General features: G+C 41.2%; 3 protein-coding genes across 9 annotated transcripts; all 3 read right to left on the reverse strand.

The window, feature by feature from the left end:
* Positions 1-5,848: 5,848 nt before the first annotated feature.
* LOC115371703 (oligodendrocyte-myelin glycoprotein-like) lies at positions 5,849-8,085 on the reverse strand. Its single transcript, XM_030069178.1, has 2 exons — positions 8,078-8,085; positions 5,849-7,205 (listed from the first exon to the last, which is right to left on the reverse strand). The coding sequence occupies exons 1-2, from the start codon at positions 8,083-8,085 to the stop codon at positions 5,849-5,851; spliced, it is 1,365 nt and encodes a 454-aa protein (XP_029925038.1).
* Positions 8,086-9,786: 1,701 nt separating this feature from the next.
* Positions 9,787-13,068, reverse strand: LOC115371718 (serine-rich adhesin for platelets). Its single transcript, XM_030069195.1, has 2 exons — positions 13,002-13,068; positions 9,787-11,260 (listed from the first exon to the last, which is right to left on the reverse strand). The coding sequence occupies exon 2, from the start codon at positions 11,250-11,252 to the stop codon at positions 10,482-10,484; it is 771 nt and encodes a 256-aa protein (XP_029925055.1). The 5' UTR covers positions 11,253-11,260; positions 13,002-13,068; the 3' UTR covers positions 9,787-10,481.
* Positions 13,069-21,030: 7,962 nt separating this feature from the next.
* On the reverse strand, positions 21,031-59,092 carry ksr1a (kinase suppressor of ras 1a). 7 transcript variants are annotated; one of them, XM_030069565.1, is made up of 23 exons: positions 58,877-59,092; positions 56,018-56,146; positions 54,790-55,343; positions 42,054-42,194; positions 35,602-35,749; positions 35,025-35,514; positions 32,606-32,775; positions 31,997-32,066; positions 31,709-31,792; positions 31,449-31,510; positions 31,241-31,350; positions 30,196-30,364; positions 29,831-29,872; positions 29,422-29,470; positions 29,271-29,328; positions 27,425-27,718; positions 27,094-27,290; positions 26,895-26,991; positions 25,885-26,018; positions 25,175-25,306; positions 24,124-24,259; positions 23,830-23,963; positions 21,031-22,827 (listed from the first exon to the last, which is right to left on the reverse strand). In XM_030069565.1, the coding sequence occupies exons 3-23, from the start codon at positions 54,997-54,999 to the stop codon at positions 22,821-22,823; spliced, it is 2,934 nt and encodes a 977-aa protein (XP_029925425.1). In that variant the 5' UTR covers positions 55,000-55,343; positions 56,018-56,146; positions 58,877-59,092; the 3' UTR covers positions 21,031-22,820. The 7 variants fall into 7 exon arrangements, with proteins under 7 accessions (XP_029925425.1, XP_029925426.1, XP_029925422.1 ...); XM_030069566.1 differs by lacking the exon at positions 29,831-29,872; XM_030069562.1 differs by lacking the exon at positions 21,031-22,827 and having other exon boundaries at positions 23,817-23,963.
* Between the last annotated feature and the right edge of the window lie 3,405 nt (positions 59,093-62,497).

Consider the following 62,497-nt stretch of genomic DNA (forward strand, 5'->3'; position numbering starts at 1 on the left):
TAAAATTGTAGTGACGACTACTGGTGCTTTTGTAAGATATTTACACAAAAGCAGTTTCTGATAAGCAGTCATTTGTACTGTGGATATGATGACCAAGTAGGTGGAGACAATTAATAGAACAGCTATAACAGTCTAATAAGTTTTGAAAATTTTATCCTTTTACTGTAATGCAGCCTTTAAAACCATATACCATGTCATGATATAATCCAGAAAATAATTCCCCGCCCTAAGAGATTAAACAACAAAATACACAAAATACCTCAAAGTACCACATCTTTTCCTATAGCCAGGCCCAAAGCACCACATGAACAGGGAACCCTAAGAAAGTCCTCCAGGACTTAGAAACCACACCGTGAGAGTGAGTCACTCATCAGACAATCAGCAACACTGATAGTCTTTCTCTCTGTATAATGAACTATATCCAACTTTATCTGTAAACACCGCAATCCACCAAATGGGCTTGCAACCGTGACCTCTGTGTCAATGGACCACTTGCTCTGACATCACAGACGTTCAAGAAGTTGGTCTTCAAACATGAATGGGTGAGGGCATCATTTACCTGGTCCACTGGGCAAGGAAATAAACTCACACCCCTGCATTGTTTTGGATTATAGACTATTTAATCATCAGGCTGCTTTTTGTATGAGTCCAAGGAGAGCAGCATGTCAGAGACGGCAGCAAGAACATGGGGTCATCCCCGAGGAACCGTTGTGTCACCTCTCCTGGCAGCAATGGGAAGGAGGTCAAGCATAGGGGCATTAAGGAGAGTTTTGTCAATATAAAAGACATGATGGTGGGCATACAATGAGACAAAGAGACCCTGATTACCAACATTTTACAAGAATTAAGTTTGATTTGTTTTTTGGGTTAGTCTGGATGGGATCCAGTCCGTTGAGGTAAGCAATATCCGTGGCAAGACACATTCATGGCTACACACTGGTACTATTGCTAGGTGGGTAGACAGACACACAGTGTAACCCTCAATAGTTAAATATCCTGCTTCTGTCATATGGCTATGGATGCGGACATGATCTATTTATTACTATTGATGATTATTTGCTAATGAACCCCCATATCCACTCTTGTTGACTTTGTGTTAGTGTGACTTTGTGCATTGAGTGCATGTTGTTTTTCTTGGTCTTCATCATGCAGAGGTTGAGGATAGTAAGGGAACATCTCAAGAGACACCGGCTCAACGGTGCTCTCCGTCTCATGGTGTGCTCTATGTCTGCTATCCATTTGTTCCTACTTTTCTTTAATCTTTCTTTCTTTTCCTAATTGGCTACCTTTGCCAGATACCAACCACTTCCAGTTTTTCACCCACTGACCTTAACATTGACCTTGTCCTCACTCTGCCATTGAGAAAAGCGAGAGCGATACCGTATCCTCTTCTCCCCCCACTGTGCTGCAGGGTTGAATTTTGCCTGTCTCATCAGTCTTCTGGCTGCTGGAGTATGCCTTGTTATTTCCTCCTGAATCCTACACATTCCTGTTTCAGCTGATCAGTGCCCAGACTGGAAAACATTGCTCTTGGACATGAGAGCTGGTGAGGCTTGGCAGATATACCCAAACTGTCAATAGAGATTAACTTTATCCGATAAACTTTATCTGCAACACTCAAAGGTCCGTTGGGGGTGGCAAACTAACTCTGGCATTCTTTTTCTACCACTGCAAATTGATATTTTGATTTCTATCACTATGTGTGCAGGCCTTTGTCCCACATGATGCTCCACGATAATGGAGTTAGCATTAATTGTTGGTAGGCTGATGAATATCTGTCACGCTTTTCCGGTCTCGTGGCAGGAAATGTTTCCCTTGTGTGCTGTGGGGCGCAATATTTCATCTTCTGCTGTCAGTCTGTCTCTTTATTGTGTGTTTGTGTGTGTGACAGAGCCTGACCTTCCAGTAGAAGATTACCATTCAGAGAGTTCAAAGACAGGACCTCAAATTTGGACACAAGGAGCCACAGTTGCCTGCTCCAGTGTCCATGCAAAACCTTTACTTGTCTTGCATGTCTGTTGTGTTGGTTTGTCTATTCACCTCTTTGCAGTTACCTATAATATTTTATAGTTAGTATAATGCTCAGCAGAGGGAACACATTCTTTAGCTTTTATGCACAATCCTAAAAGGAGTGAGATGTTCTCAATGTGGCCATGTGGTAGACATATGAGATCTTATTGCTGACCATCTTACCTATCTGCAACACTGTCGACACTTTGTCTAAAGGAAACAAATATGAGAGGAAACCTGGTCACCAGCTGACAGATCTAGTTTCACTGCAAAAAATAATAATTTTTAGCAAGTCATTTAGTCTCATATTCAGTGTTAAGATCTTGTTTTGTCTGCAAACAAGTGAAAAAATCTGCCTCTGGGATGAGATAATCCCACTTGTTTCCAGTGCCAATCAACTTGTTTCCAGAAATTTTTAGACTCAAGTGTCATTTTCCTGATACTAGTGTGCTGATCTGCCTTAGTTTGCCTTGTTTTAACATGTGCATACTTGTTCATAGAAAAATTCCTGACACAAATGAAACTGCATTGGAAACAAATGGGATTATCTCATCCCTTTTGCAGACTTTTTATTTATTTATTTATTTATTTTTACCTGTTTTAAGAAAAAAATCGACTGAATATGAAAATAAAATTTAAGATAGTTAATATAGAGTAAAATGGATAAGATAGATGTCCTGAAGTGTCACTGAAATGCTTTGAGATAAAAACATCTATGCCATCACCACAAGAGGGCACTTCAAGCACATGCAATCAAAAAAGGAACTGATGACACTGTGTGTATGTTTCTGTCTGTATGTTTGTGTCAGTCTGACCTCCCCAAAACACCCAAGAGCCACTCCAAATAAAAAAAAACAAAAAACAAAGTGACACCAAAAACAAATGTACTGTTGGTAGAACTTGCCATCTCATCTTCCCTTGCCACCCTGCAGTAGCAGAGCATCCCAGGCTCGGCCACCTACAGCACCCCTTTGGCCTCTCTTACTGAGAAGAGTGACTGTGCAACTTCCTTGGGCTGCTGTGACGGGAATTGCTAAGATGCTGGCTCCTTTCTGATCCCTCGTTATCTCTGTATACAGCCACAAAACAGCAATTTAGTTCCAAACTCACTTCAAGAACCTGGTGAGTTTGGTGCTGAGCCCAGCTTTCGACCCAGCGCTCTTCAGCAATCTGAAGAAGACAATTCAACCAAGACACAGCATCCTGACTTGGATACCCTTACTTAAGAACATTTCAATATAACAGTTTCTTAAAGCTTTTATTTCGTGCCCTGTTCTGCATTTATTGGCGGCGATCATGGTGAAATGAAAAGCTAATAGAGAATTTAATGTGCAAGGACACAAGAGGGCAGTGAGCTCGCTGTGCTCAGAAGAGCACACTTCTGGGTGAGCCTCATTCAATGTGGCTGAAAGAAATAAAGGCAGCTCACTCAGGGTGCAGAAATGAGGAAGGGGAAGCATGCCAGCAGTGAGTGATGCTAGCTCTCCCCTGCCTGTCAGTTATTTGGAAGCCAGAAGAGATATTTGACATGACTTTGTGTTGTCTTCAGAGCAGATAATTGGCAAACATGCACCACTAGCTTCTTTTTTTCTTAAGTTTTGCAGCTAAAACAAATCAATTAAAAAAAACAAAAACATGTGTCTGATATGGAAGCCCAAGCTGTTCAAGCACTCCAAAGTGTGAAAGGTTTGAAATGATGATCAAACTGAACAAAATAGTATTGATTATGTGTATGTTTTAAGCTTGACAACTGAGATAGTGTAGGATTAGTTGTCAAGCACAGAAAAGTACAGCAAATTGACTGTCAGATGTTTCCTTATAATTGTCTACCTTTTCTGGCATTCATTGTGTTGTTCTGTGCTGCAAACCATATCTGACTGGTAGCCAACTAGGCAAACCACAAACCATAAATGAGATTTGAGACCTATGTTGCAACACCAACAGTGTGACAAGATTTGTCTGAAATGTGTGTAATCCTTGTGATGTGATTGTCATTTTAGCATCATTCCCAGGAACTACAGCTGAAAATGATTTGACCAGGCAATCACGGAGCATGTGCAGAAGTTTTGATTAATGAGCACCGTCCCTGTAATAATAAACTCAGTAAATCAAAGCATGTAGAATTAAACAAAAATCAAACAAGAGAATGTTGAAAAGAGAAATAGGCTGAAAAAGGCAGAGGTAGAAAGAAAAATAATTTTCTTTGAGCTCAAGGTACAGTACAGAAAACTTGATTCATCTGTTTCTATAGAGAATAACAAACAATAACTTTCTGTAAAACATTGTAGATGAGACAGGGCACCGCACACACTGCTAAATAGATAAGAAACGATCTATAAAATGATCCCAGCTCAAATGAGAATAATAATTTGCATGTCATCAAGCTTCACACCTATAGTCTACAGTATACAGACTATAAATACATGAAAGAGAGGCCAGTAAGAGCAGCACTAATGATGAAGCAACACAGGGTGTCAATGAATAAAAATCAGTCACATTCTCAAACAATAATCACAAAGCTGAACCATTTTTGAGCACATTTTATTCACTTTTAAAGAAATTACCCCAAAGACATTCCTACGAATAAACTGACTGTGTAGTGCATTTCATCAAACCTCAGTGCTTTGTTACATTTTGTTCTATAATTATACTTAATTATACTGCTTCTGAACATTTACCATCCATAACCTTCACATATTGGCAAGTAATTCCTGCCTGGCTGTTACTATGACTCCATGCCGTGACCCTTTGTGAAGAAGGTTGGCACTTTTCGGCACCATGCTGCATGTTAAGGTGTTAACTGAAATATAAATTGTAAAAATGCTGCCATGTAGATTTAAAAAATCAGCGAGAGGAGAAAATCTGTGCTTCCAGACTATGTGCCTATATACCAGTAAGTTAGCATTTCAGTGCTTGAACAAGTGACTCTCAAGTGCATGCACATGATTTTCATGAGTGTCAGTGATTCATGAAGGACAACACACGTAAATCTGAGATGTGGTCAAAATACAAAGCAGTAGTCAGCACTGTAATAGCTGGAAAGAGCAGTTTTTGAACACCGAAGCAACATTATCTATTTGTTTTCTCTCTGCCTCACTGGATTTCTGTTGTCTTATTGTAGCTGATCCTTTCAGTTCATTGTGTAGTTCACAAAAAACACCAAAAGGGAGTGTCCTGGCTCTGGTTTGTTATATAAAACAGGCATCAAAGAGTTCTGTTAAAATAGACAATATAGTAGAAACTAGTAACCCCGGCAACTTTGAGCGCAGTATGGTTATTGGAGCCAGGCACGGTAGTTCCAATATCTCAAAAAGCAGCCTAGTGCGCTTTTTCTCTCAACATACTGTGTGTGTGACAAGCAAACCATCAATCAAATCCAGCCAGTCATTGTAGGAAAATAGAGAAAAAATATGCAAACTAACCACAAATAACACTGTACAACAGTGATGTACAGGACAGCACCTCAGAATGTAACTTGTCAGTCTTTAGACGGGTCATATAGTTGCAGATGACCACCTCTCTGCAGTCTGGTCACTGAACGTATTGTGCCATCTTGTGCTTAGCCATATTCATTACAGTGTCCAAGGACAGAGTCCACTGCGGGGCAGGTCTATTAAAATTGTTGTTATAAAGTTATACACATATAAAGCATTCTCTTTCCATAGATATAAAAGTAGCATCTAGCAGCAGCGTGCAGCTCATGTAGTAAATGGCCCAATGGTTGGTAAGGTATTCAAAGTAAAAAAAACAAAAACATCAGCTGTCTCTTGCATGTGCAGTGTGTGTTTGTGCTATAGTTTTATACTCAAAGTCGTCACTGAGGTGTTACTGTTGTGTTTTATAGGACTTGCTGCAGAATGAGAGGCCACAGGTTGTATATCAAGGGGAGAAAGGAGCAGGAGGAGAGAGCTGGGCTGATGTTGCGGACACCGCCAGGAAGGGACTGGTTGGGCCTCCTCACACTCCTGGTACGGAGCGTCGTGGTCTTCTTCGTCGTGACGGAAGCGCTCTCAGTGCTAAAGGATCGGTCTGTGGCCAGAGCCGTTTCAGTGGCAATGGGTGTGTCAGTAACGAAGCTCGTGTCAGCAGAAGAGGATGTGTCATAGCGGAATGAGTCAGTAGGCGGGGCTTTGTGTTTGACCAAGGCTGTTCCTGTGATGATATGGGAATCTGTCAGGAGCATGTGATCTGTGACTGCTGGGCTGGAGGACGGGTGCTGATCTGTAGAGAGACCGCGGGGCGAGGCTGTTGAGGGCTGCTGCTGTGTGTTCATGCTCTCTCTGGTGGTGTACTGGGTGCTCAGCAAGGCAGAAACGGACAGGTCCTGGGTGCTCGCTGCCAGGGGTGGTGCATTGTAGGAGGCAAAGTGCCACCCTCCAGTCCTGCCGGGTCGCACGCCTCCACAGATGGCCTGGGTGTGGCAGGGACAGCCCAGCACACGGGCAGGGGTTTGCTGTATCCAGGACAGTAAATAAGTGATGTTGGTATGGAGGTGGCAGGCCCAAGGGTTGTGTCCAAGAGTGATGAGTTTAAGCCCAGCCATCTGGTCAAACACGCCAAAGGGGAGTGTGGAAAAGCGATTAGCATGTAGATAGAAGTGAGTTAGTTGAGTGAGCCTGTCCAGAGAGCCTGGCAGCACCCTCACAAGCAAGTTGTGAGACAGGTCGATGGTCTCCAGGTTCATGGGCATGTTGGTAGGCACGGTCCAGAAGCGATTGTGGCTGAGGTTGAGCATGTGCAGGTTGATGAGTGTGTTGTTGATGAAGACAGCCCGCTCCAGCTTGTTGTTGGACAGCTCCAGAAGCTGCAGGTTCCACTGGTAGGCGGTGTCATTCTTGTCCAGCAACCGGATGCGGTTGGCGCCCGCATAGAGCTGCCAGAGGGAACGGGGCAAGCCAGAGGGCAGCTGGCCCAGCCGGTTGTGAGACAAATCCAGGATGCGGAGGTGAACATACTCCGTGAGCTGGCCGTCAAGATTGTGAAAGCGATTGTGGGACAGGTTGAGGGAGCGGAGGTTGTGCTGCAGGCCATCGGGCAGCTGCCTCAGACCCCTCCAAGAGCAGTCCACCTCCCTGTGGCTGGCACTGCAGGAGCACACAGAGGGGCAGACTGCTAGGACATGCGTCCCCAACAACAACACAAGGAGCAGCTCCAGTAGGACCTCATTATGGAAAGGTTTCAGCAGCGCATGCCAGCTAAAAGAAGAAAAGAAATACCAGGGACATTAGTGTTTTGCTGATATATTTAATGCGGTTGCATTACAGTACATTACTGAAAATAGAGGTGATACCAGCCTGCAGTGTGTTTAGAGAACGACAAGCACAGGGAATGAGATGAGATGTACATTTTGTCTGTAGGAGAGGCATGGTTACTGCAGCGAGCTGTGCTGAAAACTGGTTTGTTTCATCCTTTCTTTACTGCTCCACCCTCTGCTACTATAGATTCACTTTCTCTCTCTCTCCCTATTGCACACGTACACACGCACAGACATAAACATGCACATACACATACACACAGGCTCCCCAGTGCCTGCCACACAGCACTGCATTGCTTGCAGGTACACTCGTGCAGATCTATCAGCCATGCGAATCTGTCCTCCACAATTATGCAGCAATATTTTTAGAAGCACTGCAGCAGTTTTCCTCTTAGAAACATTTATACATGCTCCATCCATAGGAGGTTAAATTAAGACGAGGTTTGACTTTGTCTTTTATTATTACTGATTAACATTTGACCTGATTTGAGAAGAGAGCACTGGCTGCTGCCTATAAGAATAAAACACACCACAAAGGAGGAGAAATCCCTGTAGTCATTAGTTTGTGTATTCAGTGTTTGTCAGTGCAGTCCCGTGCCCCTGGAGGAGAGCAAGCTCAATACATGGGTTTTATTAATGACTCCACAGAGGACTAACACATCAGCTGGTACCAAGGCAAGCAAAGACACAGACAGGAGCGGCACAGTGCTGGAATTGTAGTGGATGTAAGCTATAAGGTGTAGCAGAGAGCGTGTATGCGTTTGTTCTTTCTGCGTAAAGTGACACTTTTTTCCAGATTAATTCAGAACTCACCTTCTCATCTTATCATTCCACTCACTTTTCTCTGCTCCTGTTTGCTGTCCAGTGCCCAGCCGCTGCTGCCTTTCCTCTCCTTTCCCCTCCTCTTCTCAAGTGCGGGACCAGCTGCTGCTTTTGCTGAAGGTGGATTTTTCCCTGCCTGAATTCCTTTCATAGGATTTAACGCACGCTCACTCGTCCTCTTCAGCTTTTCAAGGCAACCCTCTCAGCTTCCCCCTCGATCCTTTTGTCCTCCTTGCACAACAGAAAGTTGATACTGCCAGTGATTTTTTTTTTTTTTTTTTTTTTTTTTTTTGGTTAGACTTCATCTGCCACTGCAGGCTCTGGATTTACACTGCACTGTGCAGTGGAAGTGGAAAACGAGTGGGAAGCAGTGGGGTGGGGTGGAGTGGGTGTTAGTGGGTGGAGGGGGGGCGGATGGAGTGCATAATGGAGAGGTTCCTGTGCTGGGACACTGCTACAGAGGAAAGTCCTCCTAAAGAAATCTTGTAAGTTGAGGTATCTACCTCTGCATTTTAAACAATGTCAACTAATTGCTATGCTGAGGCATGTTTTGACTGATTTCATCCCTGTTTGGGAAGATGTTCTATTCAAATTAAATTAGACTGTCATTCAGTTATCGGGGTAATTGATAGTTTCCATCCCTTCAACAGCAAGAGCAAAGTATCATTAGCATTGCATTAGCATGATAACTAGGGGAGGTTTGTAATTGTAAATGCAGAGGTTACCTGTAAAAAAAAAAAAAAAAAAAAAAAATAGTGGCAAGAGTTGATGCAGTCTTCAGCACTGCAGTTTCTCACTTGTCATCAGCAGCACAGGCAGCCCTCCATTCTGCACTGCACTGCTGTGCTGTGCTGCTCCCCTCCTACATGATTAACATGGAGGACAGTTTATCATTGATCCAATGCCAAGCGGTTTCTCCATTCAATCTGATATCGGCTATGCTTGGTTTTTGTTTGGAGCACAAACTAAATTACACAGAAGAACACAAAATAAATGCATTCATTACATTGAGGTTTTATGATTTGCACAACCGCAGCAGCTGAATCGTGCCTTTCATTTTGGTGTCATGCATATCACTGAGAGCCACTGAGGTGTACAGTACAGCATGTCCACATGTCGAGGACCTGCTCAGCAGATGCCGTGTTAATGACAAACTAGACAGTCTCCAGATGAAAGGCACACATTCGTCATGACATCACAGTTAAGAAGATGAACAAAAATCTGCCAGAGAAGTCGGAAGCACCTCTGTGTTGGCGTTTTGAAAGGAGGTTTTGTAGGGTTTTGTTAGCTCTGGCCAAACTGTTGAGGTGAAAGAAGGCATTCTTTCTGAGCTCAGTGGTACTGCCCAGGAGAAGCACACTCTCTGCTTACTAATATTGCCAGACTCTCTCTCTCTCTCTCTCTCACTCTCTCTCTCTCTCTCTCACACACACACACACACACACAAACACACACACACACACACACACACATACACACACACACACACTAACACACTGAGCTGCTGGTTGGTGCTCTTATTTACAGGACACGCAAAAGCAAGGAAGTGGTAGCCACAGTAAATGCATTGCAGTGATGGCTCTCTATTTTCTCATTGATGTTTTTGTTTCAGTCTGCAAAACGTGCACATCTGTGTCTCAAAAGGAAGAGCATCTAAGAATAGAATGACAAGACCTTTGCTCAACTTTGTTCAACCGACTTTAATAATACAACAAAAACATACAGCCAAACGTCAACTATTAGCTTCTAGACAATGAAAATGTCCAGTGTTGTTTGACAGATGTTGCAGCAATGTCTCAAATTCGAATGCAAACATAACACAAAGCATTTGTTCAGATGCCAACTCCTGTACACAACTGCTTAACTTAGAACACAGACTGAAACTCAAATACAAGCATAATGCAAAATATCTCTTCTAGGGTTGGACCGATTAACTGGTATATTTACATCTATATTTATTTGGCCAATATCTGACTTTTTTAATGTCACATACTGGCATATTTGTGTCTCTCTTTATATTAAAGCTCTTGAACTCCAGCTCTTTATTTTTTAATATTGTTTGACAGTATCTCTCTCTTCCCATTTTTACAATATTCTCCTTGTTGATTTTGTTTATTCATTTACATATTATAAAAAAGAGATTTACTCTAGTAATAGTTTTCTTCAGTTAAAAAAAATATAAGAAACAGTAGTAGTCTTTATAAGCCCCTAAAATGAAAGTCAAACCTTATCTCTTCAGATGCCAACTCCTGTGCACAGCTGTTTAACATCAAGGAAACTGATGTTACTGCTTAACCGCTTAATTAACTGCTAAAAAAAAGTATAATTTATTTGAAAGGGCTGTGAAGCTGCAAGGAGGCAGATGCTCTGGAAAGTTCCTGACTTCACACCAAGTCTACACTGCAGCCTTTGGTTCCTCTGAGCCCTCAGAAGACGTAGGTTTGGTGGCTGGAGAATCACCCGCATCCTTCTTAGTCTCACTCACTGAATTCTGTTCAGCAGTGTTGCCCTCTTCCTTCCCACTCTTAGATGCCTCCTCCCCTGGTTTCCCAGCCTCTTTTTCTTTCTCTCCATCTTCCTTGGCTGCACTGGTGGTTATGTCCTCCTCTGCTTGAGTGAACTGGCTCAGCAGGATGGTGCTCTCTCTGACGTCTGTCTCAGACTTCCCTCCGTTCCTCTGCGCAGTGCCCATCCAGTATTCGTGGTTGCTAATCAGATCGGCGCTGTTGTTGACCTGTCTCCTCAAGTGGCACACCTTGCATGCCAGCGTCACAGTAGAAACCAGCAAAAGAGTGCAGAGGATAATCAGACTCCCAGTCACCGTGAGGATTATGAAACCCGATTTCCTATCAAACAGCCATACCACTGGGGAGCTGGTGGTGGACTGTGGTGGTGTGTGGACTGAGGCTGCAGCAGTATGAGACACAGTTGTGTGTGAGTCAGTGGTGGACGAGGTGCTGCCTTCAGATAGTTGGGTGGGAATACGTGTGGACAAAACTGTATTTGTGGTGCTCACTGATGACAGCTCTGTTGTAGCAATTGCAGTAGGATCTCCATCAGTGCTGGACCCTGAGTCTGTAGTGCTGCTCATCCCGTCAGCTCCATATAGTGGTGCAGCCATGATTTTAATACAACACAGCAGGAGGAGGGTGATGGAGCCTTTCATGTTGTTATCTGAGAAGATATTGGAGAGGCAGTTTAGTTGAGTTTAGTTAAGTTTTTTAAAAATACTTTCTTTACTGGCTTTTCAAGATACGTAATTATATACAAACATACACAAAACAGGTAAAAAACAGTAAATAAAGTAAAATAAAAATGCATTGAAAAAAATGTTCCCCTATATCAAGTAATCACCAGTGTCCATCTTTACGTCACAGTACAGTCAACATACTGCGAGTCATGCTAGACTTTCATCCTGTTCTTAACAGAGGAGCTGAATTATCTCCAAACTCACTCCGCTGACCCAGCGTACTTTCTAAGTGCGTTTGGTCAAGGTAAATGATGAAAGGACCCCATACTTTTTAAAATAGCTCTTGTTTTCCCTTAATAGAATAAGTACTTTTTCTCAGGATATACATGCAACCATTCTTTTAGCCGTTTACCAATACTTATTCTAGGTACATTTTTGTATGACAGTGCTACCATCCGTCTGTAACAATCAAGTTTAGTTTAGTTTAGTATATCTATCTCTCTCTCTCTCTCTCTATATATATATACATATAGAGATATAGATGGATAGATAGATAGATATAGATATAGATATGCACATACACACACACACACACACACACACACACACACACACACACAAAACTAAAAAAACTGACTTTTTGGTAGCACCAGAAAAGGATTTCATTAAAAAACTATTCTTTGAGAGCAACTGCCCGCTCAATATACAGAAAATCATTATGTTAGAAAAAACAAACTTCGATAATGGGCAGGCTTACAGTCAAGCATGTCAGATCAGAGTACATTTGACTGCTGAGTCTATGAATAGCACATTTTCAGTAAAGAGCTTCTGCTTTGTGCTCTATGTAAAGCTGTGTGGTTTGTCTCTTTTTTTAGTCATGAAACACACACACACACACACACACACACACACACACACACACACCATGAGATCATTTCTGTCATGGGAAAATCCACCTTTAAAAATAATTCACATTATTCCCACATGTTTGAATGTTATCCATGCATGCAATCTGTGAGACATTCAGTCCGAATACTAGCACCAAGGCAGTGAAACTCTCTTAATGATAACAAAAATCAAAAGCCAAATTAAGCAGCTCTGCTGATGGTAAGCAGCCCGAATTTGTGGATGCCATCATGGCACTCAGAATGCCCAGTGTTAATTTTCAGCTTAGCATGATCTTAACCACAGGCTTATTAACTCCGATGCAAAGTTGATACTAATTTAAAAGTCAACTGTTTGGCTATTAAGGGTTTTCATTGGACAAGTTGATGTGAATTTAGATATCTATAATAACTCAGTTGTGAAACTCTACTGATACAAGGTTGATACTTTGTGACCCAGATGGATATTAAAAAGGATGAGGTTTGGAAATCTGAAGATAATTGTCATTCGAGGATACGGTTTAAGAATCTGTGCATACAGATTTATGAGCTGAGAGTACAGATTTGCACATGGATGTCCATAGACTCTTATGGGGGGTGAAGGATCATACATTTGGCCTGTTCTCGAACTGAGAGAAAACTGTGAGGCTGGTGGATGCTCATTTGGAGCTTAGATAACCACTAGACTTAAATATACACCATCTTGTCACTGCTTTGCCCTCTAATTAATAGTCAGTTTTTACATGCAATTATGTTCTGTATGAGTATCTGTATGAAATCTTATCTCTGTTCTGTTTCCAAAATAAAAGTCTGTACCAAGAGAAGAAGATCCGTCACTTACGTTTCTGCTGATCTTTGTATGGATCCGAGAGAACTGAGCTGTTCAAAAGCTTTTCAGAGAGTGACGATGTGTGCAATGTGTCAGAAGAGAAATGAAAGAAATGCGTGACACAGCTGCGAGATGTGATCAACTCACCGGCCCTCTGTAGAGTTGTCGTGTTTCCTCTTCCTTGTCTCACTTCTGCCTTTGGCCTTTACTAAGAGAAGGAAGTGGTTTGCTGTGCCCCATTTGGGACTGCAGCTGATGATGTAGAAATCCGTGTTGTAGTGGGCTGTAGAAAGCAGTGGGCATTTGAAGTGTCACTGGAAAATCACTTTCAGCAGGAAGAGTCTGTCTAACACCTGAACTATTTTAGCATCTGTTCATCAGTTATTTTTGCCTTTAGTTCAGTCAGTTTTGCATCAACGCTGTTTGCTGTGTGCTTGAGCTCTGCATATCAGAAGATTGTAGGTATCAATATCCAACACCAACATCTGTGAGGGGGGAGTGCACTTAAACTAATTTAATGCTCAACAAATACAAGCAGCAAGATCAGCAGAGGTTGCCTGCAGCTACTTTAGCCTAAGGGGGCACTTGAAAGGGTCCCAAAATAATCTAATCCAATCTAGCCCCCATGAAGATTTACATCAAAATGATGAAGTGAAACACCTCAATATGTCCTGTACAGCTGCAGAAGACATTACTCTTGGTCCACCTTGTGCTTTGAAATGTACATTATTTTTTGCGACATGGCTCCCTCTTTATGGGCTTATGGAAGCTGAGATACCGGGAGATATAAGAGTGGAAGAGCCAATCTCATATCAGCATCAATTACATAAGGTTGATTTGAATTAGGACTGGTTAGACTCACGAACAAACAAACAAAAAACAAACAAGTAAAACAAATGAACAAACAAACAAAAAACAAGATTAGAATATACATGATTCTCATCATTGGCTCTCACTGAAAAATTATGTCCTCATGTAAATCTGATCTCTTCTAGTGGGGTGTCACTACAGGCCAGGTGCTGTCAGTGTGAACTTGTGTGACACCATTACCTTCTCATAGAAGCCTTTGTGTATGACAGTGTTTATTTCCTTGGGTGAAAGCCCCCAAGATGGCATTGTTGGGAATTAAATTGTCATCTCTTACCATACTGACACAGTAGCCTTATACTGTTATGTTACATATTGGCCAATAACTCACAAACTGAAAGTGTTTCTTGTAAGCTTAAAAAGAAAGAAGACCATTTCAAAGGAATTAGTAGAGGAGGGACAATAGTTCTTTGCTCAGCCTCATTACAAGAAAACCGTGCCAGCTACCTCCTAAGACACTTCACCTGTGTTTCAACTGACTTGAGGGAACAACATGATCAGAGGACCTTTGTAAGAAACTGGAATATTGCAGTGTATGGCCCTTGGGTGCTCAACTTCCTATGCATTTGTAAACAAAGCAATGATGCTGGACAACAATAGAGACAAACCCACAGTGTTACATATCACCATTTCGAGCAACGGTGTTACAGTGTTGTAGTTACTGATCAAAAATTTACTTGCTACTTTTATCACCCTTCAAAATGTCAGATGTAAGATTTAAGATCCCTATATCTCTTCATTTAGTTATTGGCAGGTTTCATCATCCTTTTCTCAGGTTGTATGGCCGCACATGAAACTAGCTAAGGTAAAAACGAAAGAAAAGTTAACTTTCTCTCCTCTCTGTTCCTTATTCTCTGTTCTCAGTAATATGGTTCTTACAGTCAAAAGGCTGACAGGATGCAACAAGGCTATTTGGTTATCTTGACTGTCCATGCAGAAACAAAGTAAGTGAGTTTTCCTTTTCATAAAACAGGAAGTAAATGGGTTGAAAGTTCGGGGGTGAAAAAGAAAAGTAAACTACGAATAATGAAAAATAAGTTCCTAAGTAGCCTACATTTCGTTTTCACGGGAGATGTCATGGGGGTGGGGGGGTGTCTGCAAACTAACAATCCATGCAGGCCCGGTTCCAGACAGCTTCGGTTTTCTGCGTTTTTACACTGCAAGCTTAATAAATTGATGTAATAATTTAATAGGCTGCCAAGAAGGTGTAAACACTGTGCACAGAAACTCGGCACTAAGGCAGCGCAGCCATTACACATGACTGGATCTACTGGGGTCTCCTGCACAGCTCAGAAACACTGAGCTCTGCAGAAAAGTGTGATAAACAGGCTGATCCCAAGACAGCTGCTGTGCAGGATCTGATCTGTATGTTGCGTTTTGAGGCTGTGCCCTGAGGATCTTGCACATCCAGCCGAAAGGCTGATCACCACTGAAACTGAAACGAATCCGTTCAGTTTCTGTGGTGATCACCTGGTGCGCACTTTTGTGATGGCAGAGTTTGGATTAGGCCCATCAACCTCTTTGCTGCTGCTGATGCCTTCACAGGATTGGATGGAACCAATGTTTTCTTTTTGTGTTGTTGCAAATTTCCCAATGAATAGAAAAATAAAATGCATGGGACGTAACGATTTTTATCGGATGATGGGTTAAAAAGACGCATAGGAAAAATAAGGAGTTGGTGACACTGTCACTCCCACTAGCCACGTTGGCAGGTGGCATTTTCCTATAAAAAACAAAAACAAACAAACAGTGGCGTTTACAAAAAGGCGCGTGAACTCCTTTCAGTGTGGTACTACATGATACCTCCACTCCCATGAGCAATGCCAGCTCTCTGTCGGCTCTTCCCATTTGCGAAAGTAGATAGGCTACAGCAGCCTCAACAAAACAAACTGGGAAACAGTGCAACCTGTACTGATAGGCGCACACCCTGATTAGTATTTGGGGAGAATGAAGAATATACTCTGAATGTCTGCTGTTCACATTTTAACAAGCAACATACCGGTAACGTCGGAGCGCAGCAGGACGTGACGGGAAAACGGTCTCCTCACGGCGGCTGCACTGACGCAGCAGCGGCCGGAAGGGGCAGCTTTTCTCCCGCAGGCAAAACGGCCGAGAACCGCCCGCTGGTTCAGAGAGAAACACTGTAAAAAGCGTCGGTGGCATATATAATCTGATTACGAGTAGGGGGTAAAATAGGTTAAATAGCCCGATGCTTCATGACTGTTTTGATGTGAGTCGGCTTTTTATTGACTTTTTTTTTTTTTTTTTTTTTTTTTTTTAACAGTAGGCCTATTCAGCTGGATCTCGACTATAGTTAATTAAATAAACAAATAAATAAATAATAGGTCTAAAATAAAATACTATGGATCAGTGGTTTGAAATGGGAAAACATAAATAAAATTCACTGTGTTTTGAGAGAGCAGCGCATCCAGAACAAAGGCAAACAGTGGAGAAAAATAAAATAAAACTAGCCTATAAAAACTTTAAGACAAATGAAGGCCAAGATGAGATGAACAAGAGTGGGCATTTCAGTTAAAAGTGGAAGTTAGGTTGTGGATGACTATAGGATATGATCCAACTTAAAAAATAAATAAATAAATAAATGATAATGAAGCCTACTGCAATGATTGTTGGACTTATGGCACAGGCAAGGCACAGGCATGTCATGACACAACCAATCTATCACACACACACACACACACACACACACACACACACACACACACACACACACACACACAGATTACTAAGGCTGGTTAGATAGGCCTATAATGCTTTCTTGTTCAGATAAATTTTTTTACTTCCAATCAAATGCGTGCTGTTACAGTCTCCATTTCCCTCTTATTAGTTTTTGTTGGGTGGGGGATTTTGGCTGGTGAAAATGCTGTGTGGTGACTGGTGAACCAAAAAGTTGATGTCACGCCCAATCTGCTGTCACTTTTCATCAACATATCCAGGGTGCCGAGTGAAAATTTCAAGCTGTGGTTTTGATGTAGGTTTCAGTATTGCATTTGGTAATATGGGAAAATATTGGGCAACATACATTTCAGAGGAAGCAAGAAGTGTGAATATGACCTCACCTCCCCTCCCACACACACACCTACCCCTGAGCAATGAAAAGTCCCATTTGTCTGTGATGGCAGTCCCATTCTAGGTAGCCTTATAAACTCTCTCTCTCTCTCTCTCTGTGTGTGTGTGTGTAGATGCTTGTGTGCCCCCTCTTTTGTCCACTCCACACATTTGCCTTTAAGTAATTGTCTTGCTGGATGTGATGTCGGACAGCTTCATTAAAGCCAGTCCCACTGGAGACCTTTGCTTCATTAAGGCTCAAATGAAGGCTGGATGCAGCTGAAACAGTGAGCTCAGCAAATGTCACACTGGTCCACACACACAGACACACACACGCACACGTGCACGCGCAAACAAACGTGCGTCTCAGCCTGGGAAAACAGCCCTTTCCATATTTTTAAAGAGGGATTTTAGGTTTCCAGTTTTCAGTCTCTCTGTGTCCCCATACAGAGCAGCTCAACTGGCAAACTGCATCTCTCTACTTCTGATTTGTAATCACTGAGGGCAGGTAGACACAGTTTACCAGTGTACTGCACCAGGAAATAGTCTCAACACACCTCTTTAACCCTAAGAGGTGTGGATTATGCTGAGTATCTGTGTCACATGAAAATTTAGACAGTCTGACCTCACAAAAGAATACCTGTCCAGTGGTATTGTATTGTGGTGTTTACAATTACTATAACGAGGTCACACACACAATCTGACAATGATATATTGCATGTATGACTGTGTTTATTGATGCATGAAAATGCCACATATAGCAACTGTAAGTTGCTATATGTGGCACATGAATAGATAATAAACATGAACTGTATGCCAAAAGGATGGTGAAGTCATTTGAGTGGGTTCTTGGTTAAGGATAGAGATAAGGTTAGGGTTAGGCATTAACTGGTTATGGATAAGATTAGGGAAAGGCTGTGGATAATGAATGTCGGTCAATTAGGTCATGACTTTGCCATTCTAGGGGAAAAATGTGTGTAATGTACACAGATTCTGCATTGATACTGTCATATCACCAGTCATTTAATGTAATCTCTACAGCCTGATATATGTAGACAATATGTAAATTGTGCATAATAATACTGTATATAATTCTGACTTTATGTCATGTATGCCGGACACATCCAGTACCATCCAGTAACTCTTGCAGGACACTCATTTGGTTGGTATGCACATTCATTTTAACAGCTTTTTGCTATCGTCATTAACTTTAGAGGGACATTTAACTGTCATCGGCTCTGATTGCCATGCAGGTTTTTCAGAAAGAAAGGACATATTGTATCTGGCTTGCCAGTGAAGGAAACACTCCTTCCCCTCACCAAATGGTGGCCATGTGATCCAGTACCAGTTGGAGTCAAAGAGCTTTTGGTTGGAGTGCGTGCCTAGGATACAAGCTTCTTTTCTTTTCTGCAGAACTGACACCACTACACAGAAATCAATCCATCATTCTCATGAATCATGGCCACCCTTCAGATGCAGATTTAGCGATACAAATCTCAAGGACTCGACAGAATTTAAGTAGTGACTCAGAGTAGTTTCCATTTTACTGACGGCCTCTAGGGCCTCATGCATTAAACTTTCCAGATTCATCACTGAATAGCTGCAGAGGCACAAAGAAGAGAAATAGGCACACACACTCTTTTTGTCTCAGATTTATAGAGCACTGCCTATGTCAGCAGTACATGTTTTCCTGTCGGCTCTTATAAATCACAATATACACCAAGTAGCTTTATTTTACAGCAGTTTTGCCAGCTATAGATCAAATCATGTGTCCTTATCCCAGGAATCCCCTCTTGATGCTCTGCCAGTTGCTGTTTTCATTTTCCCCAATTCATTCTCTATGGAGCAGCTCCAGACTTGACACCTGGTGAAAGCAGTCAACAATAAAATCAGTTTGAGTCATAGTTGTTTGATTTGTGGCTTTAGGACACACACCCATTTTCACAGGGCTTTCACACCTGCAGATTGGCTGCCAACTTAAGTAACTTCCTCTCAAACTTCCTCTCAGAACTACTGCTTTTGACGAATATATCTGACTAAATTTGGCTTGAAACATGTGCAACTGTACATAATACAGAAAATCGAACATCAGCGGTAGCTTTTCACAGTGCTGCCACTCAGTGTGGGCTCACAATGTACAGACTCAGACTGCCATTAGTGCCTTCAGTTGTACCTTTATGCCACCTAGAGGTACACTGCTATTCTCAACTTTAAGAAGATGAAGAAAACACACTTCCTAAGAGCTTCAATTCTATAATGGCCTATTCTATGTGCTCAGTCAGACTACAAACAATACACTGTTAAGAACAGATTGTAGAATTTACAGGAAATAGCTATAGCTAAGTATAGATAGGCATTGTTAAAAAAAAAAAATTGCTGTTGATTTCTGTAAAAAAAAGTTACAGTATTTTACTGTATACCTTTAACAGGGTTTTGTATATAAATTACAGAAACTTCTTATTTTTGTTTGTAGAGAAATACAACAATAAAATGTAATGTAGTTTACAAGATTACCTTGTATTCTGCTCAAATCACAAAAGTCACCCGGTAAAAACGCAACCAGTAAATAGCTGTAAATACACAATACAATCGAGGAAGGTTGATGTAGAATGTTTTATACAGTGTTGTTTCTATTTTTCCACATATTGGATTTAAAGGCCTGGATCTTGTTTCTGGTTAGGCTTTTGAGAAATAAAACTCTTTATACAACACCCTTATACAAGCAGAGAGACTAACAATAAAACAGACATAGAAAAATAATCACTACAAACACTGATTGAACCAATGACTGAAAACAACACTTAAGAAGAATGACTGAAAACAATTATGAACTGTAAAGGGGAATGAAAATATCTCAGTATTCAGTTTCAGTATTCAGTTTCACAGATTTGTCTTTTTTAAGACATAGTTTTGCAAGTATTGAAAGCTTTGAAACCAGTCAATTTTTTTTTCTAATGGTGGGGAATTCCAAATCTTTGGGCCTTCAGCTGGAACAGAGAACTAACAACTGCACGTTTTTGTGCTGGTTTGCAGCCTCCACTGGCTTCTTTGCTGTGATATTTTAAAATCATTTGACTGACTAGTTGTGGGGCAAGGCCATTCACAATTTTTCTCATGATTTCTTTTTCCTCATACCAGCAGACCCGTATGGACAGCTGTTGCTGTTTCCACAATCAACCAAATTATGTTTTATTAATAAATAAATAAATAAATAAATAATACCACAGGTCCCCAGCTTAATTATTTGTCAAAGGTGGTTTTCAAAGTGGAGAGCAGGGATCTACATGAGTCCTTGAGGGTCTTCCAGCAAAATGAGTAATAGTTTCATTTCTAATATAGTAATAATAACACTGAAAATTGTTGCATTACAAAAAATGTGATCTTAACTCATTTTAATCTCAGTATTTTGAATAATATTTGGCAGTGCTCAAGTATCACATCAAACCACTTTAATACTCAGAACAAGCTAAAGTATCTTTTTATGTCAGGGTCCCTGAGCCACAATCACTTCAAATGGGAACCACGGCAACAGTTTGAATAGCTGATATAACTAATATAGTGAATTTTAGTTTTGATGAATTTCTTTGTCAGTAACTGAAAATGGACAATAGTAGTCAAATAGCCCAATTACAATTTTTTTTTTTTTTTTTTTTTTTACCTAATACCACCATATTGATATTGTGATATGATAGGGGATGACTACACACTGAGATTTTTGATGAACAACCATTAGTAACGTGGATATGATGACAAGGCAGGTAGAGGCAAATATTAAAACAGCTAAAAATCTAAGAAGTTCAGAAAATTGTATCTCTTTGCTGTAAACCAGGAAAAGACACTTATGTCATATCATAATATTACAATATTCAAAATATCCGATATTTTGCTTTATATCACTTTATCAGTATAATACTAATGTATTGCCCAGCTCTAATCTGAGTTACAATACTAAAGCTGTTATGAAGCTCCTGTTCAGGACCAATGAATATTTTATAATGAAGAGTTCCTGTAAAAAAGTTACAATTACAATCTGCATTATTTTGCATTAAATTACAAATACAATCTTTGAGGCTGTAAAAGATGAAAGACAACGCCTACAGCACTGTTACATGACAAGCTTCATTTTATTGTCCTCCATGGATGAAAACAGAAACTGCGTGTACAGAATGGTAGTCACATGCAATACAAAAATATGAATTTTTACATAACATAAAAAACATGTATTGGCCCATTCTAAAAAAATTTACAGTTTTTATACAGTGTTTTTGTACATGAAAAAAATATAAATATATATGTACATCTGTAATAGGGATAGCAGTACCTATTCAAAAATGCTGTGATGTATTGTACATATAAAATGTTTGTACAAATATTAAAAGTATCATGTTAATTTGCTGTACATTAAATAATGTATATACATCACATACCGTTTGCGACACATTTACTGCAATCTTTCACAAAACCAACCCTACGTGTTCCAACACAGTACGCTCACTCAGCCACATATACACCCACACACACACACACACACATCCACCCGCCCACACACACACACATACACACACACACACATACACACAACACATAAATACAAGCACACCAACTGAAGCCGGCAATCACAAACAGAATACACACAAGCACGCACAAGAGGTAATGTTTTAGGAAGATATAGGACACTTCTGCACCAGGTTCCTGATTTATCTTTTTTTTTGCGCAGAGAATGAAATTACTTCTTGAACGGAGGATCTTTCTAAACTCATATCATCGTAAGGTGCACTTTACATTTTAATGGATAGACGCCACTCCTTTATGGAAAAAGTCTTCGATCATACATACCCAGCATTATTTTTTTCCCCCATGTGGATTGTGAATGACGTAGGGAGCTCCTCACCAACTGCTGGTTGGCATACAGTAGTATTCATTATGATTCTTCGTCAGTGCACTGTTTTCAAGTGTATCGAATCAGCTGTGAGTTTATCAGATTATATTCCAACAAGACAAGATACAAGTGAACATATCGCACTGCCCGAGCCTCTGAATTCAGTCACTGAGAACAAGAAAAAAAAAAAAAAAAACACTGCAAATATGATAGTAACCGAAAAATATACAGTTTCTTATTGTTTTTTCCTGTTGACAAAGTGCATATTGTGTCCAGGCAGACGTGGGCCGCACGTTGGTGACCGCCTCAGCGCATGCCATCATACAACCATATACAACTGAGGGAGAGCAGTTGGGAGGCAGTTGGTTTGAACATGTCAGTCAAGCAGCCTGTCAAATGTGTGTCAAAACCTCAAGGAGAACATGAGAGTGAATGCACAGGTCCATTTGGTACTGGGGTCCATTTTTATGTCCAGCAAAGAGTGTGTATTTGTGTGTGTGGTGTGTGTGTGTGTGTGTGTGTGTGTGTGGGCGATAGCGCGCCATGTGGTCAGGGTCCCAGCAAGAATAACCACATCACAGCAGCACAGAGAAAGAGAGCAGGCCAAGGACAGGGCAGCCATCAGCAGGCAGAGACCACAGCACACCAGTCAGTCTCAGCACAGACACCACAAGCTGGTTATTCACAAGCCTCAGAGTCCGACGGAGTTACGGAACAAAAAATTAATAAAATGAAGGCAAAGAGATTTTCAGACGAAGGAAGGGGGGAAGTGCAGAGGAGGGGTGGGGACTGTTGGCGTCGCCCCCCCCCCACGACACCTCGGTCCACCGATCCTCTCTCCCCCAGACAAGAAAACGCAACGGTTAGACATGGAAGATCAGACTGTGGATTAGTGGAAGCAATGTCTGTTTCAGGCAGAGGCAATGCTTTGATCAATCCTCTAAGAGTTAAGGATTCAGGAGCATGCAAGGCAGACCCAGGCTTTGTTTTGCATTGCTTATGTTTCAGAGTGACTGCTACAACCTAGATTAGAAGACAAAAAAGAAAGAGAAAGAACACAAAGGAAAACACAAATGTTAGACAGTTAGTGAAAGCAAAACAGGCTTACATTAAGAAAGGATAATTTGAAAAGTAGCAAGATACATACATATATATACTTAAAAAGCATTCTGCACTACATCAGACAGACCGAGCTTTGTTGGTTCGGAAATCTCTCTTTTTTAATCACCTTTTGTCCAAGCAGAGCTCTCTAGCTGGTTTGTATTGTCTGTAAGAGTCTTCCACACAATCTAGTCTGTCACGCTAGCCTCTCATTATTTCATGCTCTGGATGAACAACCCTCTCAATTGACCACGCAAGATCAACGCTGGAGTGCCTCACTGCAGTATAGCTCTTCAGTTTGACCGATATTAAAAAATAAAAGAGTTTCATGTAGTCTCAAGAGCAAACGGGACAGAGGTTTTTAGACAGAGTGAATCATAGCCAGGAGGCAGGAAACAAATGGAGGACATGGTGTGAAAGTGAACTTCAATCAAAGTGTATGCAAAAAAAAAAAAACAAAAAAAAAAAAAACATGCATGGGGTCGCTGGGCTGTGGCAAAGTAGGCAAGAATAGCTGAGCACAGTCCAGGTCCAGATTATAAAGGAGATCAAATCCATCCTCGTACAGCAATGTCCTAGATGAACCGTGCACCAGTGGAGAGGATAACATCAAAGATATACACTAAAAAATACTGCTTGTAAACACTTTCCCTTATTCTCATATTTCTAGTTTAGTCTGTGGTCCCCAAGCAATAAGGATCATCACAGAATAGATCGTCACTGTACCATATGGAACCAGAAAACACATCATAGGACCACAGGGTTGTCACACGCCGTGCTTTCACATGAACAGCACAGATCGCTCATCGAGTAAAGTTCGAGTTGTGTCGATTTGGATTGGTGCAACACCCGTGAAACCCTCCCCCCCACACCTCAAACCTGTCCTGTGTCTTCAACATTGTCCTTCGGCTCTAGGATACATACTCTGCAGACTTCCAGAAGTGGCCGGGATGTGACAGCCTGCGGTTGAGTTTAGGCAGCTTCTCCAGCATGTCAGCCAGCTGGGTGAAGGTAGGCCTCTCCCTCAGGTCATACGCCCAGCAGGCAGACAGGATCTCCTGGGAGAGCAAAATGCTTCATGTCACCAGAGCGAAGTCACTGATCCAGATGCTCATCAGCCCCAAAAACCTCTGACCAGCAGAACGTGGCAGATTCATTTGCCTTGAGAAGCTGAACAGAGCAGCGAACTGACATATTAATGCTTCAGCTTGCACTTACTGTGACCTCCTTGCCAAGGCTGATCTCTGCCAAGACCTTCTTTATGCCCTCGCCGCTCCCCACCTGCCAGATGGTGGCCTCCACGGGCTGATTGGTGATTGGCCAGTCTCTAGCTTGGAGCTCATACCAAATGGTGCTAAAAGGGGTTAACAACAGTGTGATTATCAGTATTGGGGTCATCACTCAAATAAAGTAATTATTACACATTACTTGTTACTTTTTAAAAAGTAATGCATTACTACAGTCAGTTACTCCCTGTGGAAAGTAATTTTTACACTACTCATTACATTACTTATGCTTTACTCCACAACATCGCCTGGGATGCATTGTCACATAGTTGCCAGTTAACAATATAAATCCCCATCCTAATATGACGGACACACACAAGATATTTCTTTTATGCTCTTTAATAAACTAATACCACAGAGCTGACAGCAAAGCTGGTGAAAACCAGCCCGTTTGATGTTGTGTTCACAGCAGTGGGTAGTTGTTTCTGGCCTGAGCACTTTAACGTTAAAGTTTGTGCTTTACCGTCACATTCTTCAAAATCTTGAAGTAATGTGCATATCTGCACCCCTGCCATTTTGTCCTGTCTCCTGCACGAACTCTAGCCAAAGTGAAGTGATGATTTGCTTGCACAACTCAGCACAAGCTGTGCAAGCAACTCAGCTTGTGCTTACACTATTTTTTTTTTTCTATCTGCTCATTATGCAGATAATTAAAGAACTATACGCAGAACTATATGCAGAACATTATGAAGATAATAAAAGAATGTAAGGCAAGTAATGGCACAATTGTTTGCTTTGTAATTGTAATGTGATTACTGAGTTTAGGAACAGTAACGTGTCGCATTACTGTGTTACAGACGAATGTAATGTCATTACAATTAGTTATGACTAGTTATGATCAGATCACCCAAGACAGGTGTTAAAAGTATGAACAGGGCCAGGGTAAACATCAGCTCTTCTCAGTGACACCAACAGGTATGACAGAACAGCAGTGCCAACATTTAAACTAAGTTGTTGAGGATCTATGTTTGTGCAGAGCTTACCCAAAGGCATACACATCTGCTGCAGTGGAGAAAGGAAGTCGGTCCTCATTGTTACCGGGGCTCATCCGACGCACAATCTCTGGTGCGAGGTAACAAATCCAGCCATGTGGAAGCTTTAACTTGTTCTCCCGCCTGTGAGAATACACCAAATAAAATAGACCATGTGTTTTTATTGGTCTTGGTCATTACACTCCAGCAAAGGTTCAATGTACAACTACTAGTTGTCAAACAATATACAATGCAAGCATCATAATTGTGGAGTTGTGGCTTCCTTGTTCAAAATGTTCAAAGCCGGCTTTAAAATTATTGGGATAATTGCACAAGGTTAGTACTACCAAGGGACCTCACTCTTGGCAAAAAATAGGGGGCTGACTCGGAAGATGCCTGCATTAGAGCCACTTTGCATCTCAGCAGTTTATTACAAATCACTGGACATCCCTAGATAATAGCAGTCCTGTGTGGACAACACTTTAGCTCAGTTTTTTTTTTTTTTTGGCATTCCTGCTTTATTTGACAGCCACAGTAGAGAGAGACAGGAAAGGCAGGGGAGAGAGAGGGGATGACATGCAGCAAAGGGCCTGAGGTCAGATTTGGACCCCGGTCACTGCGATCGGGACTAAGCCCTGGTAATTGGTACGCACTCTTAGCCGGTGAGCCACCGGGACGCCCCCCCAGGTTGTTGTTTTAAACCTCTCAGGCAGTGATCTTACCTCCCCTCCTGTACGACGCCAGAGATCCCAAACAGCCCAAAGTCTGTGATCACTACCTTATTGGTATCATGAAAAACGTTCTTGGACTTCAAGTCCTTGTGAACAATGCCTTTTGCATGCAGATAGCCCATTCCCTGCAGAGGAAGACATACATTGTCAAAACATACAGCATAGAAATATCATGTCGGATTCACATGGTGTTAAGTTCTGCAGGTCTGGAAGGGGTGCATGTTACCGGGAGCAAAAGTAGAGGACTTACACAGCTGTGATCAGAGGTGCCCTAATCACATATAAATGCTGGCTGCATTGATTGTCTGATAAATCCATCATTTAAAAGATTACTTGGCACCCTCTGTGTGCCCTAATAGTACTGCCTCCTATTTTTTAAAGACTGTTTTGGGGCATTTCTGCTTTTATTTGATGACAGTAGAGACAGAGGGAATGACAAGCAGCAAAGGGTCCTGGCCAGATTCAAACCCAGGCCGCTGTGGTCTCAGCCTTGATATGTGGTACATGCTCTACCGGGTGAGCCAGCAGGATGCCCTGTGCTGCCTCCTTTGTAATCCGTTAAACTCAAGCACAGAAAATTGCAAAACACAGCACATTTACATCGTTGTTGAAACTTGTTAAATTGCTTTGAGTAGCATTTCAGTTGCCCAGAGACCAATTTCCTTCAAGTTTTTATCAATCAAATCTGAATCTCAACCGATGTTTTTGTCTTTGTTCGTCATAAAATCAATGGCAACAGAAATCAGTATTACACATGTTGCAGTTTTTGGTATGAAAGAAAAGGTGTAAACAATTGGTCTTGAATAAATGTCAGAATATGCAAGCATAATGCAAAGCTGGACATGGCTTGACTCACACTTTTACCACCTGAGGTGAACATTCAGCAGTAGTGTGTGCATGTAAAACTCGAATTAAAACACCACTGACCACTGAGCTCTGACTTGAGTCCACACACAATAAAGAGCACATAAGTAATCTTTAAATCAAACACAAATATTTACCTTTACAATCTCTTGAGCAATTTGTCTTGTCTTATTAATGTCCAGAGTGTTTTTAGTGTCTCGAACAACTGAATACAGTGTCCTCCCTTTACAGAAACTGGGAAAAGAGAAAGAAACAATTAGTAAAACAGGTATTCAGGTTAAAATAGTAGGCAAGCATTTTAAGTGTATGTTGCTGTTTTTTTATTTGTCCTCTCACCTGGTGATGATAGCTAGGTGGGGTGGAGCCATGCAGGCCCCCATGAAGAGGACTACGTTCTCATGCCGGGTCTGCCTGTAGTTCATCACCTCCTTCTTAAACAGCTTCAGATGATCCTGGTTGTTCCCGTCGATCTCCAGAAGTCGGATGGCCACTTCACCGTGCCACCGACCCTTGTGCACTTTGCCCCAGCGGCCCTAGATCAACAAAACAACCACAAAAATGATCTTTGATTGATTCATTCACAAACTTTTGAGATCTATGTAAGGTTTCCTGATTGTGCTTGTCTCATAAACCTTGCGTGATCTTCAGTCGTTTTTTCCCCCCTCACCTTTCCTATCAGCTCTCCCAGGTCCAGCTGCTCAAACGGGATGTCCCACTCCTGCAGGTACACACTGGTCTGACTCGCCTTGCGGGAGATCGGGCCCTTCCACTGGCTTCCCCGAGAACTGGGCAGGTCATCCAGCTCATCGCCGTCACACTCCCCATCTGATCCCACGTTTATCCCACTCTCTTCCCCTTCATCCTCTTCCTCTCCTTCATCATCCTCCTCCCCCTCATCTTCCTCATTCTCCTCCTCCGCTTCTGGGTCTTCATCCTCGACCTCCAGTTCCTCCTCCCCTTCCTGTAAGAGTGCATTGATGGTTACTTTAACATGCTTCAAAGGATAAAGCATTGAAGTCTGCACAAAATTATCAAGATGTAGATGTAACACATGATGAGCATGTGGAAATGAGCCTCCATGAACAATAAAACAAATTGTGCTTTTTCAAAAAGGATCTCTCCTGGCTCCTGGAAAACGGTGAAATGGCGGAAAATTATATTTTAATGCATCTGCTGCCTGTCTTTATGCATTAGGTATCAGAGTGCTTTGTGGTTTGTAAAGCCCTTAATCATCATTGTACACTATATTCTAGGCTTGTCTATTAGTCTCCTCAGTCCTTGGTTGTGTATTTAAAGAAGATTTCATCCTTCTCCTTCTTTCCAACCCAAATTCACGCTATATGGGAAACAATGCCTTATGATCCCAACCACTGCTGTATTAAAACTGGTACTTTAGTTTCAAAATTGGGCTGCAGGTAGTGAGTATGAATCGATTGGAAAAAAGTCAATTCTTTGATCAAGCTGCCTGTAGTTCTTCTTCCATATACCGTATAGCGTAGGCATGAGCCTGCTGTAAATGCGAGTCAATGTTTCATTTTGCTTTGCCTCCATCTTTATGTGTTGTTGCCCTTGGCCAAAAGAGAGATACTTTTATGTCAGCATGTTTAGTACCAGTACCATCATTGTCCCAGAGTGTATTATTACACTGGACAATGTTATGTCAACCTGGTGCCATCCAGCAAATGTCAGGTTGGATATTGTTTTTGGTTAATGTCATTCATGCTGAAAACAGCCTCTAGAAAGCTGGAATCTGAGTGAAAACTACCCTTTTAACTTGTACATGAAAACTGTCACCATTAGAATAACATGTATATCATCACCAAGAAATAATATACCAAATGAATTATATTGTACAAAAGTAAATATATTCAAATATGATCATTGTTATGTCTGCTCTTAGTTCAAACTGTTAGTTTAAGCAGTAAAGTAGTAAAGTTGGGTCATATCTTACTTTTGGCAGTTTATTTGGAAACTTTATCTTGGTGCCATAATAAACATATGTTTATGAAACATAAATCCTATGTCAGAACTTGATTTTCTCTCATGTTTGGATATCATCCATCCGGATGCTCTTCTGTTATTACATTCTGCTACAGGTCACCATGTTGAGCTTTTTCTAAACACAGCTGCATATTTGCACCCACTCACCACAGTCTGCTGCCCCCTAAAGTTGTGTCAGTCCATTATTACTCTGTGTGTCTAACACTGACAACTGTGTCTTTAATGCTTCAAGTCAGTTCAGCAACGTTTCTGTTGACATTACTATGCTATCATGGATGGATGACAAAGGCAATTTCAATCTCCATCAGCACTGTGTTGTCAGACTGGTTTGTCATTCAGTGTCCTGCAAAAATCTGTCTCTCACAGCGAGACACTGAACTAACCGGGATATGAGACAAATGTCAGACAAACCCAACATCAAGTACAGCCTTAACATCCTTTAACAAACTGACAGGAAAAGCTGTCTTAAAATACACATGCTTGAATTCACACACAGTGTGCAGCAACATTACCTCTTCATCTTCATCCAACTCGGCATGCATATCATCAGCCACCTGCTCTATCTCACTGCTGTGACACAGAGAATTATATTAGAGAAATACTATTATATGCCATCTTGGAAACAAAATATTTATATGTATGAAATAGACAAGAATGTCTTACACAGTGTCTTGGAGGACATCAGAGTGTAAACTAACAGGACTGGAGACATCTGTGGGGAAAAAAGAAATACTATTTAGATTTTTTTGATAGAGGAGCCAAAATTTTGACCCTCTTCTTTTTTCTCTCTTCACTTTGGGTCTGGGCAACAGCATCACATCATCAACCACACACACACAACAAGACTGTACATGCAATTCCCACGATCATGCCAGTGGATGGGGTGTCTGAGGAAATGTCTCTCATCAACAACATGCGTTCTTAATGCTAGCACTCACTGACTGCTAAACTGCTAACACCTTGTACACCGGAGCAAACATGCAAAGGATGGAGAGGGCTGCTGGGAACCTAAGGTTTGGGAAGTGGGTAGAACAGAGATCAGGAACAACGCAGTTTGGGACCGTCAACTCACCAGGGAAGATAAACTGCTGTCTATGCTGAAAGTAGCAGGCAGCTTAGGCAAAAAGAGAGGAAAAGATCGACAAGCATGGTAGGGAGAGAAAGGACAGTAATTTTTATGTTTTAATTCCACAAACAAAAATCCATAGGTGTTCTTCAGTGATCACTGATAGAGAAGGAGAGAGAAGGGTGGTTGCAGCTCCTTCAATTCAATATGAGTAAACTTGAAAAAAATGAGTGTGAGTGTAATCAATCAAGAGTACAATGCTTGTATGTGCCTTTAACTGTGTGTGTGTGTGTGTGTGTGTGTGTGTGTGCATTTGCATGTGCCAGTCTGGCTCTTTGACTTTCCATGTGGGTTGCCATATCTGAATTTACCTGGGAAGTGGAAGCGGCTATCCCGATGGCCTTTGGGTGATGGGTTGGGCGGTGGGGTGGCACTGGGGGGGTTACTCTGCTGGAACGGGGCTGGGGACGAAGGTGTGGATGAGGTGGTGGAGGACGGATTACTGCTGGAGTCCAGTTGGTTCAGCACCGGGGGATGATCCTGGCAAGATACACATACATGCATACAAACAACATAAATCAGGGCCAATAGGTTAAAAGCCATGAATGAAAAAGATGCTGTATGTATTTTTTCTTTTTTTGGTGCCACTGGGTCCGATTTTGAGGGAGATCTGCAGGATTGCTTTACGGCACAAATCGATATTGCTTTAGGGAAAAAGGCGGGAAGAGGGATACTGATATTCCAGTGCAAACAGCGCTTCACAGTTTCGCTAAAAAGAATCTAAAATTATCACTTTTATAATTCTTATCCTGTTCTTGCCCCTCAAAACAAATGTACAGAATAGGCATGGCCTTTGGTTCATGGAAAGTCTGTGTAATTCCGGGTGGTTATTATTGCCAAGGAAACAGGTGTATGTATACGGACACGTGTTACCTCGGAGGAGGTGAGTGGACAAATAGTAACATCCTCTTTACAAAAGGAACCCATGAGGTTTATGGGAAGTGTAGTCTTGACACAGAAATGGGATTCAGTTTCTTAGTGTACTGTTACAACAGAACATGTTTTCTGTGAAGAAGCATCAGACTAGCTCAGCCTGGATCTTCTGTGAACTTGCCACCTTCACCAACATAAACAGCTCTTTTGTTGACACAGTGACATCATTAAGTGTGTACAAGGCAACAAGGGGAACTACCAGGAAATACACTGACTTGCCATAAACCAGAAGTTCATGTCAATTCTACTTAGTTCCATTTCCATCGGTCTTTATTTTGAGATGCACAAGCACTATCAATACCACTGGTATAGAACAGAGGCTACCAAGGTCAGTTAGATATGACCTTTAAACACAGCATACTGAGGATCACTGCAGCAGTGACACTGTACGGTGTGATGCAGAACTCATTAAACCTGTTTTACCTTCTTGGTAATGGCCTTTGGTAGTGTGCCAAACTGCGGTGCTTCTGATGGCCGGTCCACAGGGTTGTTAATATCAGATGGAACAGACTCAGTCCGCCGTATTTTGGCGACTACAAGAGAAACAGGCATTGTTATGCGGACGCAGAGTTGAAGCACAAGATTGTTTCTGCCAAACCCAAGGTGATGCGAAAGCCGTAGAGGAACTCACTTGGCAGAAAGGAGATTCTGCAGGAGGGTGCTTCCTTTGTGCATTTGTTGTGGCACTTTAACCTGTGAACAAAAAGTGTAGCATTGCGGACACTCAGCAGATAGCACCTTAAAGAGCCCTCTTCTTACATCCAGACAGAATCAAGGAGTCAGCTCTTCAATCTCTGAAATCACAGTTACTGTCTTCCAGTGTCTGAGAAAAGTATAAAAAAAACAACTAGGTGAGCGGACGGCCCACTTGAAAAAAGGAGCTCTACTCACCGACAGTGTTTGCACTTAACCCCAAACATCATGTTCTTCTGGCACACCTGACACGTCTGGGAAAGCCAGGACTTGGTTGAAAACCTAAATACAATCAATGCTGTTAGACCTATTTAATTACACGGTTTCATCAAGAATTACTTAAGTAGCAATAATTTCTATGAATACTGATTCTTATTAGTGATTAGAGGTATTGTTAAATACTTAATTAGAAATAAACCTGGCTCCTTTGCTTTATTATAATATAATCTCAGGCTAAAAGTATTGGTTATAAGCAGGAGAATCCACCTGTGTGTGACTGCTAGGCCAATATCTCTCCTCACTGCTTGTGGGGAGCTGCGGTGCACCGCTACATTATCTAGGCAGGGAGAAAGAAAGAAAGAAAGAAAGAAAGGTTTAAGAGGACTGTTCAGACAAACTTTGTATTTGATCAAGTAGTTAATCACCTATAAGTCAATACTGAACATTCAGCCATTTAGAATTTATCATCAGAAAAGCAAACGCCATCTGAGATGTGATTCATCCACATATAAATAATAGAAATAATCATCAGAATGTTACAGATGCAAAGCATCAGTCACACCATTCGCAAACACAAGTGAACACTTGCAGGTACATAAATACACATACACATTTATGTGACATATTTGCACACACAGAGTGTGAGAGTATGCAATTTCTGTCTCAGCCATAAAAGAAGGAATAGCACCGCATCTAATTATGATAAAATTCAGTTTACACACAAAAAAAAAACAATAATAACAAAAAACATTGAGACCAGTCGTCTTGACTGAGGTATACTAATCAGTTTTTTTTTTTTTTTTTTTAAATACTGACTATATTGCATGAAATCAACAGAATAAAACATGTATGTAATACATTCATATGAGAGCTCACTCTTGATGCTGCTGTGCTCTTCCATTAGGGTGGGGGTCCCAGGAAGGGTGTAGGGTGCAGTGGTGGCTCCTGGGGTGCGAGCGGGCATGACCGGGTAGCGAGACGGCGAGTCCTCACATCCATTCCCGTTGATTTGCATATTCAGGAACAGCTTATTCTTTTTAACACACCTGGAAGGGGAGAAAAACAACAACGAAGACTGTAAAATAATAATAAAAAAAAAAATAGACTGCATGTGTTCGTACATTATTCTAATTAATTAGGAGTTTTGAATTAACTTTTTTGAGTTACTTTAACCTGATTTATGATATATTGTATTTTTTATTAGTTTACCCACCTGTTATACAGGACGTTGTATTATAAACTTTATTATTATGATACTTTTTGACACTTGCGATCATACTTGTTACCAGTTTTCTTAACAGCCACAGTTCACACTCTCAGATCAGCAGTGTAATGTAATGTGCTGTATGCACAGGACTGGGCTCAGCTTGAAAAAGATCATCAGGCTGCCGAGGCTGTATGTCAGATGCACAGGATCTATGTCAGCCTTGTTTACTTCTGCCTCGTCATGTTCCAGGCTTTGCAGTAAAGCTTTCCATAAATGGACAGGATATTATGGATCAACATGTGGCATGTATTTTTGTATATGTGCATGTGTGTGTGTGTGTGTGTGTGTGTGTGTGTGTGTGTGTGTGTGTGTACATCTAATCACAATGGGATGGGGTTGGGAGGGGGAGGTTATGTGTGTCTTGCCACCTCTGAGCATTAGTCCTAGGAAATGCTTCCTGTTTGGACATGAATCATAATCTCTGGGAATCTGTGGGGGGATTAGCTCCAGTTGTATACACAGAGCAAAACAGCAACAGGCAAAATGTGAGAAAGAGGGACCGGGAGAGAGAGAGAGGGAGAGAGATACACAGACAGAGAGGAAGAACCAGTGTCTATCTGAGTGGGTGTGAGAAAAGCTCAGCGCCCAAACACAGTGTGGTGTGAGGGAGGTGTGTCTAGTACAACCCTGCTATGAGATACTGGCTAGATACTTTCAGGAAAGCTGCATTCACAACTGGATAACTCATTTGGTTATGAAACCCATGGGGCTGCAACAGTAACCCCAGTGCCACAATACCACCGTGGCCACCCTTGGTTTTTATAAGAGCATACAGCACCCTCTGCTGCTCTTTGTGGGCTTTTCTCCAACACACTCTCCCCCCTGTTCTTCATTTTGTACAGGGTGGTTTTACAGTTACATGTTCTGCCGAGCTGCCAAATGTTCAACTGCGGGCATACACTCGGGCCTTTCAATGCCCACGGACAGTCTGGCCTTTAAATGTGAGTATTCACCTCTGTCCCCCATAGCTGCGACCATTAAGGCAATGGACATGTCCATCGTTTTGGCTGCGTAGTGTAGAAACTGGAAACAGTGGGAAAGGTGACTGCAATTCTGTGCAGGAGGTGAAATTCAGCTATCGACATATATTTATCGTAGTGGTCAATGGAAAACCCATGAGGCAATCATAGAACACACACACACAGACACACACACACACACACAACAGGCAGCACTAATGGCAAACCGATTCCAAATTAGATTAGAATGGAATAGAAAAGAATCAAAGGAGTGTATCCATGTTCCCAGGGTCCAATGTTCCATCACTGCAATTTGTTTATACACCATCAGAGATTCAAATTTAAGACTCATTTTTGGAAAATTCGCCTTTTCGTTATTGAAATAAGCATTGTTGGTAAGTGCTTATATATTTGGTCTGAGGACAGTTTTGGGCAGGAATACGGTCGGTTACTGACTACATGTTTCTGCTCCTTTCGACTCCTTTAGCTTCGATAGCAGCTGCTGCCAAAATAAATGTAACAAGGACTTTTTGTTTTTCTTACAGAGAACTTGGGATTTTTATGGATTTCTCTCTACAGATGCTCAAGTGAATAATCTGGCTTCTGTGTGTAAATGTAGCGTATGGCAGTAAATATAAAACGATGCCTCACATGGGGATAAAGAAAGTATTAGGTTTAGAAGGATGTTTGGAATCAGAAATGTGGACTTTCATGCAGAAGAGTTTGACTAGTTTTTATTACAAGACGGTTAAATGAAATTTGATAAAATGTTTATGTGGAAATTAAGACCTAATAAAATCAAATTTAAGACTATCTAATGACTTTTAAGGCCTAATGTTGATAAATGGGTGTAGGGTGTACCTCTGAATCAAATAATTCCCACGTTCCCCCAAGACCCATAATTTTGAGCTAATAAACCCAACTGTAGTGATCTGTTATAATTACAATTTGTTTTGAAGAAGCCCATTAAGTTAAATCCTTAATTACATATTTGAGAAAAGGTTTAAGTCCAGGTGAATTCGGTAAATTATGGTCTGGATGGTCTGGACAGCCTGAGCTGAGCACCTACTTGTTGGTGGGCGGGTCTTCGATGCGGTTGCCCAGCTGGGACTCGTGGCTTTTGCTGCGGGTCAGTGTGATGTTGGGTAAGAGGTGCAGCACTTTGCGGGATGGAGGTGGAGGGGTGCAGGGCGGCTTGAGTCGGTGACGCCTCTTGGAGGGTGGAGTTATGGGTGGAGTGGAGGTGCGTCCGTGGAGCCTGGCCGTACGGGCCAAGGGCATGGGAAACGGATCGGTGAGCGGGCTGTCACCGTAGATGTAAGACGCCTGTGCATCTGGAGTGGGCGCTGCTGACACCGAGCCAGAGCGCGGGTGGGGGCAGGAGGTGCAGGGGGTCGATGGGGTAGATGGGGTGGTGGACGGGCGGGCCAGAGGCGAGGGGCTGTGAGGGCGGAGCGGAGCCCCCATACTGCTTAGCTGGTCTGCAGTCAGTAAGGAGCCGCTGTCCCTCCTGGTGGGCTCGGACAGCCAGGGACCCCCATCCTCCCTCAGCTCACCTCCTGCTCAGAAGACACAACAGAAAAAACCCTCAGAGCCAGCTGAGAGAGGAATCAGATCAAGGAGGCTCTCCTGCAACAAAAACTCACCTGATTCAGTGGCGCTTTTCAGACAGGAGAGGGCAGCACTGAGTCTGGCACACTCCTCTGAGCTGGACCCTAGTCTTCTCATGATCTCCCGCACCTGAGAACCGGTCATCTGCAGTAAGGCATCCAGGGACAGCTTCACTGGCACTGCCTGCAGAGAGGGACACGTCAGGACAAAGTGAACAACAGCGATCAATAACACACAGAACATGAGCAGAAACACAGATAACATACTGTACAATACTGCCATGGAATCTGCTGGGAGACCCAAAATACTGCAAAAAGCTGACAATAAAAAAGCTCACATCCCACTGTAAACAAAACATGTTTGTCAGTCAAATGCAGCATGGATCAATAAACCAGGGCAGAAGACTGAGCACTTGGCCCCATGTGGAAGCACTTCAGAGCTTTCTAGTTGAGAGATAAGTCATAGCAAAAGTCAATAGTAAAACCAGCAAGTGCAGTGAGTTTGGACCAGTAGTGTTATTCATAACAGAGAGGAAGGGGCTACACAGTAAATTATACAGTGTAAATTCTATAGATAATCAAGCTAATAGATCAGTATTTGCCAAACCCTCCCAAAATAAGCTGGGTATACTCTACGCCTCTATCTACTATGTTGCTAATGTGGACTTAATAGTAGTTAAATTAAATCTACTAGCAACTGCTGGCCCAGATTAGTAATGTTTTTATCACATTTGAAGGCAGAGTGATGTTGTAAAACTGCAAAAATTACACCGTGCCACTGACTAAAACACAGGATTTAAAGGTCAGCATGGTATGGCACGACAGAGTTCATGGAAGAGAAAACAGCCTCTGCTGTTCCTGGAAATCTGTGATAATCTTGTTTGTTTAGGGTATTTCATCAAACACCACTTATTCCACTAATCTGGCTCTGCAGATTCTACTACAGGCACTATCTTAGGCCACTATCAGTGGGTATCAGCAAAGTCTAGACTGAGCCTGGGCCCACTAGAAGCTATCATCAAATGTGGGCTTCAGTACTCCTCCACAGGCATGCTCACCGCTGATTTTAAACGTATTATGAATGTACTCATAGCAGTTTGCAGGGGCGGAAAAAGTACACACATTTTTTTTTGTTTTTTCTTTTACTAGGATTAAAAGAGTGCACAGATGTACAAAAAACACAGCTAATATTGTTACATTACATTTAGCTGACAGTTTTACCCAGAATGATTTAACAATGCGTGAGGAGGCAAGAGTTCAATGTCTTGCGTCCGTTTGACCAACTTTATAGTCATTTTATGGAGTGATTCCAGGTTTTGTAATCACCGCCTTTTCCTAAAAATATAACACAGAATTTGTACAACCCTGCATGTGTGTGTTCATGCGTCCCAAATTGTTTCTGAAAGATCATAGGTCTCCTAGCTTGGACAAAAGGGCAATAACAGCTATGATAAAAGCTGACATATGGATGTTTTTCATGCAATTTCACATGAAGACAATTGATCAACTAAGGAATCATAAAGACTGAACTCATTGTAATTTTACCACATAACAAGGAAACTCGGCCAGTCAAACGCACACTACTGAAAGAGAAAACATCAGGAACTTGAACAAGGTGTGGAAACTAGTAGACTAAGGGCAACAGTCCTTAAATCAACTAGACGTGCTGTCGGTGAAGCACAACAGGGTAGTGGTTCACCGGGTTTGGCTTGCTGGCAAAGGTACAGGACAGGTCATGGAGTCACAGCAAAAATCAATAGGTTTCTTCCTCTTGGGACTATTACTGTGCATGGCAAATTTGAAAAAAAAACTGAATGAACGGTATTCGAGTTACTGCATTCACAGCCAGGATCTGCTGCAGTGGATGTGGCGTCACTGGGGTGAATCCCCAACACTTTCATTTTGGGCATATAATTATGATATAATCAAAACAAACTACACACTTTCCAAGCAACCCTTGGAACTTGCTAACTACAATCAGCTGACAAATGCAAATTCATGGTGAAAAATCCCATTTCTGCCAGCCAACACTGTGAGAGACACTGGTAAGTACAGCTATGGCCTGGCTCCTTGGTGCAGTATCTCTGCGAAAATGCCTTTTAACTTTCCACCCTGACACACTGACTATTAGGACGAAAAGTTAATCTATGGTTTGCTTTGAATCTTGTTTGCCTTGGTAACTCAGTAATTAAGTTCGTACCTTGGATAATCACATTGTTTAACTTTCATTTGCTTTGAGCGCAGACCTAGAACCTCTAGTGGAGAAAGATCTCAAAGTTCTCTTGCAGTGATAAAATCCCACTGCACATGTGAGAGAATTTTTTTTGAGTGGTTCCCCATAGGCCCTGGTCTCTGTTTGCAATGTAACTGCTCCTTCACTTCAGGTGTTTATATACACCCCTGTCAACCATTTATGAGGCAGTAAGAGATCAAGGAGAAGAGGAGCTGAGGACCTGGGGGTCGGAGAATCCAAAGCCGGAGGTCCTCTCCAAACTATTTACCACCACTTGTTTCCTCCGTTATCTCCAACAAGGAAGCTCACTTAGAGGAAAGAAGACGAATGGAAAGCTGAGATTGCTGCACAACTTTATCTCACAAGATGAGATGGCAAACATGTCAATATGGCTTTTTAGTCAGTATATACCATAGCTGTGAACTTACAGAGCTTTCAAAGGTGTGATATTTGAATGGGCAGCAAATAGTCATGTGAGACCGCAGGAAAGATGGCAGCACAAATAATTTCTAGATCACAGAAGTCAGAGGTAAGGAGGAGTTTAGGATGTTTTCCAACATGGGAAGTGCGCAATAGCTTATCAGTCAGGTTAAAGCCTTCACTCTGAGAGGGCAAATAGTGATCAAAAATCTAGGACAACCGCCAACTCCGCTATGCTCTGTGTACAGTGTAAGCAAAAGCCAGCACACACACACACACACACAGGCAGCGGTGAGTGATGTGATATCCAAAAGTGGCTGTGGGTCCTCCCCTCCCACCTCCACATGCCAATAACATCACAATTTTAGCACCATGAACAGCATAGCTTGCATTCTTGGTTTCTCTACAGAGGCCTCCTTGATATTGTTGGCTAACGCTGCAGATAACACCATCATCATTATATGTGAATAGAGCTGAATCCATTATCAGCGTCCTCATGCAAACACACGGAAAGGAGGTCAAACAAAACAAAGAAAGCAAAACTATTAAGGGTGAGAATCTTTGGCTTCATAGAGGTCTAATTCACTGTTCAGCAGAAAGTAATTTGATTTAAGAACAAACTTTCTTTTGTGGAATGATTTGATTTGAGTGTGTAAACCACAGTTTGAGACAATTCATTTGGTTCCTTTAGTAAACATTTTATAGGCTACCCATTAAAACACATGCAGTAATGTAAAACTATCTACAGTGTGAAAAAAAAAAAACAGGCAACACAATTACTTGAAACATTACTATCCTAAAATATGACAAGAAAAGGTTTCAATTCATAGTATTCTGACAGATCATCATGACGTAAGATATCTTATTGAATATTACGAATGAACTGAAGCTGAAGCATTTCATAGCAACCCAGGGCAAAGTCTGAGCAATTCCTTCTATTTATGTTTTTTTTTTTTTGAAGACCATTGCAGTTTGATTTTATGCAGTTTTCATTGTTACACACCAAAAGACTATCTTTGCTTTTTTTCTGGATTTAGGCAAGTTTGGCATCGGCCTGGCTCCCAGCATTAACCTCTTTCAATAAGACACACATGATCATTTAAGAAGCTGGAAACTTAATTTCCAAATATCACATGCTTATGTAACATTATGTAACAAACCCCACTGTCAGCTGCAGAATACATCACCACAAGTAAGCAGAATGGATGGGTTAAGTTTTCCTGTCCAGGGACTGTAGATGCAAATTAGCTAAATAGCTACTTCTGGTTCAGCTGTTGTGTTGTGCACAGTCCCTGTTAAGTAAAGTAATAAACTAAACTAATAAACTAAAGGTAAGGGGTGCATTCATGGTACATAAAGTCATTGTAGTGTTACTAGACCATGCAGCCATTAGAGTGCAGAATGACTGGAGATGCACTTAAGAAATATTGATCTAGAAATGTCCCAACCAGCTGGGACAACAGTAGGGCTGGGTGACATGGACAAAATCAAATATCAAGATATTGTTGACTGATTACTACAATATCGATATTGTACCAGTACTGTAGGAATGACTGTTGGTAGTTTCATGAGATATTTACACACAACAGATTTTTGATAAATAGTCATTAATAATGTAGATATGATGACCAAGCAGGTCATGGAATGGCTAGAATAATGTAATAAGTTCAGAAATTTGCATCCCTTTACTGTAATGAGGCCTTTAAAACCAGGAAAAGACAACACTTGCACCATATCAGCATTATGGTAACCAAAATGCCACGCCATATTTAGTCATATTACAATACTGATAAAATATAAATGTAATGTCCAGCCCTAGTAAACAGTCATTTGCATGCTATGTGGAATCTACATCCCTATAAACAAACAATAGGTCCCTGGTTGGTATATAAGACATACAAACAAGTTCATTTTAATTACCCGGCATACAGGCCTAGTGGATCAATTTAACCTTTATTCAACCAGGCAGGGCAATTAAGAGCAATTCTTATTTACAACAAAAGCCTAGTAAAACACAATTTATCGTGAGACAAAGGTGGTGAGGTTTAGAGGCAGAGAGAACACAGTATTGAACGTGGCAGACACGAGCAAACCAGAAACAGAAGTCGAATAAGAGCTTATGGTATAAGTAATATGCAGAACACAGCAGGGCAGAAGTGGAGAGCAGAGCAGAGCAGACACAAGCTTGGAATGATCCACAACAATAATGTAAGAATAACAAACGCTGTAACAGGCAGGTTACCGCTGGGTCAAAACAGACTTCACCGCAAAGACAAATAGACAAAGAGCAGTGCAAACATACAGTAGCTGAGAGAGATTAAAACAGTTTACAGCAGCGCAGGAAGAGACATGAGTCTATCCCATGGAGGGAGAGGTTTTGGAAACTTGCAACAAAATGCGACAAGAAAAATCATGTGATATAAAATGATGTTTGTAGTAAATTTGTCAAATAAGGAACAGCCAGCGTGTGAATTGATACAGGTGTACAAACTGTCACAATCCTGAAATTTTCCACCCAAGAAACTGTTGCAAATACTGCTTTCTACAGCTTAGCATTGCCTTGTATACATCCACACTGTCAGCCAACGCTGCATTCACTTGAACTCAAACCTCAGAATTCCCATTTTGTAAATTTCCAATCTGCTCCAACTTTATGTTCACAGTGTTAATGCAGGGTAAATGGAGAACTCTGAATTTTTCTCCACATGCAACACCGTGAACAAAATGCTGCCGAAAATCCTGAGGTCCGAGAAATTCAAGTGAATAAAGTGTTCGCCGTCTTGGTAGCAAAACAGTGTGGATGTATAAAAGGCAATGCATTATCGCACATGCAAAATAAAGGACGTTTACACTGTTTTTTTTTTTTTAGGCTAAACAAACGACTGCCCTATTGGATCGTGCTGAAGGCAATAAGCATGCAGCAGAGTGGCAAGTTTTTGGTCACTAAAGATAGTGGCAAAGTTGTGCTATGTTATAAATGATGATTATTAACATTTTAACCTGGGTTGAAAAATACCGCATCTGTCCTTTAGGTACAAGAGTATTTCCCGTGCCTGGGGGAACCAAGTCCTTCTATGCTGAGTAATTCATCAGCATTAGTTAAAAGAAGAGCAGGATCTTAACAAGCCAAGCACTGAGGTTGGAATCTGCAGCTACAGTTGGTAATAAAAACATAAACCAAAATCAAAATATTGCTTCAAGATTTATTTTCAAAGAATATACAAATATTAACATTACAATCCACTAAAAGCTACACTGAAAGGAAAAATAGAAGGTAAAGGGATTCCTGAAAGGTATGTGAGACCTCTAGAAACATTTACTGTGGAAACAAAGTTCTTCACACAGTTTTACAGCAGGTCCCCTCCAACCCAGCTAACGTGCCACAAAATTACAAATGGCAACAGGCTGGGAACTAGACCTCTGGACAAACCGGCATGACTTTGTCTAAAGAAGGACATGTGTATCTTCTGGTGATAGCCTGCACTAAAAATTCCATCCTTGCCTTTCTTTGAAATATGAGTCTCATGAAACATTCTTGGTGTGTTGCCTTGAAATCAAAATGAAAAAAAAAAAAAAAAAAAAAAAAATGCAACTATGAAACAAAACCCTTTGCTGCTGTCAAATATAAATCTAACCATTTCAAGTTCATTTTTGTTGCCACTGTTTGGAGGTCAGACGATCATGATAAAGATGTGAGTTACCGTGAAAGGGGTCACTTTGATGGACACTCTCACGCGAGTGCAACATGCCTAAAATACATAAATATGACAAAGCCATAGATGTTCAGGACAAACAAAGTGAAACACTGATTTTCCCACACAGGCATACTGCCTACCTCGATGAGCTCTGGCCGAAGGTTGATGGTGCGCAGCCAGTCTCCTAAGCGTGGGTAGCTGTCCAGGGCCTTGGGCCTCTCTGTCTCTGGCACTTTCTGCTTGCACTGCAGCTGTTTACAGATGTACTTCATCAGCTTCACCTGCAGGGAGCAACAGAGAACACAGCAGAGATGGGAGGGGCAGGTTAGAGGGGAGAGCGACAGCAGCTATGGCTACAGGAGCAGGGCTCTGGTATGTAGGATACCTGCCACACTTCTTTGGGTTGGCTGTGAGGCAGTTTATTTTGAAAGGAATCAGTGAGATGACAATGTGCATTAGTATCCCAGAACAGCTACCCTAATTTGCAAATATAGAGGAGAAAATAAATTACATAGATCTATTATATTCTTACTATGCCAATATCATGCAGACTTGAGTTTTTCCAAATAATTCATCAAAGCAGCAAACACAAGTATTGCCTCTAAAGTTTATTTAAAGGCACATACGACCAAGGATGAAACGAAAAATAGGTCCCTAGTTACATTTTCTATCTATAAATTTCTCTCCAAAGCGAGAAGAGTCCATTCTGACAACAAGGTTAATATAGTGTCCAATTTGTCATTCGTTTTTATTTTTATTTTGTTTTGACTTTTTGTTTCCAGTTTCAGTTTAATTTTAATTTTGTTTCAAAAGAGGGCTTTACTAGTTTAGTTTGCTTTTTAGTTTTTAGAAAATGCTTAGGTTTAGTTTAGTTTCTATTAGATTCAGTGTTAGTTTTAGTCTTTTTTTATAATGTGTAAAAGATCAGAAAAAAATACTGTGACAAAAACTCAACAAAACATCATAGCATTAAAAAAATGTATTCACTTCGAACAGATGAACAACCAAATCAGTTGACAAAGATGAAAACAAACACATTTTCCCTTTTCCCATGAACATGGTTTGTTAACCCATTTTTAAGCACCTGCACTGAACAAGACTGTCAATTAGATATAAATAGCTATTATTATATACAAAGGAATGGCGAGCTGGCCGTCTGATGAGTGCATCTGCAGCACTGGAAGGGCAAACGAGTGCATCTGGAGCACTGAGGCGGCTTAGTGATATCAAAGTCCTGGAGGATGTTACGTTCATCACAATGCTAGCAGCCAGTCGCTGTGACTCTCTCCTGGCACTGGTCCTCAATACCTGCAAATAACTAATGACCTGTCTATATTCCAGTCAATTACAGAGGTAATAAAATCTCTTAACGTCTATCACTTGATCTCTTTTTCCTTCAATCAACGAGACAAACACAAGGTGATCCATTGCAGATGAACTTAAAAAAAGACAAAGGAAAAAAAAAAGTTTGGACTTGCAGATGGAGACATGGGGCTGAGCGCAGGCAGTGGGGGCTGATGGCAGCTCCAGCACAACACAGACACTAGAAACCATCACATTCTTTCCTCTGCTGTCTCGTCCTCCTCCTCCTCCTCCTCCTCCTCCTCCTCACCCAATAAGACACTGTGCCATTGCTGTGCTGAAGATGCAGAGAATTGATGAAAGAAGAGGAAAGCTTCATGCTGAGATCCTTTCAACGCCGCTCATTGTAGCAGCTTTCTATCGCACAGCGTGTACCCAACAACACCTCACCCCCAACCCAGCCTTCCTCTGGGTAGTTGCATCTACTAATGAGCATGTTAAAGACTATGGCGTCAGTGATGGCCAACGCTGTAGTGTTATGACGGGGGATGCATCAGACAACATTACTAGGACATCGCAAACCGTGATGCACTCTATCTGAACCCAGGACTTGCAACCAAAGCGTCAGACTGGCCGGTTCAACTGTATCTTCCGAGGCCTAAGGTGCAGATCAGACTGGAGTTGTGATTTATGCTTTACCAGAAAATACAACCCAACAAATGTTATGAGGACACATGAGACTCTTTATGACCCTTTATTCCAGGCCTTTCCAAGCCAGTGTCAAGTGCAGTGGTCCTGTGAGTAACTCTTACAATGAACACTGGTATTGGTTTGCAGCGGCTGGCGTTGTGCAGCTCAACACTGCCGTATAGTGTGTCTCCTTATCTCGGAGTCTATCTCTAGAGTCCATTACAGCAGGCAGCCTTGGGCAGGCAACAGCACCTTCAGATGAGCCGTGCAACACCAGTTAGCTCTCGACCCACCAGCCACCTCTCGAGTGCTTGAGCAACAATGAGGAGTGTGTGTCTTTCTCTGCTCATTCAACTCACTCACCGACCACACAGAAAACTCACACAACCATGCTAGCCTGAGAGAGTGTGGCCTTGGGATGTAAAAGGCTTTGCGGAGGCTAACAAAGGCATCTCCACTGCAGACCGGAGAGATGAAAATTGAGAGAGAAAAAATGAAAAGGAGATGAATGCACCTTGGGTACCTGAGGCCAAGCGGCTCTCCATTGATACTTACAGCTGCCATTCAGCTCCACACTCATCAATTGTCGGTTGCATTGAAAACATTAATTGCCCTCTTCAAAAAAGTACATTTACTCATAGATCTAGAGGGAAACCAGGTCTTTTTTAACTAATAAAACAACATTCAATGGTGAGTGTAAAGAGAAAAAAGATCAATTTTTTTTTTTGAAAACCAATGAGATATCAAAGCAATGTCATACAAAGATACACTAGCATGCAAAAAAAAGTGTATAAGTGTATATACTCACCAATGCCCAGCCAAATTTTTCTCATGACCAGGCAAAGAAAGACAGAGAAATTTATATTTCTGAGAAGATGGAAGTTATTAGTGTGAAGCCATTTCCACCAGTGCCCCTTGTTTTTGGCGCAGGCTTTTAGGCTGGCAAGAAACACCTTGCGACTCTTAAAACGTGTCCTCAACATTAGGCTATCCTTTTCTCTTAGACATTTGAGCTGGAGACTAAAAAACTTGCCCTAAAAGTTCGATTGTCATGAGCAAACACAAATGTAAATTGGTAGCCATGCATGCATACATGCACATACAAACTAAATTGATGGGAAATTGATTATGATGCTTAAAGGCAGACTACAGTTTCAAATTTGCTATGATGTGGTAAACAATCATGAAATCCACTCAGTTATCAAAAATATATAATTTGGAAGTCCCTCAGGAGTTTAAGAAAACTCATAATTCAAAACATAAGAGCATTTTGATCCATTGTTTGTTTTTGTGTAAATTTGCCATCAAGACATTAGATTTAAGAGATGCATTTTAATGTGTTACATTAATTTTATGTGATGTATTAGTCTTGCATGAACCTGCGGGGTTTTATCTTTCAGTCTCATCTGCAACTTTAGGAAACAAAGTGGTGTGCCCTCCCATTTGAAACTGCAGTCTGCCTTAAATTTCACAATAATGGCCTACCATAGCTTCATCAAGCATCAACCAGAGGGTCATGGATTTTAAAAACTATTCACTGTGTTCAAGCCAGATGCCTGAATGTAATGTCTATGGAGCTCTGCACTAGCATGGCCCACAACTGAGAGGCTGTTACCAGATGTGGCTAATGAGCTAGCCTTCCGTTTTACCTCCCCATACACTAGTGCAGTCCGGTGACGTCAGGTTACCTAGCAACCCCTCTTCTGAGTCGTCAGCAACATTTCAGTGGGATTTTCCCATACATGTGAAACACAAAGCTCTGACACAATACATCTCAGCATAAAGAAAGTCTTCATGTGTGTCAACAAGACAGAAACTGTAGCAGCTACAGAACATCTTCATCTACAGTCACACACAGAGCGTTCACCCATTGCCATCCAAAACAAACAAGGTGGATAGGATTACACATGCACAGAAATCTGTAAACTCCTCGCTGGTGTTAGCTATGTGTGTGTATTTAGCACATGCACAGGCACACTGGTGCGCCATGGGATCTTCTAGAAAATGACAGGCTTCTTGAATATTATTTTTGGTGCAGAATGGAGAAAGCTCTTGACGTGTGGCCCCGGAGGTGGGAGGAGGGGGAGGGGAGATGGCGTCAGAGCCCACCTGTCAGCGGAGCTAAACAACACCATGGCAACGGCCTATTGCTGCGAGGAGGTGAGTGACAGCCAGCGTGTCAGCCACCAGAGAAGAGAGAGGAGCCCCGGCAGTGCCCGGCCTGACACAGCAGACTGGGGAGCAGATCCCACTGCTCCAATTGTTTCCTCAAGGCTCTTGCTGACACAGCCACTTTGGCGCACCTGCCAAGGATAGCACGGCCCTATTTGAGAACCGAGTGAGAACGTTCCATAACAGAAAATGATTCTTGCACAGTAAGGTCAGTTCTCTTTTCTCGGAGCCAAAATGAACAGGCTCCTAGTTGTCGGGCTTGGTGAATAAAGACACGAAATCATTTCTACTCCTGTAGCCCTATTAGCTATAGCCCCCCTTCTTGGACATAACATTTGTGTTTATAGGGCCCTGAGTGAGGCAGGCTTTAGCTGCTGGTGTCTTTGAGTCCAATCGGCCAAACATGCCTGTGGTTTGTGGCCATGTAATAAAACTAATGGCTTATACATGCAAAGTGAATTTTTCAGCAAATGTTTTTGAGAAACATTTGTATATATATCACCAAAAAAAGATTATTTTCTTGCATGCCAAAAATGGACATCTAAGCTATTAACAGTCTGAAAAACATTCATGTTCAGCGTCAGCTACAAAGGGCCACATGATCAGTGATCCTGTTATTTGCTGGTTGTGGCCTGTGGGCTCCTCTTGGCTTTATGTGGTGGCTCCTCTGGCAATAAAGTGCAGAGGCCGCAGTCAGTGTCTCAGCCAACATGAGACATGACAGTGGTGATGTGGCCTGGGAAATAACGCACGTATTAAGGTCTTTGTCTTTAGCACATCTAAGTCGACCCCTGTCAGGACATATTTTAGGCAGCATCAAGCAACAAAGCAATCGCGTCATCATCAACTCCCATTTCGTGCTTGATGCTTGAGAAGAATGGTGTCGAGCTGGCCTGGTGACGCAGTGGCCAGGTCACATGGCTTTTTTTGGGGCGGGGGGGCTTTTAGTGTCAGGCAAGCTGAATGTTCATGGGTGACTGTCCCAGACAATGGCCTGCTGACCCCTCCTCCATCATTGTTATCACCACTGCTGCTTGACTCCTTCGAAAAGGGAGGGGCTGTGCTGGGCTTGAGGGGGAGTGGAGAGGTGACAGCGAGGCTACCCGTCCCCTGTCCTTATGATGTGCAAGGTTAGTCTGTGGCCCAGCTCGCCAACAATCAACACACATACACACCCAACGGAGGACCATGATATGGGAGAGATATGGCTATGTACCTTTTTTTTTTTTTTTACTTGCTACTGCAATTAGTGAGCAATAATTGCATTTTACACATGTCCATAATGGACAGTTGTATAAGAAAAGAAAGTTTCAAATTAAGTAAAAGGGTGACATAACACCATATAAGAGACAACAGGCTGAATTCTTTATGGTTTGCAGCTACACAAACCCCCCTTTCCCAAAATAGCACTACAGCAGACCTCAAAATTACAGGATGTAATGCAACTCATCCTCAGCTGGTTTAAGAATAGCTCAAAGGCAGCCTGCTGTGTTAACCCATCCTGATTTCCACATCACGCAGTCCATTCTTATTAGTCCCACAAACCATAGAAAAAAAAAAAAAAGGAAACAGAGACAGTGTTGCTACACTCACTAGAGCTGTGTTTCCTCCACAGCCTCATGCGAGCCACACTCTCCATTGTCTTCTCCCCAGGCCTCCGACAGACACAGACACAGCGGTTGCCATGTCATAAGATGCAGTCCAGCTGATTGGCTTTGATACTCCCCTCCCCTTTCCTCTCCGCGCTCCCCTCTCGCACAGGCTCTTTGCGCGTCATTTGATTTTCTTATTTAACAACCAACCCTGAAAATGCGTAGGAAGAAAGACGTCTAAATATAGATGCAGCCACAACAGCTCACACCATGAGCACACAGCAAACTCTCTCCAATACCATTAGAAGACAAAACAGAGTGATGCCTTCCTATTTGCTGATCAATAGGTAGGACAGTGATTATCTAAACAGATATTAACCATCATCTAGTAACATCACCTTTGTTGTGTAATTCACAGTGTACAAGAACAACTATTGTTTCAAAGTGTTGTCAGGGGATTGTTGTTAAGGTTAGCTCAGTATATGGTTTGAAAACAGACAAGAGGCTCAAGAGGCTCAGGATGTTCAGGCTGTGCTAGTGGTTATGGTGCCACACGGGTCAAAAATACACAAGAACTGCAGTGAGAGTGACAAGGAAGAGGGAATAAGAGAAAGAGAGGGAGACACCACATCAGGCAGGATGTGGATTAACATGTGAAAAGTGAAGTACGAGTCAACACTCCATTTGAGAGGCCAGTATCATTATCTTCTCACTGGCTAGGCAGAACACCCCCCCAACACACACACCCACACACACACACGCGCACATGGTTCAAGTGGAATAATAAAGCTCTCTCAATGAGAGTATAAAGTGAATTCAAGCCTCTCTCGATTGTACTTAAGTGCAATATGGGAGCGATACGCCTTTGCACCATGAGTGTGACAACTACTTTGACCTAACACAATTCACTCAAATTCATCAGATGAATTAATGCGGTTAGCGGTAATGTCATTTATCAACGCCCTCACAGTTCTGGTGCACATGGAAGCACCTGTAAACTGCTATGGCACCTGCAGGCCAAGTCATGCTTGTCAGGATTTCATGGCCACGGCCATGGCTGAGCTTTGGGACTTACTGTAAGCAGGTTTTTTTTTCCTGCACCATTTATTACTACTGTGCACTTCTCATAGCAACAGATCAGGGTTGAGCAGCACAGATGGGATTGGCTGAAATTAGCAGGAAGCCCAGATTCATTGCAAATTTAAGACTGACTGCACAATCTGCCTGCTTGAAAGACATCAGCCATGTGGACAAGTGGACAAGTGGAATCCCAAGAAGTAGGGAGGCACTGATATGTTTTTTGAGGCTGATACGGATGGCCAGTATCCTCCCCGATGGTTGATAATGATATGCATTTTTTTGGTAAGAATTATGAAACAAATGCATGTGCAAAACATCATTTCAGACAGACCTGTCTCACGACATGTTGCTAATTTTAGAATTATACTGAGTATAACTTTAAAATTAGCAACAGAGTAAAGCTACCCTATTTGTTTATTTAAGTTACACAATTGGCAATTTCACATTTAGACAAATCTCAACAGTAAAAATAATATTGATAATAATAATGATATGATATTGCTTTTTAAAGCTGGTTTTCACCATTCAGCAAAGTCTAAAATTTATGTGCCCACATATTGCTCCATCCCTACTAAGAAAAGACCTGGAAAGAAGTGAAAGTGCTAACTTATGGTAAGCTGCGGTTTCAAAATGGTGTGCCAGTAAAGACAGGGGAAGTATGAAGGCTGCTCATGGCAACACACTTTGTCCTGCCGACTCAACACTTCAAAATGAGAAGCAAAGATTGATTTGTGGCATTTTGCCCGCTGAAATGATTTGAATTGCCTTTTACATCACTTCTGGAGCCTTCTTAAAGATGTTATTCATGGTGGTGATGAACATATGTCTCTGTATTTGATTAGTGGCTGACGCCTTCCTTTTACTTTACACATACATAGTTGAATATACTGGCATGTGTTCAACTAACAATACACCAACTACACAATGTCCATTTGCAGGCCTTGTGTCTCAAAATAGCTAACTATTCTATACATTAAAAGCAGCATATAAAACATTATCCAAGAATCGTGTATGGGTTTTAAGAGGGATATTAATCATACATTAAAGATGTACTGACATATTTTTTTATCAAGTATGGCTCAAGTTTTTCAATTTTAATTTTCATACAAGTAGGTAGCAATCATATTGTTGTTAATCTACAAGCTGTATACACTTCTTGCTTCCTCATTAAAGATAAAAAAAAAAAATCTCGTCCATTTTCAAGCAAGTTGTATTAGTGAAGTTATTAGTGCTGAAATGTTTAGTAGATTAAATAGTCAATAAGCATAAAAGTTATCAATTACAATTCTGAAAACTCACAAATCACTTTAGCCATTTATCGAGTAAAAATATCAAACATTTTTTTTGGTTAAAGATCTGCTTGCTTTTCTATCATTATTTTATCATTACAAAATTAAACTTTTTTTTTTGGCTAAGGGTCAGACTGAGGAGTTTTAATTTTAATTTTAACTAAGTGTTGTAAAATTATCTCCAGCTCTGGGATGATTTATTACACTGGATCCATTTAAGCTCACTCACCAGAGCAATAATAGCATAAGAATCACAAACAATTATATTATCATTCCAAAACAAACCTGAATCAAAAGGACAACTGAAATTTCTGGGTCATGAAATCCAAATGTACTGGCTCATAGACTCACGCTCTGCAAGTTCATACATCATGTTAGACTTCTTGAAATAACCCAACAATACACCTACAACATTACTGCAATAACAACTTATTAATTGTAAACTTTTGAGTTTGAAGTTGAATCTCAAAAGAAGATATAATGTTTGCCAATGCCAACTGATGTAAGCTTTATCAGTCTTCACCAATGTATAACTATATTTCTGAATTAATAAATAAGGAATTATACACTCTGTAAAGCCCATTATACACAGGCAATTTTTAGGCAAATTTAGGCGGCAATATGCTGTCACTGAAAGCACTTTATCAGTTGCAAATCTCACCAAGCTAGATTGAGAGCAAGCTTGGCTGGCAATTGTTCAACTTCAGCCAATCAGAGACAAGAGCATTGGTCAGGTGACCTGTCCCCTTTTACCACAAACACTTCAAAGGACAATGGCAGACTGAACAGTTGGTTACAGTTGGTTATGTCTTAATAGTCATCTTATTGACCTGTTTTCTGTTATGCACTATCTTTTCTGTAAAATAAACAGATAAAATAATTCATTTTTAACAACCTGTTGATAACTTACAAATTCTGGGCAATGAATGTATTAATCCAATATGAACCACAATAAAGTTGTAAATATCAAACAATTAGGAATAGTTGTGTTTTTACACATTTAAGTTGACAAGCTGTTGGCTACTAGAAGGGGTTATAAAAGAGGTTATTCTGCATTGTTAATAAAACTACATGATCCTATAAAACACTAAGATAGGATAGTGGGAAAAAACATTAAATTATTACCTTGGCAGCAGAAAAACAGAGAACAAAATGCTCATCCATTTTCAACTGTCAAATTTAGCAGTTTGTATTGCCCAGTCACTTGTACTCATTTACTCAAATTTTGCTCTAAATTTACCCAACCAAAAAGCTGCCTGTGTACCATGAGTTTAAGACAAGGTGGGGACAAGTCTTTTTTTTTTATCTAAAAGAATTCTGTAAATCAACTGTAAGACAATTTAAGTTGACTATGATAGAAACAACTTCACAGCTGAGACAAGAAAACAATTGCAATAGTGAAAATGAGAGAAATAAGACTGAGGCATGAACAAAGACACCATCGGGAGGCCTAAGTTCAGCCATGCTGCAAACAAACAAACAAAAAAAAAGTATTTACCTGTTTGACTGAAACAAGCAAGAGCCGGTCAACAATTTGTGCCTCTCATCACTTCACCATTGAGCTTCCATGGGAAAAGCTGGCAATAGATTCATGTGAGTTCAAAGTCAGTGTTCCTAGTTGTTCTGCTCTTCAAGAAAGCAACAGATACCGAAACTCCAAAAAGACCACAAAGCCAGTGAAAGCTATCTTTAGGCCACCTGACCCTCTGCTTGCACTTCTGACTTCCAGGGATACAGCCGCAGAACCGCCAGACCACCCACAGGAAAGAGACTCCAGAGAACTCTTCCTAACCGTCAAGCAAAACCTGAGACCAGCACGGCCTGTCTATTGTGAGGCAGAACAATGTCAAACCAAAATGTGCCTACAAGACAGCGTACCTCAGGAAGTACTCCCCCAGATCACTTCCTGCTCTACACATCAGTGGCAAGGTATGCATGAAGACAGATGAAGAGAGGCGGTGGAAAGCACCTAACAGCAGAAAGGCCATGAACTTCACACTGCAGTCCTCTGCACAAACTATTCAAGGAGATTCTGACACTGGGCAACTGGGAAGCTGATGGCCAGACTTACAAAAAATGCACAGTATTACACTTTTCAAATCCTTTCACGCCAAACTGATGATTGCTATTGAGGACTAGCTCTCATCTCTATTGTCATGACTTGCTCAGGATGTAGGATGCAGCCTGCATTCAAGTTTAATTCAGAGTCTCGCGAGAACATCAAACAACATGGGGAAGAGCAATCGCCTTTTCACTTTGGATGGAGCAGTCAACTCGCTCCCCTGTAGGTTGTTTGTTTGTTTCTGAGAGACTGAATTATGAGCATTTGTGAGAGAAAACACAGAACATAAAAAAGACCAATGTGATAAGACAGCAAATACAAAATTTGTGTTTAGTATGGAAGCAGTATGCAGTGTGCAAGCCAGGCAACAATTACAATTTTGCTTTAAAAACTGAGATGTTACAAAGTGCAAGCTTGGACAGTTGGAGGGTTTGTGCTCACACAGTGGCACTGTGCAAACACACTTTGGTGCTAAAAAGAACAAAATCAAAAGAGCTGATCTCCTGTTACTTGCCTGGTTCCTATTTCAGTTTATACTGAGAAACATGCAGGTAATAAATGTCACTGTGGCCACATGCCACAACATTTAAAAAAAAAAAAAAAAAAATCAGGACTACCCAGTCACCTTGTGAAGAATAAAGTGTTATTTAGGCCTCTTCACTGGAGCCTGCTAACATTCAGTTCTTAGTAACTTGCCAACTCACACCTGCTGCCTGCCAACCGGCTCGGGAGCTAACTGTTAACCAAATTACTTTGCAGACATTCACAAACTGAATAAAACGCTGCATCCGTAATCTCAAACCTGCTGGTTTTATATATAACTACGATTTTTTTTTTTGTTTGTTTCTTGCCCCAAACTTTGATTATTTTTGCCACTACAAATCTAAAACACATATTGTAAGTGAGCACTAACAGGCCTGCTGAGGCAAACAACAGGTGTCTCACTCTAACAGTGACAAGATCATTGTTCCACTCTTAATACTGAGGCTAAATAATATCATTTCCAAGGACTATTGTTTTCATCAGACATGTTTGATGGATGTGCGAGAATTTTGAAGCTGCTTTTTAGTAAAGCTATTGTGCTGGTGTATGACTGAAACAGAATGCTTGGAGCTTTCTGGCCCATTAATTTATAGGGGGTGATTGCACAGCTGTTCCTGGGGTGTTCAGTTATACAAAATAATAGAGATATGGATAATTGATACCCTCCAACCAATCAGGAATGCATATCCCTTTTACCCAGGATATAAAGCTTAAATAAAACATGAGCTAAAAAAAAAAAAAAAAAAAAAAACATATACCATCTATCACTTCTTTAGAAAGTCAGATATCAGGAGGCCATGGTACATTGATCCATTACACAGCGCAACTGCTACACATGCATGGTTGTGGGCTTCGACACTGCCATATTGCCTTTATTTTCACGAGTGCATGTCTCATTCCAAACTATCAGAGAAAGTACAGGCCTTCTCCTTTACATATCACCACCTCCCTGCAGCCTCCCTGGAAAAGCAGGACCTACTGTCCCCTCATGGCACTGTTACTAATAACATTAAGCTGTAGTTTCCATGGCATGTTTCCCTCAGTCATCACACTGCTACCAGTACTCAAGAAACCATCTATGACTGCAAGCGTGCCCTAAAATCCACCCTCACCAAAATGAATGGCAAAAATATCAACTACATATCATAACAGTAATACATAATAGGATATGTATTGGAATATTAGAGTGATAATCGCGAAAGGCCACTGTAGTGCACGACTGACTGAATGAGGTGATGATTTTTGGTTAGGCCATATTCAAATGTATGCATCCTAATTTTATGAAAACACATTTAGGCCATGCATGCGATACCCGAAAGGAGCTAAACGGAATATCGTGTGCATCCTTGGCTTATGCCTGCATGTTGCCATGCATGACTTCTCTAGCTGTAGTAGGATATAGGCTGAGGCCGTAGAAAGCCACGGGCTCTTGCGCAAACCAATGTCAAGTCATCCCAACATGACTGAACCGAATCTGCATCTGGCTGCAGAAAAGCGGCGCAGACGTCGATGGTTCAGCGTTGTTCGCTGGTGATTATGGCCGGGAAATTGATAAACACATGGAAGACGGTCTACGTCTACTGCTCAGTTTTCGTTTTGTGTTATTAGTCTTGCAGGCCTCTCGTAGGTGCAAACACGAAACAGTGGTCCTATGTGGGCTAGGTTGGGGAATAGGGACAATACAGACATGCTCAGACTAATGAAGATGTAGAATTTGCACAGGCTGAATTCAGCTGCACGCCACGGTGTTGCAAACTATCCGTGGGGTAGTGGTGCTGGAGGAGGAGGTGGTGGGGGGGGTTCCCTGTCAAATATTTCCACCTAGAGAAAGAGGTCACAAAAATAACCAGATCAAGCGTCGCTGACATCTCGCCCATTGCACGGTCCTCCGGAGAAACGCTGCAGCCCAACTTAGCAGACTTGAATAGCATTTTTTCAGTGATCCTCACCCCCATTGCATCCCTGCAATATAGTGCAAGCTACAAAATATGCTCAGCTCACTGACACTCAGTGATAGGGCGCCTCGCTTGCAGCCAATATTCAGCCTATGTGAGGCGGACATAGCGCTGGGGCTTCATGACTCCGCAATTTGACTAGTCGCTTTGATCTCGGGACGGAGCTCTGACATATCTGAAAGGTTCATTACCTCTAAAGTGCGTATTTCTTGCTGTGTGAGGTCGTTGGACGCGGCGCATTTGGTCCGTAGCCCCTGTAAACTGGAGATGGAGATTTCAATCATATTCTGGATGAGTTCGCATTGATGTAGCGCGGCCATCGCTGCGCCACCGCCACTATCCCTCTCCGACTGCTCATCACTCTCGACCATCTTCCCACCTTTAGCAGACACACTATCCATTCCTCGGCATTGGGCACGGCTGGAGGGGCTGGAGTCAAACTGTTAAGCTAAAATACATATGCACCAGTCCAGCGACACAGCCACCTATCGTGGAAGTTAACAAATGTCCTCAGTTTCCAATCTGGAAAACTCTCAATGCATGCACAATTGCTCTTTTTTTTCTTTACAAAAACAGATGCTCGATGATGACCCAGGTTGCAAAGCGGTCCAAAGTCCAGTAAGGCTCGAGTTGTCTTTTCTGTCTGTAGTGCCACCGACGAGAGGCTCGTCTCTCCCACCGACGGCTCTGGCAGAGGCTTTTACCGTCTGTCAGCTGTTGGGAACATCATGGGGCGCGGTGCAATCTGGGAAATGAAGTCCTTTTTTAAGGGTACAAACGTTTGTCTCCGCGCGCACATTCACACAGTTTCGTCAACAAAGAAAGAAAAAAAAACTTAAATAACTCTATAATTATTTCTAGAATGATATTATCCAGCTCTTATAGCAAAACTAGTTCATTTGATAGAATTGTAAGAATATTACACCGAAAGCGAATTAAAACATACAATACAGCAAGATATGGTCAATATAAACTCACTACTGAGCGCCACCAGCACACTGCAATAGCATACAAGAATACTGAAGCAATATTACAGCAGTTATATGTGTGTGTATATATATATATATATATATATATTAAATTTGGGATTATCATAATAGGCTGCAGGCATTGGGATATAGTCTCATACAATTAAAACCATGACACAGCACTGTTTATTTCCTTATGCACTTTAGTAGTATTTATTTTAGTTGTGTACTCATTCACTGTATATCCAAGTTTTCTCACTTTTGAGCAATCACAATAAATTATACAGAGGAGCGAGGTGGTCAATTAAAGCTGATCATCTGCAATTAAACCTCGCAGTGTTTGTCTTATTTCACACTTTGTTACAGGTATCTGCTTCCCCTCTCTTCCTGATATTAGAGTGGTTTTCAAGTCAGTAGGTGATTTGAGTGATGCCCCCCCCCTTGCATGTACCTCAGCAAGTACAACTGCAGTTTGAAGAAACTCCAGTAACTGGTCCAATTTGAAGCTCCTTGAAACCCATCCAACCACAGTTTGGAGTTAAGTGGCTTCAGTGACAGGTCCCTCTTAGGGTCTTCTGGCCTGAAAAAACATGCAGTATTGAATTTGGTGGCTTCAGTGATCCTTTGATTATGTTTCATACCAGATTCTAGAGGCCCACCTGCTACACGCAGCGTGCGGCCTGTAATGAGGTTCAACATGCTGGTTGTTCAGCTTCTGTGTTGCTCTTTCCTTTTGCTCTCGGGCCTTTGCTCTCATTAGTTGGACTCGTTGGTTTACTTCTGTCCAGTTTTTCACTCTCCAGCCATTTGTCACTTCCATCTGCCGTAACTGACTGTCCTTCCTTGTCATACGCGTGGGTTTTACTGCCACGTTTTTGTTTCTTTGATTTCAAATGGAGGCCCTGTGTTGCAGGAAGGTTGAGGTCTAGAGGTTCCCCCTTGCTGCCTGTTGTGGTGTGCTAAGAACCGCTACCAGAGTCACAGTTTAAACATAATCCTATGTGTCTTTTCTGCTGTCACTTGCTTGTCTGTGGTAATATACTAATTTTTAAATATTCTCATGTTCTGAAACCCCAAGTTAACTTTCATTAAGTGGTGGACACTCATTTGAAATGATTTTTCTCTAGGCTGCATGATATGAAAATATACTTTGGTTTGTGTTAAGGATGAAATTCTTGAGATGTCATATCTCTAGTGATTTAAATTATATTGAAATTAAACAATGCCTCATTATATTGAGGAGCACTTAGAGGCCCCTGATGGACCCCAGGAAGTCCTCGGACCCTGTTTGAAAATTTTTATGCTTGTGTACTGACAGTGCCTAAGATAGCATCCCAATGATGGCCTGGTGACCTAGTTTTACTGTAACTTCTCATGTGTTACTGGTATGTGGCAGTCGTCTTTAGTCTGTTAAACATATTGTGGAATAAATGTTATTCATTAGGCTACTAACCCAGTTTCATTTAATCATTCTTTTACAACGCACATTCCTTTTAATTTAAAGGACCAACCCACCCAAAGTACACAAAAAAATCTTTACCATAGTGCAATCTACTGATCTTGCCGAAGAATACAACAAACTGTTGCTATTGGGCCAAAAGTAACATGAATTACAGTTTGACCGTGTTCTTTGGCAGAAAATAAACTCTTCACCCCTGTGGGCTGTGGATGATGTCGGGTATCTATGTCATTATTTTTGGAAGGAGCTGTTCCTGTTGAGTTTCGTGCATGTAACTTTTTGACAGTTTGCGCTCCACAAACAAATACCCATCCAGCCCCACTGTATCAGAGTGAAGGGAGACAGGCAAGGTTGTGGAAGACAGGAAATCTTGCCAAATCACACAGAAAGAATGGACTGCACAAGGGGTATGTGCCTGCTGTCTTGTCCTCAAAGACTGAATCTGTGATCTGTGTTGGTCCTGAGGAGGCCACCTCATGTGTAAAGAAGGTGGTGTTGTCTAGCAGACTACAGGACTATCCGTGCATAAGACACTAGCTCCTACACCCTTCCTGTTTCATACTGTATTCTCCAGACCGAGGTCTTTTCAGAACAGGACAGCGTCTGCTGCCTACAAAGCATTGCATATGTATGTGGGCGGGGGAGGAGTGTGCAGGTTTCCTCAATCATTAAGCAACACTAAACATGGCTCATTGCTGCAATGAGGGTGTGATGTTCCTTCCTTTAATATACCCTGATTATACAATGGAATGTGAGTCACTTGGAGCCTTGTGTTCCTCTTCTCCATCTGTCATCAGTCTCTTCTACTTTACTGGTTACAGAGGAAACTTTATCTTCCTCCGGTCAAACCATCCAAACAGCAGTTTAGCATGAAGCCAATCAGAGGAAAGCAGGACTAAGTAAATAGAAATATCATTTGGGGTAGCTTGGTGTATAGCTGAGTTCGATCCAAAGAAGTTACAGATCTGCAACCTTGACACTGAATCGACCTCAAATTAACTTCTTTGAATCAATGCTGGAATCTGAGGTTACACTCAGTAGACGATGCAATTATGGACTCAAAATCAACAGAGTTTCAGTTCAAACTCAGTAATAACGTCGTTAATTCAACACTGAAAGTACTTTGTAATGTCAGTCTTATTTACCAACAGCACAGACTCAGTGGTGACATGCCAGCAGAACACCTTGCCAATTTCAGCTTTGATTAGCCTGGAAAATCATATTGGTCTACACACAACAGTAGTACCAGAGTGAAGGAAAGGCTTTAAAGGGACATTTCACTTTGGTGAAAGACATTCACTTTTTAAAAACCTCCATATTAAGATAATAATCTGTCTATATTTAAAAAAGTACATTACTATACACTTATAGTAAATGTATGGGACTTATAGTAACCCCATATCACACACAAATGTCTTCAATACATTGTCTAAAATCATACTTCTAATACATACACAAAGTGTCAACACAAATGAGTTGACGTGGATCAAGATAACATTTTGAGATTGAAATAAGATAGTGCTTAACTCTGCTAATCACCTAGACACACATGTGAAAAAAAGTGAAAATATTAAATTAAAGGGAGATATTGATGTACGTACAGCTGAGAGTATATGTCTACATAATTTACCATAATGACCTCAGCGAGTAATTTTCATAATGGCTGCTTGACCATTCAGTTTCAGTAACCATAAAACAGGTGACATGCAGCTACTGTGAGCACAAATAGTAGTCACTATTCTTTCTGAGACAAATTAGATGAATTCAAATATAATCGTTTTACCTTATGTGTAGTGTGTGTCACGATGTTCCTATACAGAGTCTGTGACTAATAACTTCTTCGTACCTCACCTTTATTCCCCTCTTCTCCTCTGTGTTTTCTTGCAGCTGCCGTGCTCTCCAAGAGTTAATGTTCCTCTGAAACGATTCCACTTCATTCTTGCATTTTGATCTGTACTCACAATTAATCTAGATCGTGCAGGCAATCAAATACATACGCAAACTACTTTGAAAAAGCCCTTAATTCACCTTGAGCAAAGGCAAGTGAGAGGCTCTTGTCAGCTTGTTGACATGAGTCACTGAGCTGAGGATAGACATGATCCTTTCCCTGCCTGACGGCCACTTAAGCCGTTTAAACTGTGGTGCTATTGGACAGTCAAGACAACGCGCATTCAGTGAAGCTCACGGCACAGCTTCAGATTAAATTAGATTGTGCACAATCTGATTGCGTGTGCTTTGGTGGCAAGGATCTGCTGAGCCAACCCTCCAGGTCAGGGGAGGTTGAACCCCTGACAGGGACACTTAAGCCTCACAACCGTTTCTCCAGGCCCTGCCAGGGAAAACTGCAGCACATGGAGGAGCAGACTTGGCTCATTGTACCCCTTAGATAAATCATTTTTTTCTCCTTTTTTTTTTTTTTTTTTTTTTTTTTAAAGCAGGCTTATTTGCAAAGCCTGGTCATTGCATAATTCAAGTGAGCACAAGAAAATTGTAGAAAGTTTTGCATGTTGCGCGTGGACGTCCATATATTTGATGTGGGGTGTAGCACGACCTACTCCAGTTATATCTAGGCTACTTATCTGATAGATTTAGAAATATAATAAAAGTTTACAGTCATTTATTTTTAAAAGACCCCATTTTATTTCCCCTACAGTAGAAACTGTATGACTGTGAGTAATTAAAACTATGGTAAGCTTACCCTACTGAGCACTTTGTAATTTGTGTCTCTAGTGTAAGAACTGAGCACATTGTAAATTTTATGAACATCAGTAAAATCAATGACAACAATGGATTGTATAATCCTAAACTAATGCTGCTAAATCCTAAACTAATGCATTATGAGCATATGTGCTTTTGATAGCTTACCAAATTAAAGCTACAGCAGTAAGAGTGCTATTGTTTAAAATTTGTACAGTTTGGCTCAATTCTAAAGGGAAAGTGTGAGCCAAAAAACAATTATTTTTTTTCTGTCATCATAGGTGTACTGTATGAAGCTTATTGCAATTTGAATGGATCTTCCAGTGTATCATTTGGATGAGTTAGAAATACAATAGCAATAGCTGTGTAACAGTGATTACGATGAAGGTCAATGGAGAAAAATACAAAGCTGAACAATACAGGCAAATAAGAAGTTATTAACATAATTACAATGCAAAGTTAGGATCCTTTGATGAGGAAAAATTGCCATTTCTGTACGAAATTATAAAAATACTGAATAAATTTGCTCAGCAGTCCATGACAGTTGGGCACATGAAATTTTATGTAGCAGGAAAACTAAATAGTTGATCTATAAATTATATAAACATATATTTTTTCAAAAAATAAAACATAAAAAATGCATGAGTGTATGAGTATGTTTTGCAGTGATGTTTCACAGGTTATTGTATATCTGAAGATGAACAGCAATGTATGATCCTACTCCATCTAGAGATATCAACACACTGAACAGATGCTGATGGCAATGAAAAATTGAAACTTATAGACTTAACACAAAATATACAACATTCATATTCTATGTTTGTTTCTTGTTTGTTTCCTCATTACAAATATTGTGGCTTATCACAAATATTACAAACGATTCTAACAAATATTATTACAGCTTATTTAATACAATTATTTTATTTTTCACAAATTACAAATGATCATAAATATTTCATTTACAAATGTTTGCCTTTTTATGAATAGTTCAGTTGTACACCAGAGTATTTTTTTTTATTGGATGAATTAATAATTTGTCCTTATTATTTGTCAAAAATGCATGTTCTTTTTTAATCTGTTGATACTTCCTATGCAAGAGTATATTATTGATATCCTAACAAAATTTTGAGAAATGTCCAGATGAAACTGAAATATATCTGAATATCTTGTTTGCAGACTATTTAGCTAGGTTTTCTATTGTTGTCACACTTTACGTTTACTTAAAATATTAACATGTGCATGCTCCTAATGCACAGTGCGAATTACTTTAATGTTGTAGCAACTAATATTCCTAAGAGATATGGTCCTCTGTGCATTACTGTCACTATTGATGGTGCTTTCACTTTGAAAAAGGAACATTTTCAAGCTGTAACAGTCTCAAAAGAGGGTATTGAAGCCGTTTGTGGCAAATGGTCCTGAATGCACAAAAAAATCTCATTGCTTAAAAGCAGCTAAACTGTAAGTTTCAGAGTGTGAAGTACAACATGCTGGAGAGATTTTCACAAACTCAGACATTTTCATCTGAAGCAAGACTAGGCAGGCTTTCAAGTGACCACACCATCTGAGGGCCTGTAATATCACACTAACATCTTTACGAGACAGAACAGTGTCTGCATCCAAGATGCTAAGAACACTTTACTCCATTTAGTAAAAGCACAGTCAAAAGACATTTGGCATTCTGTGGTCTTAATAGGAGAGCAGCACTTTCCAAATCACTTTCTGACTACAAAACAAGTCTAAATCTTTAGCATGGGCCAAACATTACCAAGATTTCTGGAAGAAAAGTATTGTTTACAGATGAATCAAACTTTGACCTTTGCGGTTGCAGTTGGAGAGCATATGTGAGGAGACAGAGAGATGCAACATTGCAAAACCAAAAGTCAAACATGGTGAAATATTCAGGTATGTGGATGTCTGGCTTCTACTCGGTTTGCGGCTTGCACAGCATCAACTAGATATTGACCAAAGACATGCAGCATTTTATTCTGCAGAGGCTCATGCCCAATCTCTACTGACTTAAATCTATGTGGAAGAGGAGTCATGTCCCAGTAGAGCAATGAGCCTATACGTGTATTGATATGCTAGGCTTGTTTGGGGTCCAAACAGGTACAGGTTTCTTTCCACCTTAAACCCACTGAACATATCTGCAAACATTTGAAAAAGGAAAAGGCGAAACGCACTGTAACTGTTTCTTGGATGCTCTAAAAGACTGCTGGAATAATGTGGGTTCTCAAATTATGCAAAAACTGGTAGAAGTGACGCCAGACAAAATACAAGCTGTGATTAAGGGAAATAGTAGACTTGCCAAATACTGAGAAAGTTTGACTTTCAAAAAATACTGTAAAACTAACAAATGATCTAATCTAGTCTGAGGAATATTATTTGACTAAATAATAATTTAATAATTTGTATTCGTTTTTCAAAAAGTGATGAAACAAGAGTGTTTGTTTGTGGACTTGCTGTCAGTAAAGGTACAACAGAAAAATGTTACATTACAACATGAAAAGACTGAATGTTACATGCATGTTTTGTCACATATAAGTTAATATATTTTTGTAAATCATGTGTATGCTACTCTGCTGTGCACATATTCACTTACATAGCTGCACACAGCACACGCCAATTCAATTCAATTCAATTCAATTTTATTTGTTTATATAACCCAGAATCACAAATTACAAATTTGTCTCAAAGGGCTTTACAGGAAATACAACATCCTCTGTCCTTGGACCCTCACATCGGATGAGGAACAACTCCCTAAAAAAAAAACAGGGA

Source organism: Myripristis murdjan, chromosome 14 (assembly GCF_902150065.1).
Source record: "Myripristis murdjan chromosome 14, fMyrMur1.1, whole genome shotgun sequence".
NCBI lineage: Eukaryota > Metazoa > Chordata > Actinopteri > Holocentriformes > Holocentridae > Myripristis > Myripristis murdjan.

Coding starts and splice junctions, on each gene's coding strand:
- ksr1a (XM_030069562.1), bottom strand. CDS start 54,999: ATGGATAGTGTGTCTGCTAAAGGTGGGAAGATGGTCGAGAGTGATGAG. Junction 27,291..27,424: donor TGGGAGAGCTGATAGGAAAG/GTGAGGGGGGAA, acceptor TTGTTGATCTAG/GGCCGCTGGGGCAAAGTGCA. Junction 24,260..25,174: donor GCAGATGTGTATGCCTTTGG/GTAAGCTCTGCA, acceptor AACCCCTTTTAG/CACCATTTGGTATGAGCTCC.
- LOC115371718 (XM_030069195.1), bottom strand. CDS start 11,252: ATGAAAGGCTCCATCACCCTCCTCCTGCTGTGTTGTATTAAAATCATG.